At 52.2% G+C, this 71,555-nt stretch overlaps 1 long non-coding RNA gene across 1 annotated transcript; it reads right to left on the reverse strand.

Moving 5' to 3' along the window:
• Nucleotides 1–1,216: 1,216 nt before the first annotated feature.
• LOC143695238 (uncharacterized) lies at nt 1,217–39,645 on the reverse strand. Its single transcript, XR_013184321.1, has 4 exons — nt 39,470–39,645; nt 39,150–39,329; nt 7,663–7,776; nt 1,217–1,306 (listed from the first exon to the last, which is right to left on the reverse strand). It is a non-coding gene; the product is annotated as an uncharacterized LOC143695238 (long non-coding RNA).
• Nucleotides 39,646–71,555: the final 31,910 nt, after the last annotated feature.

Consider the following 71,555-nt stretch of genomic DNA (forward strand, 5'->3'; position numbering starts at 1 on the left):
GCAAGCCAAGGAGGCTGGAGAGCCCAGCATGGGCCCCTTGTCTGCCTGTGCTCTCCTGCAGCCCTGCTGGTGCTCCTGCTGCTGGGGCAGGGCTGCAGGGCATCGCTCTCCCAGGTAACAGCACAGGAGGAAACGGCCTCAGGTTGCACCAGGGAGGTTTAGACTGGGTTTTAGGAATGCTTTCTTCATGGCAAGCATTTATCCTGCCCAGAGCAGCTGCCCCTGCATCCCTGGCAGTGCCGAGGCCAGGCTGGGCAGGGCTGGGAGCACCTGGGACAGAGGGAGCTGCCCCTGCCATGGCAGGGACCTGGACCAGAGGAGCTTTACGGCCCCTTCTGGGGTTCTGTGCTTTCCTACCCTTCCACCTGGCTGCTGCTGCTGGTCTGTGCCCTGGGAAGTGCTTTGGGCCCCTGTGTGGGCAGGCAGCAGCTGCCCACTGCACTCCTGCCCTGGCAGCGCCCAGGGCCCCTCCAAAGCCAGCAAATAAATCCTGAGTGCTCAGGGATCATCAGCTCCTGAGCATCTGAGGCTGAACATCCCAGAGTAATTGACATTATTCACTGAATCTTCCTGTGCCTCTGCTCCTTATCTATAAAGTGATGATGTTCCTCCCCTGCCTTACTGGGCTGCACAGAGACAAATTAATTAACAGTTTGCATGCAGAATAAACAAACATGACTGGAGTAATGAGTGCCACAGAAAAACCCCAAACACCAAGAGCAAAGAGTATTTTATCCTCTTCATAACAGTGAGGATGAGCAGGATACAGCAAACCAGGAGCTGGGGCCACACGCTGAAGGACATAAAGAAAACAGATTTTTGAATTGCTGCTCCCCCACAGAGACAGGGCCCCCTTCAGCAAACAGCATTTGATCTGTAATGAGCCATCCCTGGCAGCCCAGGAATGGTGCTGCAGGTCAGGATAAGGCTTCTCCCACTCCTTCCTTGCATGCTTGGCTTTGGAGTTGGGCCACCGTAACAGAAACTTGCCTGTTAGCTTTTATAACTCACTAGAAGCTTAATAAAGCTTATGGAGTTTATCTGTATTATCAGCTGGGCAGAACCAGGCCCTCTGAAAGTGCTTTTGTTAAATGTGCAGTGGTTCAAGTTATCCTGACAAATGCAAAACAAAGATCTTACATAATTCACTGCAACTGCAAAGATAAAATTTTACATGTCATAACAACACGTATCAAAAGAATTATGTAAAACTCACCCATAATTTAAAACATCACTGGGGTGGCTCCATAATCAGGGCAAGGTCTGTGCCAGGCTCCTTGTGGAAGCTGGAACTCAGTGCCAGAGCCTGAAAGCACAGGGGTGACAGGAGGTGAGGGACTGTCCTAGCACTGTGCTGGCTCTGGTCCCTCCTGGGGCCTGGCAGGGCTCTGTACCCAGTTCTGGTCACTGCTGGGGCCTGGCAGGGCTCTGTGCCCAGCTCTGTCACTCCTGGAGCCTGGCAGGGCTCTGTGCCCAGCTCTGGTCACTCCTGGGGCCTGGCAGGGCTCTGTGCCCAGCTCTGTCACTCCTGGGGCCTGGCAGGGCTCTGTGCCCAGCTCTGGTCACTCCTGGGGCCTGGCAGGGCTCTGTGTCCAGCTCTGTCACTGCTGGGGCCTGGCAGGGCTCTGTGCCCAGCTCTGATTCCTCCTGGGGCCTGGCAGGGCTCTGTGCCCAGCTCTGTCACTGCTGGGGCCTGGCAGGGCTCTGTGTCCAGCTCTGTCACTCCTGGGGCCTGGCAGGGCTCTGTGTCCATCTCTGGTCACTGCTGGGGCCTGGCAGGGCTCTGTGCTGGCTCTGGTCACTCCTGGGGCCTGGCAGGGCTCTGTGCCCAGCTCTGTCACTCCTGGGGCCTGGCAGGGCTCTGTGTCCAGCTCTGTCATTCCTGGGGCCTGGCAGGGCTCTGTGCCCAGCTCTGTCACTCCTGGGGCCTGGCAGGGCTCTGTGCCCAGCTCTGTCACTCCTGGGGCCTGGCAGGGCTCTGTGCCCAGCTCTGGTCACTGCTGGGGCCTGGCAAGGCTCTGTGCCCAGCTCTGGTCACTGTTGGGGCCTGGCAGGGCTCTGTGCCCAGCTCTGTCACTGCTGGGGCCTGGCAGGGCTCTGTGCCCAGCTCTGGTCACTCCTGGGGCCTGGCAGGGCTCTGTGCCCAGCTCTGTCATTCCTGGGGCCTGGCAGGGCTCTGTGCCCAGCTCTGGTCACTGTTGGGGCCTGGCAGGGCTCTGTGCCCAGCTCTGTCACTCCTGGGGCCTGGCAGGGCTCTGTGCCCAGCTCTGATTCCTCCTGGGGCCTGGCAGGGCTCTGTGTCCAGCTCTGTCACTCCTGGGGCCTGGCAGGGCTCTGTGTCCATCTCTGGTCACTGCTGGGGCCTGGCAGGGCTCTGTGCCCAGCTCTGGTCACTGCTGGGGCCTGGCAGGGCTCTGTGCCCAGCTCTGTCATTCCTGGGGCCTGGCAGGGCTCTGTGCCCAGCTCTGGTCACTGTTGGGGCCTGGCAGGGCTCTGTGCCCAGCTCTGTCACTGCTGGGGCCTGGCAGGGCTCTGTGCCCAGCTCTGTCACTGCTGGGGCCTGGCAGGGCTCTGTGCCCAGCTCTGTCACTCCTGGGGCCTGGCAGGGCTCTGTGCCCAGCTCTGTCACTGCTGGGGCCTGGCAGGGCTCTGTGCCCAGCTCTGGTCCCTCCTGGGGCCTGGCAGGGCTCTGTGCCCAGCTCTGTCATTCCTGGGGCCTGGCAGGGCTCTGTGCTGGCTCTGTCACTGCTGGGGCCTGGCAGGGCTCTGTGCCCAGCTCTGGTCACTCCTGGGGCCTGGCAGGGCTCTGTGCCCAGCTCTGGTCACTCCTGGGGCCTGGCAGGGCTCTGTGCTGGCTCTGTCACTGCTGGGGCCTGGCAGGGCTCTGTGCTGGCTCTGTCCCTCCTGGGGCCTGGCAGGGCTCTGTGCCCAGCTCTGTCACTGCTGGGGCCTGGCAGGGCTCTGTGCCCAGCTCTGGTCACTCCTGGGGCCTGGCAGGGCTCTGTGTCCATCTCTGGTCACTGCTGGGGCCTGGCAGGGCTCTGTGCCCAGCTCTGATTCCTCCTGGGGCCTGGCAGGGCTCTGTGCCCAGCTCTGTCACTGCTGGGGCCTGGCAGGGCTCTGTGCCCAGCTCTGGTCACTCCTGGGGCCTGGCAGGGCTCTGTGCTGGCTCTGTCACTGCTGGGGCCTGGCAGGGCTCTGTGCCCAGCTCTGTCACTCCTGGGGCCTGGCAGGGCTCTGTGCCCAGCTCTGGTCCCTCCTGGGGCCTGGCAGGGCTCTGTGTCCATCTCTGGTCACTGCTGGGGCCTGGCAGGGCTCTGTGCCCAGCTCTGTCACTCCTGGGGCCTGGCAGGGCTCTGTGCCCAGCAATGGATGTGGCCTCCACCCTGCTGAGCCCCTTCCCATGGACATGCCCTGGGACTGAGGCTTTGGCAGGCAGGGGTTGGCAAGTCTGGGCCTTGTGCACTGGAATGCAGCTCAGGGAGAGCTCTGGGTGCCACAGGGACACCAGGGCCACCCTCCAGCTGTCCCCTGCCACCCTGGCAGCCAGGGAGAGACCTTGGCACAAACACTGCTGGGACCTGGAAACGTCTTCTCCTCCAGCAGCTCGTGTGCTCAGCTGAGCTCAGCAGGAACTGAAGAGAGGAGATGAGAAGTGCATGGCAGGGAACAACTTTGTGACATGCAACATCAAAGGAGGAGAGAGAAGAGTTCTTATTTAGACTTGTCAAGTCTCCACTGCTCCCAAAGGAGATGACCTACTTGGAGAATTAAGAATTCACCAGGAAATGGGGTTTAGGATTCAGGAGACAGTCCTCCCTCTAAATCCAAACTTGTGTTGTGAAACCCCAGCGTTGGCTCTGCCTAGGCCTGACATGGTCCTGCATTATTGGAGTTACCAGCACTCTCCTCCTGCCCTGGCTCCTGGTGTCTCTCTGGCTCTCCTTGGTGTGTTGCAGGTGGTGCTGAGCTGCAGCAAAGGCCTTGCTCAGAGGGGCTCCAGGGCTGCTGCAGCTGAGGGATCTTCCCAAGGCAAAGCCCAGGCAGTGCCAGGCCCTGGTGCCCCTGCAGGGTGGGCACTGGACAAAGGACTCAGCTCACAGCCCTCCCTCTCCTCTGGATTCACAGGAAGGGGCTGATGGCATCAAACCCAGAGGGGTTCCTGCAGAGAGGGAGCTGGGAGGAGGGCAGTGGAACAAAGGGGAATGTCTCACTGCATAGGGACACTGGGATTAACCAGGGCCCGTGGGGACATGCCTGGAGAGAGAAAACTCTGCTCTGGGAGTGGCATTTTAGGTACTAAAAAAGGGCTTGGAAAGGTTTCTCAGGTGTGGGGTGTGGGCAGGGAGGAAAGGATGTTTAACTGATCTATTTGGACTCTGGTAACTAAAGAGACACCAAGCTTGGAGATCTTTCCAGCTTAGAATTTGTTGGTTTCAGCTGCCAGGTTAACAGCCTGAGAAGTGGGTGGTTCCCCAGTGCTGGGAAGGAAAACAGGGGAGAAGGTGCTGAGATGTTTGAAAATCTGGCAGTGCCCAGCTGGCAGTGTCTGTCCCAGACCTCAGCACCTCAAACACCAGGGCTCTGCTCTGCAGATGTTGGAAACATCTGTGCACCACAGGCTGCCACAAACCTGAGCAGGGAGACTCTCCAGACAGGGCTCCCTTTCCCAAAGCTTGCCAAGAGCAGGAGCCAAACCAGCCCTGTGGCACCTGCTAAGCCTGACTCTGCTGCTGCCAGTCCTGTGTGCTCGCTGCTCTCCTGCAGGCTCCTCACAGTTCCTGGATCCCCCTGCCCCAAAACTGTGGCATTGGGTAAAAAGAAAGCATGAAAACCAGAAGCACTGAAGTCACTGCTGAAATTCTGGTTCTCCAAGAAAAGGAGAAAAACTGGACAAAACTCTACTAAATGCATTCAAATACATAAGTAGATCCTAATTTTCTTATTTTTAAGCTTCTGACTTTTTAGTGTATTTGTCTGACCTCATGGTTTGTGATCTAGCAGCTCAGGTGTCTTGGTGCCTGGATTTGTGCTAACAGAACACTACAACACTACATCTGGTCATGGGAAAGCATCCTCTAACTACAGGTACCATGGCCATAACAGCAAAAAATTAACATCTGCCCATTACAGGTTCCAGAGCTCACTGGACAGAACTGAGCTCCACTCCAAAAGATGCAAAAGGAGAATGAGGGAGCAGGGTAAGAGGATTCATCAGTCCCTGTGAATATTTATGGACAGGTCAGAAGTTAGCAAGCCCAGCTGAAATTGATGGGGTTTTCTCCATCAGCCTCAGCACTCTCAGCTTGGGGATTCCCTGAGCATTGTCCCAGCCCTCGCTCCTTCCCCAGCACTGGAAGCTGTCCCAGGCCTCTCCCAGCCCCGAGAGCATCTGGAGCCAGCTGGCACCGGCCGTGTCCCGGAGCAGGGCCCGGGGTGGGCTGGGATGGGCTGGGGGCTGAGCCGGCACTTCCCCGGAGCTGGGAGAGAGCTGCTCCGGGTCAGAGACAGAGAGAGAGTGACAGAGAGAGACAGAGAGAGAGACAGAGAGAGAGACAGAGACAGACAGAGACAGAGGGAGCCGCTGCGATGTCGGAGCCGCTGCGATGTCAGAGCCGCTCCGGGCCCCGCGCTGGGCCAGAGACAGAGACAGACAGACAGACAGACAGAGACAGAGGGAGCCGCTCCGGGCCCGCGCTGGTTTCCCCAGCAACAGCGATGACAGAAGGAGCAGAAAACACCCTTCGGAACCTCTCCTTCCCTGTAAACATGTTTTCCCTCTTGTTCTCCCGCAGCCTGAGTGCAAATCTGCAGACACACACACTCCTGCCCTAGGGAGGAAAGGCTTGGTTGCTGTGCCTGTTCCTTGCTTTGCTTCAGTTCTGAAGATGAAACAAAAAGCAGGAGTCGGTACGATCAAAACTGAGCAATCTGAGACCTCCACACACGTGTTTAAAGCAGGGAAAGTGAGAGATGTTGCAATCATTTTTAAATCAAAGGGTGACTATTGGCAATCCCTTATAAACATATCCACTGTGCTGCAAAGATCAATTGAACTGCAGGTCCCGGCTCCGGGCCGCAGCAGAGCCGTGAGTTACACACAAGCCAACAAGGAGAATCACCAGCAATGCAGAGAATCTGTACTTGGGGAACATCCCTCTCTGGCCTCAGGGCCGTATTGTGTGAGCAGAAGGGCTGGGACTGCCGGTGGAGACCGCCTTGTTTTCCTCCTTCTGCTCCTCTTTCTGCCCCTGGAGAAAAGCTGCGTCTGCAGCTCCTTCCCGGCTGCAGCTGCCTCCCGTCTGCACGGGAACCGACATCCCTCGGTTATCCTCGCTGCCTCTAAAAATAGCGCGGGGAAACCCGCCCGAGATCAAAGCGGTGCCTGGCAGAGCGGCCGCGGCTCCAGAGCGGCACAAACCGCACGGCCTGGCACGGCCTGGCACAGACTGTACGGCCTGGCATGGCCTGGCACGGCCCGGCACAAATCGCACAGAACCACACGGCCTGGCACAAACCGCACAGCCTGGCACGGCCTGGCACAGACCGTACGGCCTGGCACGGCCTGGCACAAACTGCACAGAACGGCATGGCCTGGCACAAACCGCACAGAACCACACGGCCTGGCACGGCCTGGCACAAACTGCACAGAACGGCACGGCCTGGCACAAACCACATGGCCTGGCACGGCCTGGCACAAACCACACAGAACCACACAGCCTGGCACAGCCCGGCACAAACCGCACAGAACCACACAGCCTGGCACAAACCGCACAGCCTGGCACGGCCTGGCACAAACCGCACAGAATGGCACGGCCCGGCACAAACCGCACAGAACGGCACGGCCTGGCACAAACCGCACAGAACCACACAGCCTGGCACGGCCTGGCACAAACCACACAGAACCACACAGCCTGGCACGGCCCGGCACAAACCGCACAGAACCACACAGCCTGGCACAAACCGCACAGCCTGGCACAAACCGCACAGAACGGCACGGCCTGGCACATCCTGGCACAGCCCGGCACGAACCGCACAGCGGGGACACGAGGGGACAGGGGGAGAGGAGGAGGAGGATGAGGAAGAGAGGAATCTCCCTCCTGCCCTGCCCTGGGCTCCGCGGGAACCCGGGGGCCGAGATGCCGAGAGCAGGGAAGCAGAAATGGGGGTGAGCCCCCCGCCCCGGGACTCTCCCTGCTGCAGGAGGGGTGCAGAGCCTTCCTCCCTGGAGACCCCACTCTGGAGGCCTCCCCATGGCTGCTGCCTCGCTGAGCTGCACGTAAACCACAGACACACAGTGTCATGCATTTAGGGGAGCTAAACCTGTGCTTTTTAATGCAAATTGCAGGATGATTTGGCAATTTACACAATAGGACCTGATACTGGGACATGCCCCAAGAATATTCCTGCTTTTTCTTTCTTTTACATAAAAAATATTTATTATTAATAAATAATAATAAATTATTAATAATAATTAATAATTATAATATAAGAATTATAATAATTAATAATTATTAATAATAATAAATTCCTTCCTGCAGAAGGAAAGAATTAATTGTAGTAAGAGAGAGTAGAGCAGCAGCCTTTCTTTCTCACATTAAAAAGTAAAGGCATCATTTCTCGCCAGTTCCATGATTTCTGAGCACTCAGGGGCAGCATTACCTGGAGGTCTGGTCTGTAATTCCCACAAAGTGAATTTCAGGGCTTTCATCCATGCAGGGCTCCTTGTCCTGAGGACCAGCAGAGGTGGCCTCCTGCAGGCAGCTGGGCTGGCCACTGTAAGGACAGACAGACACAATCTTTGTCATTAATGACTTACATGGGTCTCTATCGATTTTTTGACTGTCAAATACAATTATTGGGATAGTTATCATAAAGCTGAAATAAGAACTACCTGAGCTTTTCTGGTTTTGCCAACAACATAAAATATAGAATGACCTAAACTGGAAGGGACCCACAAGGATCACTGAGTCCAAAACCTTTCAGTGGGCAAAATATTCAGTGAACTGTTTGCTTATCAAATATACCCCTTTTTTTGTTTGGCTGATTTACATCCTGAAATTCCACTATGCATAAAGACAAGAAGTTCCTTCCCAGCTCACATTAAAATAGTGCAGTCAAGAGCTGTCCTTGCAAACCCTTCAGACACTGACCATGGTGTTTGCTGAGCCCAGGCTCTGTGTGTCCCTCCAGCCTCAGCCACCAAGGAGCTCAGGGCACCCCAGCCAGCACTCCTCAGACACATCCCCTGATCCTGGGGCTCTCCCCTGCCCAATGTCCCTAAGAAATGCATTTTATTGGCATGGTTTCAATGTTTCCCTTTCACTAGGAGTGGAAAGCAAATATTCACGAGTGGTTTTGCAGTATTCCCTCAAATGGCTGCAAGCCAGTGCTCCCAACACACTCCAATACCTCCAAAAGGATATATTTCTGCATCAAAAAACCCACCACCATCCCAGTTTTCTGGTTTTCCCAGACACTTGAGGAGCACAATGTTTAGTTGAGAGAGCTGCCATTCACTGGAAGAACATTGCAGTGTAGTGGCAGAGCACTGCAATGGCCAGCACCCTGCAGCCCTACCAGGGACACTCACCCACAATGTTACCTGCATGCCAGAGGCTGTCACAGAGCATGGGACACTCACCTTCAATGTTACCTGCATGCCAGAGGCTCTCACAGAGCATGGGACACTCACCTTCAGTGTTATCCACATGCCAGAGGCTCTCACAGAGCATGGGACACTCACCTTCAATGTTACCTGCATGCCAGAGGCCCTCACAGAGCATGGGACACTCACCTTCAATGTTACCTGCATGCCAGAGGCTGTCACAGAGCATGGGACACTCACCTACAATGTTATCCACATGCCAGAGGCCCTCACAGAGCATGGGACACTCACCTTCAATGTTATCCACATGCCAGAGGCTCTCACAGAGCATGGGACACTCACCTTCAATGTTATCCACATGCCAGAGGCCCTCACAGAGCATGGGACACTCACCCACAATGTTACCTGCATGCCAGAGGCTCTCACAGAGCATGGGACACTCACCTTCAGTGTTATCCACATGCCAGAGACTGTCACAGAGCATGGGACACTCACCTACAATGTTATCCACATGCCAGAGGCTCTCACAGAGCAGGGGACACTCACCTTCAATGTTATCCACATGCCAGAGGCTCTCACAGAGCATGGGACACTCACCTACAATGTTATGCACATGCAGAGGCTCTCACAGAGCATGGGACACTCACCTTCAATGTTATCCACATGCAGAGGCTGTCACAGAGCATGGGACACTCACCTACAATGTTATCCACATGCCAGAGGCTCTCACAGAGCATGGGACACTCACCTTCAATGTTACCTGCATGCCAGAGGCTCTCACAGAGCATGGGACACTCACCTTCAATGTTATCCGCATGCCAGAGGCTGTCACAGAGCATGGGACACTCACCTTCAATGTTATCCACATGCCAGAGGCTCTCACAGAGCATGGGACACTCACCTACAATGTTATCTGCGTGCCAGAGGCTCTCACAGAGCATGGGACACTCACCTTCAATGTTATCCACATGCCAGAGGCTCTCACAGAGCATGGGACACTCACCTACAATGTTATCCACATGCCAGAGGCTCTCACAGAGCATGGGACACTCACCTTCAATGTTATCCGCATGCCAGAGGCTGTCACAGAGCATGGGACACTCACCTTCAATGCTATCCACATGCCAGAGGCTCTCACAGAGAGGAAATGGCAGCAGACTCAGCAGGACACAGGTGTGAGCTGCAATGCCAGGCTGCCAATGCCATCCTGCCCTGGGAAGGCAGAGCTGCAGCTCAGTGCAGGGTGTGGGGAAGCAGAGAGTGCCAGAGGAGCAAACACTGCTCATAATCACTGCCCTGGTTTATGGAGAGGCAGAGGCAGAGCCTGTGCCCAAAGGAGGGGGCACAGGTGAGCTCTGAGCTCCACCCAGCTCTCCTGGCCCCACATTCACCCTCACATTGCCTTTTGTAATCTAACATATTTCTGTATAGATTCATTACCTACCTGTGTGGGATAGCTGAGAGATCATACTTAGGAAAACCCTGTAAGTAAATATTTTCTCCTATATAATTTTCACAGCAATGAGGCAGACAGTCCAAGTAATTAAATGAAAATGTGGAGTTTATTTTTAGGCAGCCTGAGCTGGTACTGGTCTGCAATTAGAACATCAGTGAAGAACTGTGGGAAGGGCTGGTGACTGAGTCACTGCTTAAAAGGGATGGAGAAAGTTTAGGCTTCTTTTTTTTATTTTTCCCCTGATCCTTCTCTATTAGCACTGCAAATGCCACCTACCTTCACAGCTGTGGCAGTGAGATTTTGGCACGTCCCAGAGCAGACCTCAGGGGCACTGGTGCCAAACTGCATTTCAATTGCAAAGAGCGTGTGCAAACGAGCTGTAATTGAGAATGTCAGAGACTCCCAGCTGGTTTAAATAAAAACATCACTGGCTGGGAGCTCAGCAATCCCTCATCTGCCATCGAGCCTGGCCGTGTGGCGCAGGCTCCTGCACCAGCTGCAGTCAGAGGGCAGGCAGGGCCAGCAGCCCCCGGCTGCTGCTCAGGTTGGTGGGAGCAGGCACAGGAGGGAAGCTCTGCCTGGCTGCTGCAGAGGGATTTGTGCTCCCCACCCGGGGATCTCTGACCCCTCCTGACCTGCACAGGGGGAGAGGGAGGCACAGAAATTCTCCCTGTGCCTCCCAGGAAGGGTGAGCCAGCCAAGGCAGAGCTGCCCTAGCAGTCCTGCACCCCCATGCCAGGGAGTGGAACAATGCTCTGTCTTTTGTTCAATATTCTTGTTTGTTGCTAAAATTCATTATGTTGCCTTTCATAAATCAGATGCTAAAGATTTGGGGAAAATCGATGCTAATAAGAACTAAACTATGTGAACATTCAACTGGAGCAAAGAAGTCTTTGTGCCTTTGATTAAGTCATTACCAACTCCCCTGCAGTATCAAATATTTCTCTTTTAAATTGCTCATGAACAGTAGAGTTCCTTGAAATGCATGGACAAAAAACATTCTTCCCTCAGCAAAGGAAAAACAATTCATAATCCACCTTTGTGATTGCACTTTTGTTTGCTTTAGCATTTTGGTACATAATCAGAACAGGATTGTTCCTTTGCTAAATTGTGCCTGGGACAGCGCAGCAAAACACAGCAGAGCAGGGAATCGACAGCAGCCTGGGATTTAGGACTGGTCAAGAGAAAAGCCCTTTGGTGAGTGTCCTCTTGAGAGTTCAGAATCAAATGCTTCCCAACCATTCCTCAATCACCTAATCTGCATTAAAATAAAGAAGAAAAAAACCAAAACCCAAGACCAAACGAAAATAAAACCTGAAGAAAGCCAAACCTTGCACCCTGAGCTGTGTGCAGAGCCAGGACAGCCCTAGAAGGGTCTGGGCTGTGGCTCTTGGCCTGAGCAAGCAGCACAGGGACAGGGCACTCTGCTGCTGCCCCTGTCCCCAGTGTCCCCTCTGTGGCTCCTGCTGCTCACACACAGGGGCTGGGACAGGACCCTGCAGGTGCCCGGGGCTCGGGCAGCCCCTGCGGGCTCTTGGGGCAGGGTCTCAGCCAGTCCTGGCTCTGCAGCCTCCAAAGCAGCGCCAAGGCAAGGCTGGTGCAGCCCCCGTCCCTCTGCCCAGCCCTGCAGAGCTGCAGCTCCTGTCACTGCTCACACACCACGTGGAGAGCTTCTGTGGGTAAACTGCAGAGCAGGATGATCAGCATCATCTCCACGTAATTGCGATTCCTGAATGTACTGATCTCCAGTTCAAAAATAAACCCCGCGATCAAAATAGAATTTGGCAACTAGTTTTAGCTTAAAAAAACGGTATTTTGAAATGGGGGAAAAAAGCTGTGAAAACTTATTTTCCTTTCTGAGAAGGAACTCAAATGACAGGAGATGTTGAAGAGCAGTGAGCAGCACATTAACACTCCAGTGGTGAGGCTGTGCCTGCAGACACAGGACACTGCTGCCATCCTATTCCAGGAGGAATTGTAATCAAATGAATTGGGGGAAAAACCCCCACTGACACCAAAATTGGTTACCTAGACCTAAGAGCAGTCAGACCTCCATTATGAACACCAATATGTCAATAAAAATCAAAAATAATATGCAAAATAATACATGTTATTTACTACAGAAAAAATCTCCCTTAACTCTCAACACAGGGAGCTCCAGCTGCACTGCTCAGCCAGTCCATGTCCTGGAATACTGCAGTGATGGCACTCCCAGTCCTCTGTTCTAAACACCTACACAAAATATTGCAGCTATAATGAGCCACAGAAAAAACTGTGATTCAAAAAAAACCAAATCTATGTCCTCTCTCTTAGGAACGCAGTACATGATCAGAAGTTTTGCCTACAATGTTGATCAAATAAGTGAACATAAATTGGAATTAATTTTTTTTTTAAGTTTCTAGTTAGAGAGATTTCCTTACAAGAAGCTATTTAATCATTTTACCTCTCACACATGTGCTAAATTGGCAATGCAGTCCAAACAGAAATCACTGTGCTGTAGCTCAGAGTTCCCTGGTTTTAATGAGTTTCTGGAGGGATGGGGATGGATTTTGCTGCCAGCCACCGTTCAGCAGTGGGGAAATCAGACTGAGGCCTGGGCTGTCCCTGTGCTGCTCGGGGGAACGGGGACAGACAAGGAAGGAAAGCCAGCACTGAGATCCAGACCCACTTTCTCAGCTGAGCTAACTGAAAACTTCTGTATTAGAGAACACGAGCAGCAGCAAAGTGCTCTGCTGAGGATGAAAGGAAACAACGTGCTCTCTTCAGAACAGAATAAAGCCAGAGATCCCTTTCAACCCATGTGATGCTTTGATCCTAAGGAATTAAAGAATTAAATTGTAGGTAGCTACTGGTGAGGGAGGAGACCCACTGGACTGCACATTTTCAGGACAAAGTACCCAGCTCTTAACAGCCAAAATCCGGTGCACAGACAGTGGGTGGCTGCCCCAGTAACACTACACCATGAAAGCCTTCACAATAGCAGTGACCCTCCCTGTGAAAATGAAATGTCTTGAAACTATTTTGGGGACCTTGAAAAGCCACAGGGAAGATTTCTGCTCATCCCTCTGCAGGGTAGAGCAGCAGAAGCTCTGCAGCAGGGGCTGTGCCTGCAGCACGTGGCAGGCAGGGCTGAGGCACTGCCAGCCTCAGAACACCCTAACGGGGTCTCTTCATATCCTCACACGTTAATGGTCCCTTTATAATCGGCTGAGCAGCTGAAAAGTGTTAAAAAAGGATCCAGAGCAGCTCAGGATGGGACATGATCAGTCTGATCTGTGTAACTCCACTCGAACAAGAACTCATCCTTGTGAGGATGAGATGCACAGACAATCTCAAAATCTAATCAAGAGAAGCAAAATTGCTTAATCAGTGGTGAATTTTCAATCAAAAATCAGGGTTTCCCTTAGTCAACGACATTTTTGCATTCAAATCACAACCACACTTTATTGGAGACTTTTTACTTCCCTCTTTCAAAGGCTCATACTTAAGCACAAGCTTATCTTTAAAAAATGGAAAAAGAAATCAACAAGACTCAGTAATTATGAGAGAATTGCAGGCTTCCTTTTCACATCTCTGACAGCAAATAGAAGACTAAAGACAAAATTAACAGAAAAATTTCCCAAGCTCAATAGTCATTGATAATTATATCTAACAGAGAGGGTTGTCCCTGATTTTTGTGCAACATCAATAAACGGGAAAGTCATTAGAGAGAAGAGACCTGAGATAATCAGCTAAAAGCCTTTAGCTGGATTTGAAAGCTCAGAGGAGAAAGCATGTTAAGTTTTTGAGCCTCCAGATGAACTTTAGAGTCCTGTCCCCCCAGTGAAAGCTGCAAAAGGAAGGCACGAGCAGGACCCAGCTGTGGGAGCTGCCAGCCCTGACTGGTGTTTGGCACCTGGGCCCTGCCCGGGGTGGGTGAGGCACCTCCCTGGCACAGGACAGTGCCCAGCCCAGCCCAGCCCAGCCCAGCAAACACTGCAGGAGATGGAGGAGAGCCTCAGCACCCTGACAAACCCATCAGCTCCACTCACTCAGGCCAGCGTGCTGGAAGGGCAGAATTTGGCTAACAGGGAGCCCCAGATCTGCTCAGCTGCTGTCCACTGGGGAGGCAAATGCCACATTTACTGCTGCTTAAGTCACCTTTCATTAAGGACCTCAATTAGCTGATTTGTGAGAACAATTACAGCACAGCTGCTGAAATCAATGAGCACATTGCAGAGCAGACAGACAGATTGTATTTTCTCACCCAGCTTCCATTTACAGAGGCCAAATGAGGCTATCACTGGAAAATCTTATAAACCCTCAGAGCTCCAGGGTTAGAAGCCAGTCAGAAGCTGAAATCCTTCCCTTCATTTAGCCTCTTGCCTTGCCAGGACAAGACTGTGCTATGTTTCTTTGCATCTTATAAAGGGCTGCCATTGAATGAAGTGGGTGTAGGAGATTCTGATTAAACCCATTCATCTCAGATGAGATGGAACAGAATCAAAATCAAATCCTGGGAATAACAGGATGTGGAAGGTAATGCATATCAGGCAAAAAATAGGATCCCTACACAGCAGCGTGAAAAGTCTAAAGTCAGACCTGGCAAGTGCCCACTTCTGTAAGGTTCAATTCATTCCAGCCAGGAGAAGAAGAGCAATGAAACCATAAGCAAACTGAACAAGACCTCAAGACCTTCCTCATCACCCTCAAACCAGGATCTGTACAGGGTAGCACATGATTTTCCCTGACTCCCTTTAATTCCCTATTTACATGTGAGGCAATATAGTTGTAAATAGAATTCCTGACATGCTCTGTAACAATTCCAGATAAGCATTTGGGGGGGATAGGTGCAGCTGGCAGCTCTGAAGCCATCGCACCATGGCTGAGCCCCGTGCAGCCCCAGCGTGGCTGTGAGGGCACTTTGCCTGGAGCTGCCTTGGCTCCTGCATCCTCAGGAAATGCTGGAGGTGGAGAGGAGCAGGCTCCCAGTGCAGAGAGATCACCCCCAGCTAGGAGTGCTCAGCAACCACAGCATGAATTCATGAATGAAATGACATTTCTGCATCCAGGGCTGGATTTCTAGGAAACCACCACTTGCCATGGGGTGTGTGCAGGCAGGAGCTTCCTGGGCAAAGCCCTCCCTCCGGCCTTGCTAAGCCAGGCACCCTTCCTGAGCAAAGCCCTCCCTCTGGCCTTGCTAAGCCAGGCACCCTTCCTGAGCAAAGCCCTCCCTCCAGCCTTGCTAAGCCAGGCACCCTTCCTGAGCAAAGCCCTCCCTCTGGCCTTGCTGACCCTTCCTGGGCTGCCGAGGAGAGGAGAGGAGAGGAGAGGAGAGGAGAGGAGAGGAGAGGAGAGGAGAGGAGAGGAGAGGAGAGGAGAGGAGAGGAGAGGAGAGGAGAGGAGAGGAGGCTCACACAGCCTGGGCTTTGGACAGTGAGTGAAGCTGTACCTGAAGGACCTGGGATTGTGTTCTAGGCTGGAATTGGCACAGCAGGGAAAGCCTGGGCGCAGTCTCTGAATAAAGGATGGTTAAAATCCAGCAGTGTCACTGGAGCACATCAGGCACAGTGCCCCCAATCCCCCTCAGCCCGGGTGCAGAGCCCTGGTGAGGCTGGCAGCCCCCAGGCCCCTGTGCCCAGCCCTGTGAGCCCTGCACAGTGTGTGCATGATGGGCACTGTGCCCAGCCCTGTGAGCCCTGCACAGTGTGTGCATGATGGGCACTGTGCCCAGGCTGTCAGCCCTGCACAGTGTGTGCATGGTGGGCACTGTGCCCAGCCCTGTGAGCCCTGCACAGTGTGTGCATGATGGGCACTGTGCCCAGCCCTGTGAGCCCTGCACAGTGTGGATGATGGGCACTGTGCCCAGCCCTGTGAGCCCTGCACAATGTGGATCATGGGCACTGTGTCCAGCCCTGTGAGCCCTGCACAATGTGGATCATGGGCACTGTGCCCAGGCTGTGAGCCCTGCACAGTGTGCATGATGGGCACCGTGCCCAGCCCTGTGTGCCCTGCACAGTGTGTGCATGGTGGGCACTGTGCCCAGCCCTGTGTGCCCTGCACAGTGTGTGCATGATGGGCACTGTGCCCAGCCCTGTGAGCCCTGCACAGTGTGTGCATGATGGGCACTGTGCCCAGCCCTGTGAGCCCTGCACAGTGTGCATGATGGGCACCGTGCCCAGCCCTGTGAGCCCTGCACAGTGTGTGCATGATGGGCACTGTGCCCAGCCCTGTGTGCCCTGCACAGTGTGCATGATGGGCACTGTGCCCAGCCCTGTGAGCCCTGCACAGTGTGTGCATGATGGGCACTGTGCCCAGCCCTGTGAGCCCTGCACAGTGTGTGCATGATGGGCACTGTGCCCAGCCCTGTGAGCCCTGCACAGTGTGTGCATGATGGGCACTGTGCCCAGCCCTGTGAGCCCTGCACAGTGTGCATGATGGGCACCGTGCCCAGCCCTGTGAGCCCTGCACAGTGTGTGCATGATGGGCACTGTGCCCAGCCCTGTGTGCCCTGCACAGTGTGCATGATGGGCACTGTGCCCAGCCCTGTGAGCCCTGCACAGTGTGTGCATGATGGGCACTGTGCCCAGCCCTGTGAGCCCTGCACAGTGTGTGCATGATGGGCACTGTGCCCAGCCCTGTGAGCCCTGCACAGTGTGTGCATGATGGGCACCCTGCCCAGCCCTGTGAACCCTGCACAGTGTGTGTGTGAACCCTGCACAGTGTGTGCATGATGGGCACTGTGCCCAGCCCTGTGAGCCCTGCACTGTGTGTGCATGGTGGGCACCGTGCCCAGCCCCAGTGCCAGAGCCAGGCTGTGCTCACAGGGTGGGTGTGCAGGGCTCTGTGACCGTGGGGTCAGCCCTGGAGGGTCTGCAGGGCCAGGGCAGCCCCCTGCCCACCCCCAGTCAGAAATGTCAGCTCCAGGCACAGTTTGCTGATGCCAAGACAAGCAGGGTCCCACTGGGCAGCAGCTCAGCACAGGGTGACCTGCTCAGCCCTCTGCCTGCCTCAGCATGGGTTAGATCCAGCCCAGCTGCTAAAGGGAACTGAAAAATTCACCTGCTCAGCTCTGCCCAGCCCAGCCAAGCCTGAATCTGCCTTCATGCACCACAACCCCTGCAAGCTGAGCCACGATATTTATGTAAAAGAGCCATAAATAACTGAAGTTTTTCTTAGTTTTGCTATTAAAAAGGGGGGAAAAGTCACAAAGCACTGATCTGATACAGTGCTAAAACCCAGAAAACCACGAGGTCAATTAAAGCAATGCAAGCCCAGGAGTTAGTGAGCTGGTCAGTGCAGGGGAGCAGGGCCAGCTATAAAACAATTTCTGCTTGGGGGGACTGCCCACCCAAACACTGTGACTGTTCAGAGAGAGCAGCTGCACAGCACACAGTGATCAGCTCTCACCCCTGAGTCAAAGCATGAGGGTATCAGCCAAACTCATGGTTTGCCAAGCCTGAACTGGGGAAATAAAAAATCTAGCTTCTTAATACATGCCAAGAGAAGGATGAAAAAAGAAGGCATTTCAATCATTATGTAGACACATCCATTTCTTCCTACTCAGACAGGACTCCTCTAGTTTTGTTCTAGACCTAATTAGATTTTAAATGAGATTCCAGCACCTCTAATAGCTTATTCTGATTGTTCTTTTTATATCATGCAGGCACTGAATATTCATTGTGTTCATATGATTAAGTACCAAATCAATAGATATGACTAGTGGACCTGTTAGAATTCATGCTTTGCTTTATAAATAAAAAGAAAGAAGTCCTATCTGATGTAGAGTTCAGCCTCCCTCTTTGAAGAGTGGCTGTGACTGACATGGCTGGTGATCACAAAGAAAATGGGGGAGAATGAGTAATTTAATGAAACTGCTGAGTTTAGGATTCAAGTAACCAAAAGGGACTGCTACAATATGGGATGAGTTTCCAAGGCTTCATCATGGCAAAAGAACAATGTGACTTGAAACAAATGCCAAGGGTCCCTGAAGGAGCAAAGCCTGGGATCTGTGCCTGGAGATGGGAGCCTGGGCAGCAGGAAGGAAGGGCAGGGCTGGCAGGGCCCAGGTCAGCAGAGAAAAGAGGAAAAGTTTCTCCAAGTGCAGATCACACCGGGGCAGAGAGCAACTCCCTGTGCCTGCCCAGGGACAGCAGTCCAGGCCCAGCACAGGGAGCCCCCCCTGGGTGCCATTTCTGCCCAAGGGCACTGCAGGAGGGGTCTCCAGTGCTCTGACCCTCCCCAGCAGCCCCCTGCCCTCCCTGCCCCTGCCTGGCCTGCAGGGCCCCCCTCCACCATTGGCGAGGAGGAAATTGTCTCATGTTTGCACAATGCCCTGCAGAAGCTGGACCTGATCTACAAATCAGATCATTACAGCATGACTCACCACACAGGAATAAATGCAATTTAAGGTGGCTTGATTGCAAAAATCAAATTAACATAAGCACTCTGGGTTTTTATTGAATGCCAAAGGACATTCCAGCATCAAGGGAAACATGGCACAGGGAATCTTGTCAGACACACAATTTAAATCACCTGCAAAAAGTTAACCAAAGTCTTATTGCAAACCTGTGAGGAGGATTTATGCAGCCTAAAATGAGAGGTGCCCCAGAGGGAAGGTTCTGGAATGTTTTTCATGACTGCACCAGCAGTGATGTAAATGCTGTGAGTCAGCACTCCCCAGAGCCCCCCGTGCTGGCACTGCCTGGCACAGAGCCCCTGGTGAGAGAGCTCAGGCTCCCAAACCCCTGCACGGGGCAGGGGAATGTGCTGCCCCTGATGCTGGCATTGCTGGAGAGCCAGCCCTGCCCAGGACACAGGGATGGGACTGGCTGGGCAGGCTGGGAGAGCCCAGGACACACAGAGAGAGCCCAGGACACCCATGGAGCCTCACTGCACACACAGGGAGAGCTCTGGACACTCAGGGAGAGCCCAGGACACACAGGGAGCCCCTCTGGACACTCAGGGAGAGCCCAGGACACCCATGGAGCCTCACTGCACACACGGGGAGAGCCCAGGACACGCAGGGAGAGCCCAGGACACACAGGGAGCGCTCAGGACACTCATGGAGCCTCACTGCACACACAGGGAGAGCCCAGGACACCCATGGAGCCTCACTGCACACACAGGGAGAGCCCAGGACACACAGGGAGAGCCCAGGACACACAGGGAGAGCCCAGGACATGCAGGGAGAGCCCTGCACATCCAGGGAGCCTCACTGCACACACAGGGAGAGCCCTGAACACCCAGAGAACCCCTCTGGACACCCAGGGAGCCCCTCTGGACACCATGGGCAGAGCTCCTCAGCTGGCTGTAAATCACAGAACTGAACAGCCAGCTACCCGTGAGTCACCCACACCCACAGTGGAGCTATGACCCGAGCTGAGGGGGCTGCCTGCCCTACTGAAGGCCACCAAGGCACCTGCAGGGCCTACAGGGCCCCCTCAAGCCCATGGCCAGTGCTCCTGCTGCCCTCCTGCAGCACCTTCCCCTTCCCACTGCCTGAGCCCCAGCCCAGCTGCACAGAACCACCTCAGCAGCTCTTTCTCTGCTTTTCCATGGCTCCTGTGTGGATTTTCTCCGCACATTCAGCCCTGCTGCCTCTCTGGCAGCCCAGTCCCATTTGGGGGCTGCTCCCCAAGCACACAGCCTCCCCCAAAGGGGTTTGGCCAGAGCAGCCCTGGTGCTGTGCTGCTGCCAGGGCAGGGCTGGGGCTCGGCCCAGGGCCCGTTCCTGGTGCCCCAGGACAGGAGAGGGGCCAGCCCAGAGCCCCCCTCCCTCTGCACCCCTCCACAGCTGCAGGCTCAGGCAATTAGTGCCAAATGCAGGACCTGCTCTGCTTGGCATGCTCCAGCACAAAGGAAAAGCCTTCCTGCTATGGATGAACCTGGCACCCCAGGCAGCAGAGTAATTACATACCAAACCCTGTTGCAACTCCCACTGATGCCTCTATTTCTGGAAAATGCTTAGCCTTGTTGCTTAATTCCCTGTCTTCCAGACAACTTAGAGTGTGAAATTATAACCACACAAGGTACTTTTAACCAGAGATCCACACTGTGCCTCGCTGTAGATGGTGAAAACCAGTGCAATTTCATTTTCTCCTCACTTTGTATCAGTGGAGAATCTGGCCTGTTAATATTATGTTAAATTATGCTTTCATCAGCTTTTAACTTTCCTGCCATGTTCAAGTTGCTCCTGCTGTTAAACACTTTGGAGATGCTGATACCACCAGGATCCTGTGAGTCACCTCTTCTGCAAGGAGTGAAAATGGGAAATCAGAGGGGGAAGAACAGGCAAGGAGAGAGTGAGGGGTGGAGAAGGACAGGGGGAGAGGTGACAACTCTGTTGGGATAAAATACCAAACAAAAAAAGAAAATTGCACTGCCAGCTACCCTAAGAAAAGTTAAGCAAGAGAGACTGAGGTCAGATTAGATACTGTTCATCTTTCTTCTGACTTCTGTTAAACTCAACATGGTCTGATTATCACTTTAGACAACAAAACCACTAAACACATTGAACCTCAGGACAATGGAGCACCTTCCACACTTGCATCTTTGTGGGTGAAAAAATTTCCTTTTAAGTCTGCCAGGGTTTTCTAATTGCACCTCCCAAACCTGTCACTTGAATGTTTAGGGAAATTATCCCTTTAAAGCAGGAGTTTGTGTTTGCAGAAAGGGATGAGTTTGCTCCCAGCAGCTCTGATATTTGCCAGGGTAAAGTTTAATGGCATTAGGTGTTGGACAAGGAACACCTTCCTGTCTTGTGCGTGTGCTGGTTATGAATGGGATGTCTCAAGAGCTGTTTGTGTCTGCTCTTCTATTTCAGAGGCTTCTCCTGGAGGCTGCCTGGTGTTCCCAGCCCTGTGCTGCTGCTGGCAGCTCCTCACCCACCCCTGGTGCAGCCCTGGGACAGCAGCTCCAGCTCCAGGGCTCCCAGAGCTGGCCCAGGCAGGAGCTGCTGTGGGCAGCGCTGGTCTGGAATGTTCCATGGGCCCAGCAGAGCCCCAGAGCAGCCAGCAGCGCTGTGGCAGGGCCAGCAGGGGCTGCAGGACGGGCAGGGAGCCCTGCCAGCCTCCCCAGGGAGCCCAGGAGCTGCTGGGGCACATCCCAGACCAGCGCTGCCCACAGGGTCCCCATGAGCAGCACCAGGGCTCAGCAGAGCTGCTCAGGCTCCCGTGGCAGCCCAGGGGGGAGGCAGGGGCTGCATGGCCCCCCAGAATTGCTGATTTACTCCTGCAGTGCCAAGGAAATGAGCTTTTGACTAAAGCTGGACAGGATGAATCCCAGCCCAATTTCCCAGTGCATCCCTGCTGGAGCAAGGCACCTCTTGAACTTGGCTTGGCTCTTGCCCTGCACAGGAGTGTGAAGAGGGCAGAACACACGGAGAGAGTGACAGCTCTGCTTTATCCTCCTGACCTTTCCTTCCTGGAAATCCTCTGCTGGGGCTGCAGGGCAGCCCTGCTGCTGAGCCATGCCCAGAAATAGGGCACTTATCTCTGCAGGGCTGCTCTCACCTCCTCTGGAGGAGCCTGGGGGCAGCACAGCTATTCCCCCTGCACAGGCAACTTTGCTTATCAGAGTCATGCTTTGCCCTAAGAAGTCCTGAAATTTCATTTCAGTTTGATTTAGATATTGTGCTTTCTCCTTTCTGGCTGGGAGAGGTTTGATGGGGGTTGTGATGGCGCCTCTTCTGCAGACCTGAGTTGTAGAGGAAAGGAAATGAGCCCCATGCACAGAAAAGGCTGCGCTCCCTCTCCTGCTCCTGGGGTCTGCAGCAGGGCAGGGCAGGGCAGGGCAGGGCAGGGCAGGGCAGGGCTGTGGGTGGCAGCTGCTCCCACAGTGCCAGTCCTGCTCTTGGGCTCAGTCCCATGCTCCCTTTGCTTCCCTGCATGGAGGGAGAGGAGAGATTGCCTCTGTGCCTTTCCTCATGTCCTGAGTGCCCTCTGGCTCTGCTGGGCACTGCCAGGGCAGCAGAGGGGCTGCACACTGCCTGTCCACTCCCTTGTGCCCACGCTGCTCCCAAAACCAGCTTGTTGGGCTGTTTCACTCTCAGTGGCTGCCACTACGTCTCAGAAATCAAACACTCTGCTCATTTGGTGGACTTGTGTCTGTGCTGGGGTTACAAATCAAATCCCTGCTCTGCGAGCACACTTCACTACACAAGGAGTAATACAGTAACTACTGTGAGAATGCTTTCCTCTGACACGTGAAATTAATTTATTTATTGGTGGAAATCAAAACAAACCACTTTGAAGTGGAAATATTATTGTGCCCTTTAGATTTTACTTTGATGAAGCCTACAATACTATTCCTGTTAACCATCTGCTTAAATCTTAATTAAATGGTGTTGCCACATGAAAAACAATCACATCATCCTCTATAACACAAGGTTTTGTAACTGTTCCAAACCAGAAATACTAAGCTTTAAAAATTATGTCTCCTCTATCACCAGGACTTGCTGGGGTTGTAAATTACTTCTAATCTTATTTGAGGAAGGACAAGTTGTAATGACTCCTCATATGTTTGTTATAAAATATTTCTGTGTGGCAAAGAGATCTGCAAATATGAATTATTTTTTCTTTGATAAGTGAGTGATTTCAAATTATTATATATTTTTTTAAGTCTTAGCAGAAGTGATAGTCCACAACCAGAGCAGTTCCTTCAGCTTTTCCCAAATGTCATTCTTCACCCCATCCAGTGGCTGATGGAGAAAGAGCCTGGAAATTTGCATCCCAAGGGACAATGACTGTTCCCAGTCCTCTTACTTCACCTGCTCAAGCAGCTTCCTCCCACAAGGACTCAGATATTTGGGCACTTCCCCAGCAGAGGTGCACAGAAAACATTTTGGATGACTGAAAATAGGCTTCCAGTCTCTGTGGCTGGAAGTAATTTGATTCTCAGCCTCTTCTTCGGAAGCTGCAGCATAGAAATTTGAAGGAAACATTAAAGACAGGACTTACTGATTTTAATGGTTTTGACTCCAGGTTTTATCTGCTTTTCTAAAAGTACCCCCAGGCAGAAAGGTTATTCCTTTATTCCATGGGAGCAGAAACAACATATCATTACCCTTCCTTCCATTTGTTTCCTGGAAATAATTTATGCCAGTGAGTCACCCCCTGTGAGCTTAATATAATCACACAATTTGCCACATAGCCTTTTCCAAACAAAACTCAACTTTGTGCAACAACAAATCTGAAATACATTCTTGTCTCTATAAAAAAGCCCCCATTTTCTGAAGCCAAGCTAAAGTTATCTCTATTTGTCCTCCTTCTCTTGCAGGGTTCTCATTGGAGGCTGAGAATTTTGAGTCAAACTTTGCTCTCAGGTACACCCACCTGGAAACATCCACCACAGCCTCGGGCTGTTTGCTGGACAAAGCAGCAGGGCTGTGAGAGGAATGGGCTCTTGGCTTTGGGGACCCCTCTGTGACAGCCCCGTGTGCCAGCCGGCCCTGGCAGCAGGGCAGAAAAGCCCCTGGGCACAGAGGTGCCCCTCCAGAGCCCCTCTGTGCCACGGGGCACTGTCCTGCTGCTGCTGCACAACCCCTGCTCTGCTGGCCAGCACCCAAACCCAGGGGCTTCTCTTCTAAACAGAACCAGTGCTGTGGCATTTCCTGAAGGATGCCGAGATAAACCTTGAAATAAATAAACCTCCACCGAGGGCACAGCTGCAGGGAGATGTCCCTGAAGCTGCATTTGTGCAGCAGTGAGGGGATCAATGAGGAGACCTCCCCCTCTCAGCTGCTCTGGGGGTGCTGTGTGCAGCCCAGAAATCTCACAGCAGCATCAGGAGGGAGTAAAGCATGGCCACATGCCCAGAATTCCTCTCCACGTGCACAGGAAACAATTCCTCCCTCTAGAAAGAGCCACAGCCAGGGATTGCCTCCAAGCCAGCCTGGAAACAAAGGCCAGGCAAAGGGGGCTGTCCCAGTGCCCGAGTGAGCTCTCCAGGATCCCACAGAACTGCTCCCCTCCCAGCTTCAGGCTGGGTCTAGCCCTGGTGTCCTTTACCTTCTGCTCTCTGAGGTGGCACACAGACGGCCTGGGAGGGCAGAGTGAGCTTTCTGCATTCAGCTGTGCATGGAGGTGGAAGTTTGCACCCAGCATGACAACGTGCGTGCTAAATTCCCCAACCACCAAGTAGCTGTTGGATGAAAACTGGAACTGCTGACAGCAGTGGCAATAGAAAGCCATCTTAGTCACTGAAATCACACAGGCAGGCTCAGATCCTCACACTGAGCAACGCAATGATGACTTGGAGCACACAATGGAAGCAACACTTTGCTTCCTGAAATGGATTCGTTTTCTTCCTGGGATTAAGTCAGTACCCAGAACGTGTCCCACTGTTGCAGGCAAAGTCCAGTTTATGACAACAAAGCGGTCACCTAGTAACACAGAATAATACTGCAACCCTGCTTTAAAGTGTTTCTGAATGGAACGGCTACAGTTCAGCCTCCAGAAAATACAATGTTTTCTTGCTACAATGCCCTGGAATCATTGAGTCCACTTCAGCCTTTATTGATATTCCAATCCCATGCACACCAGCCTGTTTGAGCTGGGCTGGCACAAATTTTGCAGTGTCGTGCCTGAGCCAGGCTGGGGAAAAACACCCACTCCCCCAGGAGCTGCTCTGAGAGCCAGGCAGCCACAGCGCTGCCTCAGCTCTCCCTGCCAGCAATACTGATTTCTCAACCTCGATGGCACATGGAATATATAAAGATAAAAGAAAAACGTACTGGTGTTCACAGAAACCCCTCTCCTCAAGGCATTGCTGAAACATTCAGACCTGAAGGACACTTTTAGGTCTAGGAAAAGCAGGGGGAAAATGCATTTGTCACCATCTCTCACAAACTAACCACTGACCTCAAAGCCGCTGCCTTCAGCGAGCAGCAGAGCCGTGCCAGGGGCTGGGCTGGCTCCTGCAGCTGGCACTGGGGGCTGTGCCCAGGGGCTGTGCCCTGGGGCTGTGCCCAGGGGCTGTGCCCCGGGGGCTGTGCCAGCCGGGCTGTGCCCTGGGGGCTGTGCCAGCCGGGCTGTGCCCCTGGGGCTGTGCCCTGGGGGCTGTGCCAGCCGGGCTGTGCCCTGGGGGCTGTGCCAGCCAGGCTGTGCCCAGGGGCTGTGCCCTGGGGCTGTGCCCAGGGGCTGTGCCAGCCGGGCTGTGCCCCTGGGGCTCGGCCAGCCGGGCTGTGCCCCGCGGGCTGTGCCAGCCGGGCTGTGCCCTGAGGGCTGTGCCCCGGGGGCTGTGCCAACCGGGCTGTGCCAGCCGGGCTGTGCCCTGGGGCTGTGCCCTGGGGGCTGTGTCCTGGGGGCTGTGCCAACCGGGCTGTGCCAGCCGGGCTGTGCCCTGGGGCTGTGCCCCGCGGGCTGTGCCAGCCGGGCTGTGCCCTGGGGCTGTGCCCCGCGGGCTGTGCCAGCCGGGCTGTGCCCGGGGGCTGTGCCCTGGGGCTGTGCCCTGGGGGCTGTGCCAGCCGGGCTGTGCCCTGGGGCTGTGCCCTGGGGGCTGTGCCCTGGGGGCTGTGCCAGCCGGGCTGTGCCCTGGGGGCTGTGCCCGAAGCCTGGGTATGGCCCGGCACGCCCTCGGGGCCGGGTCTCGGTGCCAGCCCCGCGGGTGAGCTCCAGCCCGGCTCCCCCCGTGCCGGGCACTCTAACAGCGCCTGCAGCCGCGCTCCGGGGCGGCTCTCGGGCAGCCCCGCTCGGGGACGCGCTCGTACCGCATTGCCAGGGCAGCACTGCCCGGCCCGGAGCCGCCGCCGCCCCCGGGACGCTCCCAGCGGAACCAGCAGCAGCGCCAAGGGAGCTCCAGCAGCGGCTGGGACACTGCTCCCCATGTGGAACACACCTGAAACACCCGCGGGGGCTCTCATCCTCCTCACCTGAAACACCCGCGGGGGCTCTCATCCTCCTCACCTGAAACACCCGCGGGGGCTCTCATCCTCCTCACCTGAAACACCCGCGGGGGCTCTCATCCTCCTCACCTGAAACACCCGCGGGGGCTCTCATCCTCCTCACCTGAAACACCCGCGGGGGCTCTCATCCTCCTCACCTGAAACACCTGTGCAAGCACAGCATCTCACCTCGCTGGTTTACCTGAGGAGAGAGCACTGGGCTGGGCTGGGCTGGGCTGGGCTGAGCTGAGCTGAGCTGCTCTCCCCTGTGCAGGCACACCATCTCACCTCGCTGGTTTACCTGAGGAGTGAGCCCTGGGCTGGGCTGAGCTGAGCTGAGCTGCTCTCCCCTGTGCAGGCACACCATCTCACCTCGCTGGTTTACCTGAGGGCCGTTGTAAAGCTGATCACAACCCCGGGAATGCTGCCATGCCCACAGCAGGCTTTGTTTCACACCCACACTGAAGTCCAGGTGCACTCAGCATGGGTGCAGCCCCTGGGAGGAGAAGATGGGCCTGGTCAGTGCAGTGCAGCATTTGGCCCCTCAGTCCACAACAGCACGCTCCTGAGTGGGCCATGAACCTGTGAAGGCTTTAACCCTTGGCAGCAGGAGCTGCCCCAATTAAAAATAAATCAATCTGCACACACAGCCCCCGAAAATGAACAAACTGTGCCCCTGGGCTGCATCCTGGCTAAACCTGGCACGCTTTCAGCACGCAGTCTGCCTCTTTGTCTGCAGCTGCCACGGTGTGAACTGCCCCAGGTTTGTGCCTCAAGCCTTGCTTCAATCCATGAGCGCTCGGCATTAGCACAGAGACACAGGAAAGGTAACACTATTTGAGCTTTTTCAACCAGAAAATTTCTAGCTGTCCTAATTTGGGGCTGTGGGTAGTCAGTAGGAGGGGGTGGGAACAAAAAAAAGAAAAAACCCAAACAACCCAGAGTACTACCCCATAAAACAACTCCTGTGTGATGCTTTCAGCTCAAATCCAGTCTGACATTAATACTTGTCTTTACTTCCCTAGAGAAAACAAACATGCTGAGACTCATTGTATAATACAAATTTGGAGGTTTGTTCATCAAGCTGGGTTGGACTTATAATGGGCCCAAAAACTGGCACAAGTGCTGAGCTGTAAATCTTTACCTGCAGTGACTGTCAGGCCAAGTGGGAAATGGCCCAGGGAGTCCCCTGGCACTGGGACACCCACGCTGGCCTGTGCAGCCGCTCTTTGAGGAGAACAGGAGCAGTCAGGAACAAGCACACGAGGAAAGCAGGCTCCAGGAGCTGGCATCATTTCACAGCCCCTGCACAAGAGCCTCAGAGCAGCACAGGCTGGGCTCTCTCCAGAATTACTGTCATGTCCTTGCTGCTGCAGAGGTGAGCAGTATTTCATAAGGCACTTATTCAGCGAGTGCTGGCCTCCTTTGTTCAAGGGAACGTTCTAGAAGGGAAGTCTCAGCAGCCCCCCAGAGCCCTGCCATTCCCCCTCCAGCCTCTCCACAGGCAATTTCTGTCCCCTCCTGACTGTGGGGAACATGATGGAGACACCCCAAAACCAGCCAGGCCCCAGCTGCTCAGAGCTGGCCCACGTGGGATCTCAGCACATTCATTTTCACGTGGATGCACCCAAGGCATAAATTCATCAGCTTTTTGTTACAACTTTGATTTTTCCTTTCATTTTTTTTATCAGTAAAAACTTGATTTTTTTTATCAGTAAAAACACAATTTTTAGTATTGACAAGAAATCCAGACACAAACCACAGTGAAGGCAAAGGGTCACCAGAATATGGCTTTCCTCATTCACTTGAGAGTGGTGCAAAAGCACCAGTGGTAAAGTTTTCCACATCATTCCACTGGCACAATTAGCCAGAGTTTTAATGCTTCTCATTAATGGAAAACAACAAACAGCTCATATGGAAATTGTACTCTAAGAGCTACAAAATTAAGTTAAATCCAAATAACACTCTACCAAACAACTTCAAAAATCATGTTCATCCTTGTCACTGAAATAATTACTGCACCAACCAATGGGAAACTCCTTCCCCTCAGTAACCATGGAAATATTTAAAGGTTGCCAAAGCCCTGCAATTATGGATTTCCCACTAGTTCCCCTTGTGATGTGGGAACTCAGTGTATTGCACACAGAAAATCAGGGCTTCCTGCCACACTGTGAAAATGCACTTTAATTATCACAACAGAAAGTGATAGTTGGTCAAAAGACAGAAACCAGAATTACTCAAAATCAATATAAGACTGCCACCAGCTTGCAGGGTGTGTGTTATCTGCCTTGTTAGAACCACACAGAGCCACACACTGTGTCTATTAAAGGTTGGGAAGCCAGGCAATCCAATTTTTGGTGAGTGCAAAGCTCTCATGCTATGAATATGGATGAGGCTGTGGCAGCAGGGCTCTGTGCAGCCCATCAACCCTTGCTGGAGCAAGTTCAGTGCAGGAGACTCCCCCAAACCCCTCTGGCCCTGCCCAGCAGCTGGAGCTGCTCCCCTGGCACCCAGGGCTCTGCCCTGGGAATGGGCTGGGCTGTGGGGAGCAGGTCCAGGTGAAAGAGGTGACCCCTGTGGCCAGCGCAGAGCTCCTCTGTCCCTGGCTGCCCTGGGCTCCATCCTGGGCTCCATCCTGGGCTCCTGCTCCCCATCTCTCACCCTCTCTGGTGCTCCCCTTCCCCTCTGCCACAGACTGGCCCCAGGGACCTTCTACTCCATTAACCCTCTCCCCCTCTCTCCTCCATGGCCCTGGTGCCAGGGGTCCCTGGTGCCATCCCCCTGGGCCCCACAGGTGCCCCTGTCTGCTCTAGGTTCAGTCACCCACCCCCAGAGCAGTGGCTGCCAGCAGGCACAGGGGGAGTCCCACAGGATCGCGTTATCCCATCTGGGGAGAGCCTCCAGGGAAAGCGCTGCCCTCCCTTCCAAGCTGCTCCGCTTGCCCAGCACGGAGAGCCCAGCCTCACAAAGGGAACCCTCCCCTCCCCTCCCTCCCCACTGCTGCGCGAGCAGACTCTGTAAATTCCCTGTAAATTCCCTGTAAATTCCCTGTAAATTCCCTGTAAACTCTCACAAGGAGCTGATTAACCAGGACTGACACAGCACCTGACAAACGAGGGTGCTGCAGGAGCCTGCTGCCATCAGAGGAGCACAGACAGAGGAGCTGCCCCAGCTCAGCTCTGGCACCCCTGACCTGGCTCCTCCGTGGGGCACACGTGATTTCTCAGCACTGAAATCTCCATCAGGCTCGGTGGTACCTTCAGAAAGCAATGCCAATCTATGTATTATTTATCTTTGACACTTCAGATCGCTGGAGTTAAAAGCACTTCCCTCCATTTCCTTTTTTTCTTGTGCTCCTATCATTATCTTTGGATCACTTTGAGTCTAATGGACTCTGCATGTGCCAAGTGGAAAAAAATCTCAAGCATGCTTGAGATAAAAGTTGCCTCTCTGTCTTTATAGGAAGCCATTGTTCCACAAAGCCTTTAAGTGCTGGACTTTCCAGCTCTAGGAATATCTCTGGAGGCAACACTGCTGCATGTCAGTGAGTACACACAAGCAGCATCAATCCTTAGCTGACAGCCCAATCTCTTTCTCAGCCTTCCTCCCCACAAAAGCTCCTCAAACATGACAGTGTTGAGCTACACAACAAAGGGAGAGAGCAGCTCCCACAGAGGCATCTCCTGCTCTTCCTGCACAGCTCCCAGTGCCTGAGCCTTGTCTCTGCCAGTGTGAATCAGACTGGAGGGACCCTGCACAGCCAGAGCCCTTGGGTCCTCTTCTGGCCTATTCCCCTCCTCAGAACCACCGTCAGTGTGCTTCAGACTGCCACAGAAATCACACAGCAAACCCTTGCTCTCCAAGGAGCTCATTCACTGTCTGGCTGATGTTCTCAAACTACAGAGGTGTATAACAAAGTCATTCTTGAGGGAATCTGCTCGTGAAATGACCTTGCTGCTCTTTTTACTTTTTGTTGAGTCACTCAGGAGACCACCCTGGCCCCCACCCAGATCCTGCCCACACAGAAAAGCCCCCCAAAGCTCAGCAGTTCCCATCTGCTTCCCTGGCTCACTGGCTCTAGGCACATGAGACCAAAAAGGGTGAGATGGTCGGCAGCTCTTCTTGTCCCTGCCCTCACCATGAGGCTCCTCGTGGGGACAAACCTCTCAGTGACAGGGGAGCCCTGTGATCTGATAGGGCAGCACATTCCCCAGAGCTCCCTAAGGGCTGGAATGATTCCAGAACCCAAATTCCTGTCCATTCTACCTGGACACCACCCAACACAGACCACCAGAGTCTGGAAACTTGGTGGATGCTGACTTACTTCACCTACTGCCTGCTCCAATCTCTCTGGACATCAACAGACTGACAAGATGCTTGCTAGCAGTGTTATTCCATAAAATGTCTTGGAAACATGAAAATCCTGGGTTCCTGCTGAGGTGAGGTGGTCTCTGAATGTGCAGGGTCCTGCACACAGCAGCTCAGCCCTCAGCCTGCAGCTCTCACACAGTTGTTTGTGCTCACACTCCAGGAAATGAAAAGACTTTCGTGCTTGGCAGGAAACAGTGATTAGAGAGCTGAAAGCATCAGGGCTTGTAAATGTGGAATTAAACTTTATTGAATTTGAGATTATTTTGCAGTAGGAAATCGCAGAGGTCTTTCATTTAATGTGCTGATTACAGGTGACTCACCTTTCCAGACAAATCAGGGTTTAATCAAATTATGACAGCCTAAAGCAACAGCACTGCTGAGCTGAGGCTGTGGAAGAGGCTGAGAAGGACAGGCCCCATGAATGCAGCAGCCCTGGGTTCCAGTCTGGCACCAGCCCTGCATGCACCCAGTGAGCCCAGGCTGCTGCCAGACTGGGAACCCTCACAGGTAGGGCTGAGCTCCTCAGCATCAGTGTGCCCCCAAAACAGAGACCTCAGCATCAGTGTGCCCCCCAAACACACACACAGACCTCAGCATCAGTGTGCCCCCCAAACACACACACACAGACCTGAGCATCACTGTGCCCCCCAAACACAGACCTCAGCATCACTGTGCCCCCCAAAGAAAGACCTGAGCACCAGTGTGCCCCCCAAACAGAGACCTCAGCGTCAGTGTGCCCCCCAAACACACACACAGACCTGAGCACCAGTGTGCCCCCAGACACACACAGACCCCAGCACCAGTGTGCCCCCAGGCACACACACAGACCCCAGCACCAGTGTGCCCCCAGACACACACACAGAGACCTGAGCACCAGTGTGCCCCCCAAACACACACAGACCTCAGTATCAGTGTGCCCCCAGGCACACACACAGAAACCTCAGTTTCAGTGTGCCCCCCAAACAGAGACCCCAGCACCAGTGTGCCCCCAGACACACACACACAGACCCCAGCACCAGTGTGCCCCCAAACACACACACAGACCCCCCCAGCACCAGCGTGCCCCCAGCCACACCCAGGCCTGCCCTGGGAGGCAGCAGGGCAGGTGCTGCTCTCCTTCAGCCCTCCTGGGCAGCTGTGAGGCTGCAGGAGCCCTTGCCAGGCTGCACCTGGGTGGGGCAGCTCTCCTGCCCCGGGTGCAGAGGTGGGAGCTGAGCTCTGGGGGCTGCAGCTCTGCTGGGGTTGGCTCTGATCTTCACTCACACACTTTTACACACATTCCTAAGTCACATCTCCAGTCCTGATTGGCTAAAAATACTCCTCTCCCACCAGAGTCACACAGTACAACTCAGGATGGTGATTTTTCTCTCAGTAAAAGAGGGAAATAGTTTTTCATCTTATACAAAAGAGAGAGAAAAGGGATTTTCCTCAAAAGCATTGAAGAGACCAAGCCTTATAAAATTGATTCCAGAAGTAAACAAGTGAAGTCTCAGAAACCAGTTCCCTGAAGACAAGGTAATGGGACTGCATAAAACTCATTCAAAGTGAATCAAAAATTAAAATAACATATTTCCTTTAGTCTTTTACAAGAACACAGCCAAGTTCCACCAACTGCTGTGCCAGTAAGTTCTTTGAGAGGGCACACTGGTTACCAAGAATACTTATTTTCCCCCTTTCATCAAAGGGGATTCCAACATTTAGGGGACAGCTGCAGAAGTGCAGGTTTGGAGATAATGGCTGTAATTTTGCTCTGCCGTCGCAGGCAGCCCTGGGAGTTGAAGGGTCCCCCAGCATCTGCTAGGATCCCCCCTTTGCAGCCTTCAGTGGGCCAGAGGAGCTCAGCTTTGGAAGTCCAGGGGAAAGGGAGGAAACAGCAATGGAAACAACCTCAAGGGATTTAGTGCTCCACAAACAAGTGTGAGAACACAACTGGCTCTGCATGAGCCTGGGCCCAGTAAGATAAGAGCAGATTGCTCCATGGGACTGAGCCCACTGGACCCAGCACAGCTAGAGCAGGAGCAGCCATGAGATAAAGGGAGGGCGAGGAAACAGCAGCAGCCATGAGCAGCAAAGGGTGAGGAAACAGCAGCAGCCATGAGCTAAAGGGAGGGTGAGGAAACAGCAGCAGCCATGAGCAGCAATGGGAGGGTGAGGAAACAGCAGCAGCCATGAGCAGCAATGGGAGGGTGAGGAAACAGCAGCAGCCATGAGCAGCAAAGGGTGAGGAGACATCAGCAGCCATGAGCAGCAATGGGAGGATGAGGAGACATCAGCAGCCATGAGATAAAGGGAGGATGAGGGAACATCAGCAGCCATGAGCAGCAATGGGAGGGTGAGGAAACAGCAGCAGCCATGAGCTAAAGGGAGGGTGAGGAAACAGCAGCAGCCATGAGCTAAAGGGAGGATGAGGAGACATCAGCAGCCATGAGATAAAGGGAGGATGAGGGAATCTCTTCCTTGCAGAGGGAGCTGCTGGGGCCAGTCACAGGCACACACAGAGCTGAATTCTGGGCTTGATTTGGGTGGGCAGGCTTTGATACAGAGCCCTCGTTTGTGGCCATACACCACAGAGGGGCTCTGCTCCTATTTATACAATGATTTCATGGTGCCAAGGGTAGTAACAAAAAGATGAAGTGACAAAAGTCTAATCAGGGTATACATAACAAGGATTGGGGCTTGTATGGCAGGCAAGATAGAAGCTCTCTTGTTCTCAATTTTACAAAGTTTTACTTCATGAAAATCAGGCTCCAGACAACTCAAAGTCTGAGAATTTATGAACTTAATCTTTTTCTATTTAGTACTTATTAGTCAGAGTTGTAAATTGGTGGTGATTTTATACACTTTTTTTATGATGTGTAAATCCGTTTCTTGACTTGAAATAACCTTAGAATGTTTTTGTGTTTTAGAATGATTGCTGAAGTTGTGGTGTTGGGGTTTACTGGCAGTTTTATATGCCTGTAGCAATATACAGTTTAAAAACCAAGCTGTAAAGAAATTTATAAAAAAGCCCTCCTAGAATGTAAGGTAATTGGAAAGCAATGTTCTCCCTACCAGGAAATAATTTTACAAATGGAACCCATATTTCTGTAAATAAACATCTGCCTTCTCATTAGCTTCACATCAACCTATACTGAAATATACATCAGAGGAGTCTGTCAAAGCAGCCACAAAGGAAAAGCAAGAGCAGAGTTTAAAAACAAAGCCTTCAAAAATCGTTATGCTTTTCAAGTCCAAGCAGTAAATAGGACAGGAGAATGACAGGAGAATTGGCAACAGAATCTCACAACTTAAAAAAAAAAAAAAAATTTTAAACATAAATCCTTCGTTTGGCCAACTGTCCACAAGTGGTTTGCAGGGAAAAGAGACAGACATGAGATTCTGACACACTGTAAAATGCCATCCCTAAAAATGCAATCAAGAGTCCCACACCAGCTGTCAGCCAGCAAACGAGCCCAGCAGACATGGCTGGGGACCACAGAGCAGCTCAGGCTCCAAGTGTTTGCTTTTCTGCTTCTTAAGAGCAAAGGATGAATCTGGCTTCTAAAAGAGCACAGGATCAATACCAATGAGAACATAATTAGAAGATATTAAAGAAAAAAAGAAAAAACAGTGTACTTAGAGAACAAGGTGTCCTTGCTGACAGGCTCTGTGTTGCGTTGCTGAGTCACTGCTGGGCCTGCTTGGGGACACTTTTGAGAGCTGGGTCTGCCCTGAGGAGGCTCTGGGAAGCCCCAGGGCACGGAGAGGGGCTGGTCTAGACCAGGCTGGAACTGCAGGAACACTCTTCTCTCTTCTCTCCTTTCTCACAGAGCTGCTGCCCGTGCCCGTGCCAGCCACAGCTCTGCCAGGCAATGCCTGTCTCTGCTGGAGTCACCTCCTACCCAAAGCCCCTCTCCCTGTCCCCAGAGCTGGATGCTGGCTGGGCATCCCTGGGGCATGACTGGGCACGCTGGAATTCACACCAGGGGGAACTGCTGCCCCTAAAGAATCAGATGGGAGCACATGGGGAGGCTCTGCTCTGCTTTCCAGGAAAAATGGCATTTGGTTGAATCCAGGGGAGAGGACCTCATGGGTTTGCAACTCACTTCTGCTCTGTTTCCTGTTTATACCTTATAAAACCAGCTTTTTCCTCAAAACAACTGTGCAATAAACACCAGTTCTCCTCCCTATATTTCCCCCCGTACTTGGAAGAAAAAGCAGAAAGGCTTTAGCAATAGAAAGAGCTCCCTCCCCTTTTAGCAGCCAAGGTGTTAAATGAGGTCGTTTCACGCCTCTTTACCCTTCGGGCAATCCTTCAGCAGCTGCTCTGCCAGTCCCTGGCTGCACACACTGATCCCCTCCATGAGTCCCACCACACAGCTTTGAGCTCCTGAGCTGAAGCAGTTTTCCAATACCACACATTTTTGCCTTGTTTTAATACCGTATTTACTTTCTTTGATTGCCACTGCTCGTATTATTTAAATTATCATTTTTCATGAGCTCTGTGCTGGCTCACAAAGGCTGAAGCTCCACTTGGGATGCACCGTTTGAGAGGAAGAGCAAACTTCAGCCCCACAGAGTGCCAGGAGGGGATGAATCATTGCACATACCAAAAATCAAAAACACAGCTCACATAAGACTCACAAGTGATGCATAAATGATGGAGTTCAAATCCAAAATTGACTGAGTAATTTGCGTTGATGCAGTGCAGTGAGACCAATCTGTTGCAGAAAGAAAGCAGCAGAGCTCACAGAGTGCTGGGGTGGTCTGACCCAGGAGGGAAAGGCGCTGGCCACCCAAAGACCATCGTTAATGCCCATCCCCTGGACCACCCCAGGGGCTGAATTTATTACTGTCAGCAGAGGACAGCTTAGGAAATAAGCAGCTGCTGGGAGACACCGGGGAGCAGCATGACCGATCACCTGGGGAATTCAGCCAGACACAGGATCAAGGCCAGCTGTGCTGCTTAATCCTCTCTGCTGAATATTTTAAACATTTAAGCTGACTGGAGAGTAAAAGCAGCAAGCAATGAGCAGCAAGCGAACCAATGAGCTTTCCTTCCTTAGGCCTAAACAAGGAATGATATTTTTCTCACCCAGAAGATTAAGAAGAGGATGCTGGGGAGTGCTGGTGGCAGCTGGAACCTGTGAGGTTGGCTCAGAATGAAGCTGGCCCCAGGTCTGTGCTTTGGCCTTCAGAGAACAGCACAGATCCTCCAGATGAAGCTGATGCTTTCCCACCAGGTGGTTTTATCAGTCCAGGCAGAGTTGAGCTCAGTTTTACAGAGCTACAACAACAGGGGAACTTGCAACCTGTCCAGGGTGAAATGTCACAGCACACCTGGGAGCATCCCTGTAGATGTGCTTCTTACTGGAAGCTGTTCCTGGCAAGGGGGAGATGGAAAAAGTAAAAAGTGAAACCTCTGGGGCTGCTCATGGCCACCAATACATTTCTGTGGAGGCAGAAAGTGTTTGCTTTACACTCACTCACAGTTTTACAGAGTGCATGTCAGAGCAGCTGAACTGGAGGGATACTGCAGCAGCATCTGGGCCAGAAAGAAGAATTCTGTGTAAAAAGTTCTAAATATTAGACAGGACTTGTGGAAGTCTAAAATCTCAACCACTTCCCCAAAGAAAGACCAGACCTTCCTGTAAAATAACCCTGATCACACAGAGCTGAACTAGAAGAAGAGCAATACAGAATGCAGGAGCACTTTTATTATTATAGTTACTATTAGCAGCCAGCTGCTCTGTAGCTGCCATCCCACACCCTCCAGAGGGCAGGAGGGCAGGGGTTGATGTCCCAGGGAGGCAGAGCTGCACTCTGTGCCCTGTCAGGGTGGCTGCAGCTGCAGGAAATCCCCCTCAGGCACTGACAGACACCAGGGGAGCTGGGCTGCAAGGGAAAGGCGTGGAAGGATTTTGATACATGGACATTGGGAAATATTACTGATATTACTGATATTAGGAGTGCCATTTGTTGTCAGTATAAAGCACACAGCTCCTTTGCATAACTACATGAATTACTCCATTATTCATATTTTAGCTAGATAAATATTTTAATCCCTGTTTACTGCCAGTAGCTTTAACTAACTGCTTCCTGTAATCCTGTTATAAATCTCACTCATAATACATTATATCTGATGTAGATTCTGTGCTTTCCACTGGTACCATCCAGACTCCAGCTGCCTGCCTTGCTCTGCAGGCCAGGTCAGTCCTTGAGGTGGGATCGTAGCCTGAGACTGCACAAGGACTTCAGGCAGAAATGTTGCTAAGAACAGGCAATGAGCAGCCTCAGAGGCGCCTCTGGCCACACAGCAACAAAACACACAGACCTCTCTGGAAGGTGCTTTTGTACCAAAATGTATAAATGAGTCTCAGAGTTTGCAGGGCCCTAAAGAACTTTCTGCAGAATTTTTAAGCAGAATTTGAATTACTTCAAAAGAAACTAATATACAAATGTGGTATTGCACCCTCATCCCCCAGTCAGGTGCCTCACAGGCCACAGGTGCTGCTGTGGGGAAGGGTCCCCATGGCACAGGTACCCCTGGATCAGACTGGTACAACTCACACTGGATTAACAAACCATTGGCAATGGCTGCCAAGAGCAGGAGAGCAATCATAACATAACTGCCTCTAAAGATGAAATATTTCAGTTACATAAGAAAAAAGAAAACACAAGAATTTTCTGTCACACTTTGATGCTTCACTTACCGCCGTGATGAATCAAAATAATTGCCTGGTCCAGCATTTAGCATGACACTAAATACAGTGCTGGATCTATTGATCCTTTACATGAGAGCTCTTTGAACCTCAAGTGAGAGCCTTCTTGCATCTCCTCACTTCCTGCATTTTAAATTGTAGGAGGAAAACACATTTAAATGTCATATTCTGCCAGGAGGGCTGCTCCTTCATGCAATTTTTTTATTCATTTTTGCCACAGCATAGTGTTAGTGCTCAGGCTGGGTTTCTCTCTTCATTTCAGTTACTGGTGGTGGTCTGGAGAATTTTTTAGCACATGAGAAAATTTTCCATGAGGCTGGATGGAAAGCCTACTGAATTATTTAATGCCCCCAGCTACAGAAAGCCTTTAGAGGGTTGGTGACCTCTGGCTGCTGGCAGCCCAGCACTGAATCCTCTCCACTCAGGGTTGTTCCTGTGGAAATTTGCTCCTGCAGGGTCTCTGTGTGCAGTTTCAGTCAGGCCCTGCCCAGAGGTGCCCACAGAGGGCCCTGTCCCAGCCCAGCATCCCCAGCCCGGGCACATTTTGGGTTCTCATCCCAGGCTCCAGTGAGTGCTGGGCTGGGAGGGCTCTGGCTCCTCCTGGGCCATCAAGGCCTCCTGCTATAGTAAATGTCTGAGCAGGGATGGACGGCTCTGAGTGGGGTTTTTTGATGTGCTAGGACCTCATCAAAAACAAGAGATGAAAGTAAAATGATCTCTGAAAGCTTTGATTTCCCAAGCGTAATTTTCACAGCAATCACAGAGGGGGAAAACTGCTTTATTTGAAAATCTGATTTTGAGATAACCAAAATAATTGTCAAACAAACACAGTGAGAAATCAGCAAACTTATGCAAACAGTATTTCAAAATTCACTGGCCAGAACCAGAGAAATGTGCCTCTAACAACACTGCAAGAGGAGGGGATTGATTGCATTAGCAGGGAATGATGTGCAGCTGTACTGGTTTCACTCTAAATATCTTATAAAGGACTTAAAATCCAGTCAGACAATGTTCATGCTTTAATTTTTATCCAGCTCTGACTTTCAAATAGCTTTTCCCTCAGAAAGAAAATGAAAAGATTTCAGAAACATGGTTTGATCCACAGAAATAATAAGACAAAACTCCTGCTGGAGTTAAACCCCCAATGTATTAAAACCACGGGGAAATTTCCCTTGAAGGATTTGATATCAAATCAAGGGTGACCTCCTGTGAGCCCCCAGACTGGGGGGCTGGCTTGCTCTGAACACTTGGCTCCAGCAGGGTCAGAAGGGAAGAGGAGCCCTGCTGAGCCTGAGGGAGAGCAATTCTTGGGAATCACTTCAGGAGCCAGAGGCACATCAGCTGCTGTCACATGCTGGTCCTGACACTACATTTGCCCAAAAATATATTTTTTTTCTCTTCTTATACATCCCCTGCCAGCTCTGGTGCTGCTCTTCCTCCTCATTTCCCACCTTCCCTCACCTGGAATCAGCCACCTGGGCAGCACCACAGGGCAGGGAGAGTCACCAACAGGGACAGGGAGAGGACAGGGTGGCAGCTGTGCCCCCTGAGCAGCACCACAGGGCAGGGAGGGTCACCAACAGGGACAGGGAAAGGACAGGGTGGCACCTGTGCCCCCTGAGCAGCACCACAGGGCAGGGAGAGTCACCAACAGGGACAGGGACAGGACAGGATGGCACCTGTGCCCCCTGAGCAGCACCACAGGGCAGGGAGGGTCACCAACAGGGACAGGACAGGGTGGCACCTGTGCCCACCTGAGCAGCACCACAGGGCAGGGAGAGTCACCAACAGGGACAGGACAGGGACAGGACGGCACCTGTGCCCCCTGAGCAGCACCACAGGGCAGGGAGAGTCACCAACAGGGACAGGGAGAGGACAGGGTGGCAGCTGTGCCCCCTGAGCAGCACCACAGGGCAGGGAGGGTCACCAACAGGGACAGGGACAGGACAGGGTGGCACCTGTGCCCACCTGAGCAGCACCACAGGGCAGGGAGGGTCACCAACAGGGACAGGGACAGGACAGGGTGGCACAGGTGCCCCCTGAGCCCCTGCCACAGACAGGAGTCACCCGGCCCCTGCCAACACAGCAGCTTCAGGAAAGCAGGGGCAGCACTGCCTGCCACAGACCATGAGGGCAGGACAAGGACACAAACCTTTGGATGTTTGAAGGCCAGGCACACGGGACAGGGTGCCAGATGCTGCAGCTGAACAGGAAATCGTTAAATGTGAGGGATTCTCGGCAATATCCACCCTGCCCCTCGCTCCTCTCCGATTACAGCAGCAGAACATCAATTTCTGGGCACGGCTCCACGGGATGAGAAAGCTGTGACAGCCTGTGCATCATGCAGGAAGAACAGGGGGTTCAAACACCGCGTGCTGATCACATCCACCCGCTGCACTCCCCCTCCCCAGGCAGGGCCAGCAGGATCTTGAGCTCTGGGGTCCCTTCTGGAACCTTCCAGCACACACTCACCTTCAGCCCCTCAGGTGTAGGAGCCTGGGTCCCTCTGGCAGCAGATCCCAATCCCCTTAACAAGCAGGTGAGCCCAGCAGCCTCCCTTAACCCACCTGGGAGCTGTGAGCACCTGGGCACCTCCCAGTGCTGCACAGACCAGGGCAAGGAGCACCACAGGGACAGAACGTTCTTGCCTTAACAGCAACCAGGCTGCCCAGTTTCCAAGCACCCCAGTGCTCCCAGGGTTCAATAAATAACCCCTGCAAAAAACAATAATGGAAGTTCTTTCTTTCCAATGACACAACAGAAAGTGAGAAGACTTTCCAATAAAGTAACAGAACCCTTAGGTTAACAGAGATTAACAGCAAAGAGGTTTATTAAGCGTGAATCATTTCCTCCTTATTGTCCTCAAACACATTAGAGTGCGCTTTTCTTTTTTCTAAGCCAAATGTGTAACTGGCATTATTGGTTTCCTCCTCCTCTCTCCCTCTCATTTGGTTTTTAATTAGAGCACGGGGTGGGGGGGGATGCATATTTGAGATGAAGCAGCACTGGGGAGGGAGAGCAGAAATTCTGAGTGTTTCAGTGGCTGCTGCCCAAGCTCAGCTGGGTTCCTGGGAGGGCTCAGCCCCCGTGCTCAGAGCAGCTCCGAGGCACAGCCAGGACCCTGCCCCGGGGCTCTGTGCCCTCTGTGCCCCAGCCTGCCCTGGCCACGGGACTCTCGTGGCTCTGTCCTGGCCCTGAGCCCTTCCCAAAGCTCTGTCTCACCTGGCCACAGCAGCTCTGGCAGCTCACCATCAGCAAAGGCTGCTGCAGGCTGAGGGTGCCCTGCCTGGCACTGCCAGGGACCTTGGTGAGCTGCAGGAGCCATCCCCAGCCCCACAGCCTGGCACTGCTGGGGATGGATCTGTTTGCTCACCTCTCTCCTGAACCTCTGCTCCTTCCAGGGCTGCACCAGCCCAGCCAAGCTGTCATCCCTTACCCAGCCTGGGACATGCACACACCCAGCCTGAGCTGCACTCTCTGCACCATATCACAAAATTACAGGCACAGCCCTTGGGCCAGGGGCTTTCTCTGCCCCCTTCTCCTTCCACTTTGACTCCGGGAAAAATTTAAGATTAGAATTGATAAAGCTGCAATGACCTTTGCAAACCTGTTCAATTTCCATCGCTCAACAAATGCTTCAGGAGGGATTTTGTCTCAGCACTGAGAATTCCTTCTACCCGTGCCCTTCTGGTATTCTGTAGGTGATGGAAGAATAAAAAAAACACCAGAAAGCTCTCACCACCCCATCCTTGAGCCATGGACCCTCTGCTAGAACTCAGTCCCTAATCCCACATATTCAGCTTCCAGTCCACCCCAGTGGAGAATACATTTAAATATTCCTCTACTTCACTGCTCTTATTCCAGCATGGCCCACTCATTACAGCACCACTACAAAATGGAGAAACAGGCACTCAAGGCCCTGCCCTGCAGATTTCCTGTGAGTCTGACGTTTCCTCTCAGACAATCCCAGAGCCTCAGGTACAGGGGCAGAGCAGAGACTGGCCCGAATTTCAAAGAATGGTTGTTCTTTGGTTCATCAGCACTTGTTTTACCCAATGTGAGCTGGAGAGGGTGGGGGAGAAGGGGCTGCCAGTGCATCTGCTGGCTGCATCCCATTGGGAAAAGCTGCATATGGCACATTCTGATTTGAATAACTTAATCACAAAACAGATTTGATTTCTAGACTGTTCAAGACTACTGGTTTTCTCTTAAGGCTCCTGAGTCTCCTTTGGAGAAACAGGGACTCACAGCCAGAAGCCTGAATCCCCAGAGCATGTAACTGAGCACTGGGAAGGGGCTGCTCCAAGGCAGAACTGCAGGTGGGCTCACAGTGTCCTCCGGAGCATCACAGGCTGGTGCCAGCCCACTCACCCCATCCCCAGTGCCCCCAGACCACCTGGATGGGAAAACACATTGGGAAAACTGCTCTGAGCTCATCTCACCCACAGCTGCCTCTGCACACACAGCCTCCTCCTCCTCCTCCATGGGCTCCTCCTTGAGCAGTTTGCTCTTTCATTCTTTTGGCTGCAACTGTGCCCCACTGTCCCTGGGCAGTGCCTGCCCCTCTCCCAGCCCAGAGGGGCCAGACTGCCCATCTGCAGCCCGGGACGGGCACGGGGCTGGGAGCGCAGCCCGGGCTGGCCATGGGGCTGAGCATCCCCTGCCAGCATGGCCAGCCCAGCCCAGCCCCGCTGGCCGCACAAGGCTGAGGGAGGCTCAGGGATGCTGGCCCCAGGCACCGGGAGCAGCAGCCGGGCTGCGGCGGGTGGCCCTGCCCGTGGCCCTGCCGATGGCCCTGCCGATGGTCCTGCCCGTGGCCCTGCCCGTGGCCCTGCCCGTGGCCCTGCCCTGCCCATGGCCCTGCCCATGGCCCTGCCCTGCCGGTGGCCCTGCCCGTGGCCCTGCCCTGCCCGTGGCCCTGCCCTGCCCGTGGCCCTGCCCGTGGCCCTGCCCTGCCCGTGGCCCTGCCCGTGGCCCTGCCCGTGGCCCTGCCGATGGCCCTGCCCTGCCCGTGGCCCTGCCCGTGGCCCTGCCGCCTCCCCCGAGCACAGACAGTGATCTCATGCTCCAGACACCGTGACTCAGGCTCTGAGGAGCCCGGCCCCACGCTGTCAGTGCTGCAGTGAAGCATCTCACCGGCACTGCAATGCATGCTGCATGGGTGTCCTGCCCAGCACAGGGCAGTGCAGGAGCCCAGCTCTGCAGAACCTGCAGCGATTGCACAGGGCGGTTTGGAGCTCAGTGCTGACTGTCTGTGTGGAATTCTATGGATTTCTGTAAAACAGACCCAGAGTGCTGTTCCAAGGAAACAGGACAGCTATGGCATCACAGGCTGACTGTGCCATGTACCACTGAAGGTAAGGGATAAAGCTCCTGCTAAACCTGATCTACAGCTCCAATTCTTGTTTAACCACCCTGCCAAAAGGCAGAAGCACTAAGGACTGACCTCTTCTACTGACTCTTCCTCTGACCACCATCCCCTCCAGCGAGGTCAGCCCTCTCCAGGAGTGGGTGACAGAGGCAAACTCTGGTTTACTGGAGCAGAGCCTCCTTCATGCACAGCCCGAGCTGATCTGAGCACTACAAACCCAGCCACGAGGCCCCCCAGCTCCTGTGGCTGTGGGAGTTAACACTGCAACTACTGTTACAGAAATGTTCAAAACTAGCAGATAATTTTAGCACCAGCATTAAAAAAAAAACCCAACAGCCTATCTTTTCTCTCTTAGAGTTCACACAATGAGAAAATATCCTGGTTGCATGTATTAATACCCAGGACAAGTCCAAATGCAATCTGGTCTAAACTTCTATTTGAATTACCTTTGGCCACCCTGAGCTGGTTCAGAAATTGGTTGGGGGATTCTTAATAGGGAGGAAAAAAAGACACTGATTTCATTAAAAGCTACAGTTTGCTTTCTATTTAAACTTTCTATGCCTTCATTTAAAAAAAAAAAACATTCCTAAAAATTACTTTTCCCTAAATAAAGTGTTGGGGTTTTTTGCTTGGTATCAATCACTGTCTTGTTATATCACTAGGGTCAAAATCTAGTGTTTCATTTTTGGTTTGAGACAGTGGTCTGCTGTCATTTCTAAAGAGAAATGTTCCCTTTATGGAAAGAGCCCTGATAACAGCTCAGCAGAAGACAGGTGGTACCTACCTGGCTGCACATGGAATTACAGCACCACATCCCCCAAGAGCACAGGGGACTTCCCTGGCCATCAGCAGCTCCCGGGACTTTTCCCTAAATCACATTATAGTGGCAGAGAAAATGGAGAGAGGAAAGGTGTAAGCAGCACAGCACAGCAGGTGAATGGGCACAGGTGGCAGAGGCCCACAGGGGCCTGCAGCCCCCTGACCCAAAGTGTGAGTGTGGGACAGTGCCCACCCTGCTGCCAGCCCCTCTGCAGAGCCAGCCCTCGTGTCCCCCCAGCACCTGGGACACCTGGCCAGGCTGTGGCAATGCTGGCGCTGCTTCGGGGTGGGAGGGGGAAGATGCAGAGCACTGAGACATCGAGGGGCAGAACTTTGAACCAAGACATTTTCCAGAGAGAGGAGTCCCAAGGAGCCCTCCAAGAAATCTCTGCTGCTGTATTCTCCAGGGGCTGCAGGAGAGAGCAGTGAGCAGCCAGGCTCCCAGGAGAGCCCTGAGCCCAGATCCTGCCCTGCTCAGGCACTGGGGTCTGCTGGGCTCAAATGGTACCCAGAACCAGCCCTGCCAGTGCAGCCTCACGCCACTCTCCCAGGGCACGGGGAGAGCACTGCAGGGCCCAGAGCATGGACAGGAAAAACAGGGACCAAAGCTCCAACACACAGAGTTTTGTACTCAATACTTACAGAGTGTAAGCTCTTTCTTTAAGGAAAAGATCTCCTAGGAGAAGGATTCCTCTGCCTCTTCCATGTACTATCTTATAAAACACTACAGACATTCACACAAATTTATTTCTCGACATTAAACTCCTCAAGACATTGCTTAAGAGTAAAAAATTCACACAAGTAAAATGGTTACATTCATACATTAAACATAATGAAACACAATGCATGTATGAGATGCCTGTGAAATATTTATGTGCACATTTATTTTCTTGTAAATACCTTCTCCATTAAGATTCTGGCTTGATCCTCTGTATAAGATGCCATTTTTCCTGCAAAGTGCAACCACTGGAGAATGGCAAATATAATTTTTCTCTCAGTGAAGAGGATGACGATGATGCCCAATACATCAATGAAATTCCAGTCTGTGTTAGCATCACTGATGGAAAAGGAAATTGGATTCTACTGGCTAATCCATTGTTAATGATTTCACTTCATAAATACACTTAGGCTTCATTATAACTTCTTGCTATTGGAAATGGTTTAAGCTTTGGGAAAAATATTCTTGGGAGAATCAATTACCAGCATGGTACCTTCTAATATTTTAATTTATTTATTTTTCACAGGTAAGAGCCCTCAAACCCAGGCTTGGCTGGGGATCAAGCCAGTGCCATTGCCTCAACCTCCCTGCAGCAAACAGGGCAAGTTCCCATGGGCTGAATTCCATCTAAGGGAAGGGCTCAGTGCTCTGTAATTTCACAGAGTGAAACTCCTGGTTTTCCCCATTAGTCGTGAACAGAGTGAGCTTGGCTGCACCACAGGCTCCTCAGACCAACGTGGTTTTGAGGCAAACCCCTCCTGCCAGGCCCTGTGCCACACAGGTGGCAGTGTGACACCAAGGCAGAGATCTTTCCACACAAGGGTTATTCCCCTTCCCTGGTACCTTTCCCTGGCTCTGCCTGGAAGCCTCCACTGCTGCTGCTCCTCTCAGGTCTTGCTAAGGCTCATTTGTGGCAGCAGAAGTTCTGCACGTGTGCTGAGCCACATTGCAGACATTGCTAAACAGGAGAGGCAAACGGGGGGTGGCTGGGCAGGGAGGCAGGAGCTGAGCACACAGCACCCCTGGTGAAGGCCCCACTGCTCCCCAGTGCCCCTCTCTGCCCCACAGCCTGTCAGGTGTTCACAGCCCCAGGAAAGGTCCTTGCAGGGCTCAGACCTCCCTGGCAGAGTTACCACCAGGACACGAGCCTGGCAGGGGGTGAGCTCCTCCAGTCAAATGGGAAATATTAAACAACCAGACAGGACATGAAGGTAAATTCAGCACTAGGTGGAAAATGGAATTGCCCAGGAATATGGCTTAAAAACAAATACTGACCCCTAAGGCTTTGCTCTGGTCAGAGCCTCTTGGGACTGCTTGGGTTTGCACCAGAGCCAAGGCTCCATGCTGGAAGTGCTTGAAGGGAAAAGTGGGTAATACATAGTGCAGAATTTCCCAGCATAAAATAAAGTTTCATGTTTTCTACCCAGCTCCACAGGAGAATTTTCAGGATTATGCATTAGTTGAATTTTAGAGTGGTTCAAGTAAATAGATCACAAATAGCAAAGGAAATGTGTTTCAATAACACAGGTGTCCACATGAATATATGCATGAACCCTGGCACATATTTTTATTTTGCTAAGAATTGAAAAGTTGCCCTCTGGCATCTCTCATTGTTGCTTGCTGTAAATCTCAGATGAAAACGCAAACAGGAAAGGGCACAAAACTCATTGGTAATCCTGAGGAAACACTGCCTCAGCCCCAGAGGCCAAGATTACCCAAGCCTGCCCAAGAAACCGTGTGCCAATAATTCAGCAGCAGCTGGACAGCTCAGAATTGTGGGGTGGCATTCAAAGTGGACATCCCAGACAGAGACAGCTCACAGAGCCCATGGAAATGCACTGAATGTAGAACTGGATCCACATGTGCATCCCCACCAGCACCTGCCCACAACCCCCTCCTCTTGTCCCTGTCACCTTGCTCACCTCTGCCCTTCTCAGCCTCTCTCAACCTCACACAGAGCTGCAAAGTGTACAGGCCATGTCCACATTACATAGTCTTTTTTGTCATATTTTACTCTAGATATCTGCTTCTCCTGACATTCCCTGCATTGTGTCTGCATTAAACTGAATATGGCACCAGAGAAAGTGAAAAAGATGGTATTTTAAAAGCCAACTTAATGACAAAACTATTTGTTTGACAATGCAGAAAGGAACAGAGCTCTAAGTTTCCCTAAAGAATATCAAATGCTTTGACTACAAAACAGCATCTGGATTCCCCATGGAAACATGGATTTGATGGGATGTCAGATGCAAAGACACCACCAGATACACAAAATTCTGCATTCAGTCCAGTTCAGCCCCTTGGACTGGGGAGTCCTGGATGCTCAATCACTCTGCCAGAGCACTGGGCCATCAGAAAAATGGCTCTACCTGGTCACAGTTTCATCTTGTTTGGAAATTCACAGCTCACACAGCTTGCAAACCTGCCAGTGGCACAAGAAATCCTGTATTTGTCAAAGCAATGGTCAAGAATCTTACCTGTACTGGAACAGAATCTTGGGATTTGGCCAAGTAATTGGCTTGAACTCCCGGGCACTTCCAGACAAGCAGATGTTTGTCCTGCCTGCATTCCAGGCCTGCACTGCACCTTCAGGGCATGTTTCCACTGATGCAGCCAGAGGTCAGTGGTAGAAAAGGAAGGTAACTTACTCAACATCACTTTCTACACCCCTCCTGAACTGCAGCAGAGATGAGACAAAAAGGAATTTGAAATTCTTTAAAGCAAACACAGTTTTAACTATGAACCACATATTTTAGCCACAAGCAGCACTGAAATACCTGGTTCCTTGAGGTATCAGACCACAGCTAAAACTCTCTGATGATGTATGTGCAAAATAGCCTCACTGCCTGCACTTGGCTTTCCTGTCTGTTTTACAGCTATTAACTCCTCTGCCAGTGATACTTGCTGAGATTAATTTTCAAGCAACAAAGAGCTAATGTGCTCTCTCCTCTCCTCAGCTGGGCAACCACAGCTCCCAGGTCACAATGCCCATTTCCTCTGCTTCAGGAGCTGTGCTAGAAGGAAGAAAAGTACTTCTCTGCAAAGCAACAGCCAAGGAAGAACTCAGGGGCTTTTCCAAATCAAACCAGCTTCCATTTCTGCTCTTAAAAAGCTCATCTCCTACGAGGTTGCTGTTATTGAATAACTCACTCTGCTTGCTCCACAAACCAGATGCTCCTTTTTAAACCCTGCATTTCTTGAACATGAGACACCCTTACCCACCCTCCTACCCTTCCAGAGTTACTCAGGGAGTACAATTATCCCAGACAGGCTTCCCGTAATCGTCCAGGTCCTGATACCTCTCCAAGCTCCCGAGCTCCTGCAGCTGGTGGGACAGGCAAACTGCCCCACTCTCTGTGGCTCTGCTGGGGAATGCTCCTGCTCACACACATCCCTTATCCCATTTGGCTAAATGAGCTCATCAGCATCATCAACTGCCTCTGCTAACCCAGCCCATTCTAGCTGAAAAAGGTGCAGGGTGAGAGCTGCTGTGGGGGCCTGGGCAGGAGGAGTTGAGCAGGTCTGAGTGAAAAGCCTGTGGGTATGGGCAAAGTGGAGAGAGCCAGGCAGGACATGAACAGTGTGGGACAGCACTGCTGCTGCTGCGCAGTGCCCTCAGACTCACACAGCAAAACCTCCTGCCAGGTTACCACAGCAGGAATGATTTTTTGCTTTTGTTAAGGAAACTTTCTCCCCTGCAGAGGAGTGGCTCTCTGAACACTCAGTGTGGCCAGCTCTCCCAGCACAGCCCTCCAGTAATGCCCAGCCATCAGCCCCAGCGTGGCCAAGGGGTGCCAGGGCAGCTGCACAGGCTGCCTTGGGAAGGGAGCCCAGAGACAATGTCAAACAGCAAAGATCTGCACAAGTAATTTAGCAGTGGTTCAAACAGCTCATTAATTTAATTTATGGGGAAAAGCTGTCAGCCTTAATTTTAGTTAAACACTGAACCACAGGTGAACCTTGTGCCTGTGAAACTGCCGAGAGAAAAGCTGCGCGTTTTCTCATCCAGCACCCCGTGCCCTTATTAACCCGCGCCAGGAAGGTGGGAAAAGCCAGCACAATAACTTCCTGGGAAGCCCAGGAGTTCTCTGGGCGCTGGCACATCTGCAAGCTCTGTGTTTGCAGCAGAAGCACAACAGCAGCTGTGTTTCCACAAAGCCATAGCAGCTGGAAAAGCAGAGCGCTCTCAGCTGAAGGGTGGGAGCTGCTCTCCCTGTGCTGGCTGGAGGGACAGGCTCTGCTGCAGGTGGCATTTACACTTTGCAGGTTTTCCAGCTCCTCCTTCATGCCCAAGGTCTGTCCATTTGTACCGGCAGCACAGGCGGGATTACAGCACCTTTGACAGCTCCTGTGCTGCCCTGTGACCCCCTCTCTGTTTGTGGTTCTGATGGGCTTGGAGCTGCCTTTCTGTTCCTCTCCTCACTGAACCAGAGGCAAGGCACTGCCCAGGAAGGCTCCCAGCTTGTTCCTGGGCAAGGCTGACAAGCAGCTCCCAGAGACAGACACAGGCTCTTACTGGAGAGCTGCCTGTGGCTGTGACTGGGAGAAACGGGGACTCGAGTGCCTCTCCCTCAGCCAGCTCTGGCTCAAACTCCCAGCCTGGGAACGTCCCCTGATGGCAGATTTAGTCCCTTCAAGCCTCCCACCGAAAGTGAACCTGACCAGGAGGGGTGAACGACAAACAGACTGTAAAGAAAGCCCTTCTGTGGTGCCAAGCTCCTTCCCAAGGCTGGCTCAGCAAGCAAACTCCCTCCAGGATAAACCAGGAAGGATGACCCTGCCAGGGGGGCTGTCAGCATTAAAAGAGCTGTCAGTGTAGAGGTTTCTGCAGCTGCCTGAGCTCCCCAACTCTTTTTGGGCAAACCAGCTGGACCACAACCCCATCTGCAAGCAGTCTTACAGGAGCCAGGTGTTTGTGGCCCTGCAATGTGGCAGGAAACTATTCCTCCAAGATTTAAGAAGGCATGGCCTTTTCTCTCGGTGTTTGTAAGCTTCTGCTTTGGAAGCAAGGAAAAACCCAATACATTTCTCAAAAGCCCCTGTTATTCCCTGCCAGGTGAGGCCCAGCCAGCTGCTTCCCTTGCATGAGCAGCCTTGTGCAGGGAAGGACTGGCCCCAAACACTGGCCTGGGGCAAGCCCATGGCATCCCCTCCCTGCTGCCTTGTGCCTCTCCCCTGCCAGGTCCCACACCCAGGATTCAGTGCAGACCCCCCCTCCACTGCCACATCTCTTTCTGCCTTTTAGCTCTATGGGTTTTTCCCATCCTCCTTACTCGGTGCTTTGTTTTAAGAGCTCATCCTCCACAGTAATTTCATAGGTTTCTATTCCTAGCATCAGGAGAGGGAAGGGAGAATCTAATAATATTGATGAATAACCAAGCTCTGCTAAGAAGTCTGCCTTTTCTTTAATTTAAAAAACACCTGCTAGGAAAAGTAAAAAGGGCGCGTCACGGCAGACTGCAACAAACACAGAAAGTGACAGATATGGGACCACGTTCCAGGCACATCATCAGCATCAGGAACAACAGAGTACTGTGGCTTCAAAGAGCTGGGACAGGCTACGAAACAGATCACAGCAAGTGACACCTGACAGGTGAACCCTGCTGAACAGCATATTTGGCCTTTCCTTTGAACAAACACCCACCCATTTCCTGGGCTTGTCTTTCGTGTTAGATCCACCCACCAAAGAGCACTGGAATAAACAACACTGGCAGGATGAGGATGGCTTTTGGGCTGGTTGGCACACGTCTTTTACACGTGATTCGTGCTGGTGACTGAGCCTCCCCATTGGAAAACAGCTCAGTCCCTGCCCCACACAGAGCAATAAGCACAGGCAGACCCAGGGCAAGCAGCACAATGGGTGTGCAGAGAATTGCTCTGGAGCAAGAGGGAACCTGATAAAATGGTGATGGAAAGAAACAGATGCTCAAAGGGCTTTCATCAGAGTTCTCGTGGAAAGAGGAGAAAAAAAGCAATAAGGGAAAAATAATATTAAACTGCAAGTGATACCCTTTGTGGTGAGTGTAGAGCTGGTTCTTTATTATCTCCAGGAGCAACATTCAATGCCTGGACTACAGCAGGGAGCTAAAGGCAGCCAAACAGCTCACTGGAGCTTTGACAAAATGCACAGATGACTCTGTCAGTGCAGGGAACAGAGCAGGATGAAGAAGGGGCCCTGGACTCCCCTGGCCCTGCTGGGACTCCCCAGAGTGCTGAGGCTCCTCTGCACAGCCCTGCCCCAAAGGAGTGCCTCGTGTTTGGGATGAGCAGCACTGATACCTTCCATGAATTGAATCAGGCAGCAGATGCAGGAGCTGACAGACTGGCTTCTCCTGCAAGTGCATGCCAGGAGACATAATTAACAAGGAAAATTAAGAAATAAGAGGCTGCATTTTTTAAAAATTATTTCTAAATTTCTATTCAATATTCCTCCTCCATCCTAAGTGGAGGGAAGCTGTCCACCCACAAAGCCCCTCCTGGATCTCTGGCACTGCTGCAGCACCAGCAGGGTTTGCTGCTCTTGTGTGGCAGATGGGCATTTATTGCCCTGGGCTGCTGGGAGCTGTTCGGCCCTCCCAGCTGGTGCTGCTGGGCTGCAGTGCTGGTTCCAGGCTCTGAGCCTGCTGCTGCCTTTCCCTGCCTCCACAGCCACTCTGAGCCCTTCTCTCAGACCATCAGGGATTTTCTGGGCGAGGGAGAGGACGGCTCTCCCAAGGTGCAGGGAATGCTAAAGGGAAAAAAGAAATTTACACAAGGTGAACAGCAGCAGAGAAGTTTGAAAAACGACAGTGAAGGGTGTGGGTGCTGTGAGAAAGGCACAGCTTCCCAAGGAAGAGCTGCCAGAGCCACCTACAGCTCAGGGAGCAGGGCACAGCCTGGGCAGGGGCACAGCCCAGCTGCAAACACCCCCAGTGCCACTCACAGCAGACCTGGGATTCTGTAACATCAAGGGAAGAGATCAGAAAAAAAAATAAAAATCTGTGGCATAAAGAAAAGAATAAGAGACTGATAAATAATACATAAAACAAGAAGCAGATAGCTCTTGTAGCTTTTTAAAATAACTCTTATGTGGGTATAATATACCATAAATATCAAAGCTGCACTGCAGCCCTTATATGACAAGTCACAGACTAGTCAGAAAACACTTTCTGAGATCTGAATCATGGCCACTTATATACTCGCTTTTATTAGGAAAAAAAAAAAAAAGGAGAGAAAAATTAATAGCATCTCTCAGCAGAAAGTTATTTCTAGTCTCCTACTTTGCAAAGGGAACTGTCACTCCACTATTTTGGTGGGTGTAATGGCACATGCTGTACCGACCATATGTAATCAGAGAATTAAATGCTGGCTCAGATATCAAGACATAATGAGATACACACATTTTTTTAATGAGAAAAATGATTGAAAATAAAGCCCAGTAGAGTGAAAAACACAGATGTCTCTGGCACGATAAAACTTTCTGGACATGTAGATCCTAAGTTGCCATTGCTGGAATTACTTAAGACTCTTTTAACTACAAGTCACCGCTTTCAACTTCTTTCCCTAAAAAAGGTTTGTGCCAGCCAAGCCTCTGCAGTGGTGGCCGGTGGGGCTGACCTGGGACAGCCTGACTGGTGCACAGCTGGGTTTGGGGTGCAGCCCTGCAGAGGGGATCTGAGCCCTCTGTCAGCAGGGAAGGTCCTGCTGGAGCAGAGCGCTCCTGACTGCTTCCATCACCCCCGTGAGTCAGGGAGCCACGTCAGACACAGCCCCAGCTTCCCAGCAGGAAACCCTCTGCTCTGGCTGCCTTTCCTGGCTGATTAGAGAGGGTGCAGCAGGAGCTGGCAGGCAGGAGCTCGATCCCACAGTGCCACCACCCCTGTGCCCCACATCCCCACCCGAACCACAGGAATGGCACAGCAATCCTGCACTGCTGGGTGCACAGCTCAGCAATCCTGCACTGCTGGGTGCACAGCTCTGCCAAGGGTGGGGCTGGAAACCATCTCTGTTTCCTGCAGCTGGGCTCAGTGGACAGGCCCCTGAGACCTCTGTGGGCACTTCTCATCCTCTCCTCTGCCCTCCAGCCCTCTCTGTCCCGTGGTGGGTTCTGCCCACGCTCACCTGGGGGCTCCCACCTCACCCAGCCAGACCAGCCCTGAGACGGGGCCAGGTGAGAAAAGGGCTGGGGGGAAGAGCAGCGATGAGCAGGCACAGCTCACAGCCCCGGCCCTGCACAACCCTGGCCCTGCTCAGCCCCGGCCCAGGGCCCTGCCCAGCCCCAGCCCTGCCCCAGGGGCTCCACAGCCGGGGCCCAGCCCTGCCCCAGGGGCCCTGCCCAGCCCCGGCCCAGGGCCCTGCACAGCCCCGGCCCTGCCCCAGGGGCTCCACAGCCGGGGCCCGGCCCTGCCCCAGGGGCTCCACAGCCGGGGCCCGGCCCTGCCCCAGGGGCTCCACAGCCGGGGCCCGGCCCTGCCCCAGGGGCTCCACAGCCGGGGCCCGGCCCTGCCCCAGGGGCTCCACAGCCGGGGCCCGGCCCTGCCCCAGGGGCTCCACAGCCGGGGCCCGGCCCTGCCCCAGGGGCTCCACAGCCGGGGCCCGGCCCTGCCCCAGGGGCTCCACAGCCGGGGCCCGGCCCTGCCCCAGGGGCCCTGCCCAGCCCTGGCACTGCCCAGCCCCGGCCCTGCCCCAGGGGCTCCACAGCCGGGGCCCGGCCCTGCCCCAGGGGCCCTGCCCAGCCCTGGCCCTGCCCATTCCCAGCCCTGCCCCAGGGGCTCCACAGCCGGGGCCCAGTCCTGCCCCAGAGGCCCTGCCCAGCCCTGGCACTGCCCAGCCCCGGCCCAGGAGCCCTGCCCAGCCCTGGCCCAGGGGCTCCCCTCAGCCCCACTGCTCTGAGGCCACCGGGGCACTGCTGCCAAGGCTTCCCTTCTGCACCAACACCCGGCACTTGGCTCCCAGATCCTGTTATCTCACCTTCATCTTGGAGAAGGAGGGTTAAAAATACATTCTGTCCATTTCAAACGGGCAGAGAGGAAATACAACAGTACTTATTTTTGGCTGCAGAACTCTGATTTATTTTAGCTAGCCATAAAATTTTACCACTTCAAAGGGGTCCCTGGAGGGGAGTTTTTAGAGGAGCCTGAACTCGTGGCTAAAGTTGCCTCTGTCTGGCTATCACAAGCCACATGTGGCTTCAAAGTGCCTCTGAGAGCAGTCTCCAGGACAATGTAATCCATAAGTTTACATTAAATATTTATATGACACTACTCTGTACTCTTTTTGGTTTAATTTGTCTTTAGAATTTATCCCAATGTATTAGCAAATTTCATTACTTAACACTGCTGGTACCCTTTAGTAGGAACCCTGAGCTGAACAAACAAACAAACCAACCAACAAACCAACCTGTCTGCACAGGCCCCTTCAGGGGACCAAAACAGCAAAATTCTCCTTGACCTTTCCAAGACGCACGGGGAGCAGAAGTGGACTTTGAAGCAGGAGAAGAGTTTATCAGAAATTTGATATGGAGAAGGACAAATGCAGTTTCCAAAAAGGGGAGTCTGTTTTTACAGACTGCACTATTAGGTTGGGGTTTTTTCCTAGAACACTTATGATGTTTCAAATTTAAGAACAGCTTCTTAAAGCTATAGGATGAAATTTCACAATTAAAATGGAAGGAAAATGTTAGACATTAAAACATCACCATCCAGTCAGACCTGGCATTTGAGTTTGTTGGTCTGAAATGAAAACCAGCACAAGACATTTTGGCAACTGCAAACCATTTTGCAGATTTGTAGTTTCAATAAAAACCCTGTTGTGTAAGGCAGAAAGCTTCAATTTCAGTTTAATCTCACTGTCTCTGACAGGCACCAGCACCACTGGGAGCAGGACTAGTGTCTCCCACACCAACAGTGTCATTTGTAACTGGGAAATCCATCAGGTGGGGAAGGACAGGAGCACACTCTGGTGTTCCTGCTGGAGAACCTGCAGGCACTGGGAAAACCCTGCCCACTATGGACAGAGCCGTTTGGCAAGGTGAAGCCATCTGCCAAGTGTAAGCACCATTTCTTCCCACAGAAAATTCTCTTTTCCTGGAGCACCAGACTGAAAATTCCTGAAAAGGAACTCTAAAATGACAGAGGACTGCATAAAAAGCCAAACTGAATCCAGGAAAAGGAGATCTTTGTGCAAATCCCAGAGAATTTAGCAATGAATGAACTCAGTGTGTGAGTGTGGAACACTCAGTGCAAGGCAAGGACTGACTCAGCTCCAGCTGCCTTTCAGGAAGCAGAGCAGATGCCAAGCAGTTGGAGAAACAGCACGGAAATGAAGCTGGGACATTGCAGGGAGGGCCAGGAGCAGAGCCAGGGCTGCAGCCTGCCCTGCACAGAAACTGCTTTTCCCTCTGCCAGCGGGGAGAAAACACATTCTGCATGTTCAGCTGCAAACACCCACCCTCAGCCTCTGATCCCCAAAAGGGAAAAACAAACCATGTGGGAAAAAAGCTCTGTGCATGAAAATCTGAGATGGAGAGGGAGTTTTATGCAGACCAGCCAGTTTAGACAGATTCGACAGAGTCCTTTGTCTCCTCCACACCCCGTGTCATTTGTGTCATATGCATTTACCATTGTACCTGAAGATGAACCCGTGGTGTTGAATTAATTACTCCAATGGAGTCTATCATTTCTAGGGTTCCCAAAGAACAGTCCCTCTGTTCTGTCACAGAGCCAGCAGCTGCTCTCTGCTAAGGTTTTCCTGGTGGAAGTTTGAGTGGTTTGGAATAATGCCCCATCACTCTGGATTTATAAATGTTGCTGTAATCACACACTTTTAATGATGCTGGATATCAAAACGGGAATTTAACATGCTTGGAAGTTTTTTTAAAAGTCCATTAGATGCCATTAAAATATTTATATATTGGGTGTAAGTTTTCTTTCCCAAAGGGTCTCTTTTACAAACAACTGTAACAGTAGTTGTGGGTCACAGCAGAAACTACTGCATTACTTTCAGGGCTTTTTAGCATTACCAAATTTCTGAATTATCAGCAAATTAAAATAGAAAATTATTAGCTCAGGATGAAACGAGTAACAGCCAGACATCCAGACTGTGAGCATTCACAGCAGCTAACAGGCCGAGGCAGGGGGAAAAGCAAACTCAGAGTAAAACGAGGACCAGGTGCCATCTCGTGGCTCCACAGGCACTGCACAGCACGGACAGGGCCAGGGTGGATTTGTATGCTGCATCATTACTGGGATTTAAAGCAATCGCTGCTGCAATCCCTGACACGCTCTCCCTTCAGGAGGCTGCAGACACTGCTCCAAGATTTACAGCTTCCCTGGAGCTCTGGCTCCCACCAGAAGTCCATAAAACTTTTACCACCCAACTCTTGCACCACAGCCATAAATCCTGCCTGTTTTATGGCAGACAGCACAACCTGGCACTGGCTGTGAGCGGGCTGGAGCAGGACCATGCCCTGTGCCAGGCTCCCAGGGTCACAGCCCGGCTGGATCCTCACAGGGGATCAGAGCTTCTCCTGCCCTCCAGGCCACGCTGGCACTGCACCGCTGGCTCCTGCCCCCCATGTCCCCAGGCTGCAGGGCAGGGTGACAGCAGGGCCTGCCACCCACCCGGGGTCACCCCAGGAACCTCAGCCCTGCTAAAGGGACCCCACTCCATCCTAAAGCCAAATCCTCACACGCCTGAAAACTGTTCCTCCTGCTTGGCACAGCCACCAGCAGTCGTGTTACAAAACCACCACCAACCCCCAAAAAGATCTACTGATGGCTGAGACAGGCCAATAGTTATTGCCATTAAAGTGTTTCTGTTGGAAACCTTTCCCAAAACACAGAGAGCAAGGCAGAAACAAACAGTGGAGGCCTTATTTCCCAGAAGCAGATACTTCCACCTCAGCCCCAGGATCTGGTGACTTCCACCAAGCCTTTGGAATGAGAAGAGCTTTGCAGTGCTGTGCAAAGTGAGATCACACAGTGTACATTTATCCAACAAGGAGGGATCCATAACTATACTTTTTGTTCATTTGTGCATTATTATTTTACCCTCTGTTCCCCACTCCAATTTTCTGTAGCAATCAGAGGATGGCACAAAATTCCTCAGCAGCTGGTTAAGAACAAGCAAGCACAGAGCAGGTACTCCAGCTGAGGAGAGGAGAATTTGGGAGCAGGTCCAGTCCCATTCTCATGCTGTCCAAGGAGGAAAGCCAGACCAGATATCCCTCATGGCCTGAAATCTTTATTAAGAGCCCTGTGGCATTGCCTGAGTGTGCAGAGATATGATTGAATCCATTTTCCTGACGGAGCTTCCAAGAGCAGGCTCTGTTAAGAGGAATGAAAAGGAGCCAGAGCTGCCTCTGCCTTCCCTCACCCACCACAGGAGCCACACACTTAACACAGGCCTGGTGCTCCCTGCAGGGCTGTGCCCACAGCACTGCCCCAAACACTGCCCCAGCCTGCCCAAACCCTGCCTCGGGAGCTGCATTAAAGTTCCCAAAGCCACAGATATCTCCAGCTGGAGACAGCACAAAGGAATCAATATTTTAAAGCCTGGGAAATGTCCATTTAGATTAATGCTGTACTGAAAATAGCACTTCTCTGCAACTCACCAGATGACTGCTACAAGATTCAGGGCAGTTTCATGGAGTGATATTCCAGGTACATGAAGCTGCTCTGAAGGAAACTCACTATCCATCACCTGTGTTCTACTCTGTTTACCTGTAGTGATTACTTTTAGAAATATCTTTTTTTGGTGGACTCACATGCAAGTCATCTCTCTTGGCTAAGACTTACTGGTGTGATAAACAAAGCCATCAGGTTTGAGAGCCAAGAAAGGTGCCCTGCCTATTGCCACAGACAGATCAACCTGGGCAAGGGTCCAAGCAGGAGCACAGCAGGGCTTTTAACCCAGATCAGAAAGCCCTCCCATTTCCTCCTAGCCCAGACCTGAGACATGATTCAGCTGAGAGAGGAAAGATGCTGGGGCACCAGTGTGCTGTTTTCAGAGCTGTGTCCACAGTTCCACTGCCACATAACCCAGAATCATCCTCCAAGGCAGGGAAATTATTTTATCCATTTTTCACAGGCAAGAGGCAGAGTCAGAACCAGTAAGGCACTTATGGGAAGGGTTCAGATGGAGTAATTACTGCTAAAAAATCCCCATCTACACCTTAACCCTGGTGATGTCGCCTCTCTGTGGGTTTCAGTTTCACCTTAAAACCCCCAGGGGCTGCCTGAGCCGTCAGGCACCGGGCAGGGCAGGGTGCTCAGGGATCCCCCTGCATGTCCGAGAGCAACCCGAGCGTGCCCAGCCCACGGCAGGGAGGGAGGAACTTCACTGTTCCAAAACTGGGCCAAGACTGCCACCTACTAACACACTGCAGAAATGACTACAACTGTTTCGTTTCCAGGCAGAACAGAACAGAGGACAACACCCCCCCAGAACTGCACTCGTAAAGTTGTTTAACATGAAAAGCATCTTTCTTTTTCTCTTAGTTTTGGATATGATACCTTGCTGATATGATACCTTGCTATATATAACCTAATAGTTGCCTTAAAGATAAATTCCTCTTTCTTCCCTCCTAGCTAGGACCCAGCTACGCATTAACCACATACATAATAATCATTCTTTGAATTGAAAACCAAGCAATTTTGTACCTGAAAGATTTGGGGGTACCTGGAAAGGAGTTTTCCCACAGGAGAAATCAGTGCAGACCTCTGGAGCCAAAGTGGATGCCCTGACCAGAGAACTGTCCTTATTTTATCTTGTGACCAACTGGAAATAATTAGGTTCTTGTTAACACAAGATGCAGCTTTTGCATTAGGTGTTCAGCTGATGATCTTCAGCTGTCCTTGCTCAGGACTCTCCTCACACCAGATGAGCCAGAGAAAACTCAGGATTGCAGATTGGCATTTGGGTAATGCCTGGAAGCACAGAGAGCTTACAGGAAACAAAACTGAGCTCCTGTGTGCATTTCTGTACAGTCCAGACCTGGAGAGGGGCCAGGGGAGGCCATGGAGCTGCTCCAGGGCTGGAGCCAGGCTGGGACACCTGGGGGTGCTCACCTGGAGAGGAGCAGCTCCAGGGAGAGCTCAGAGCCCCTGCCTGGGCCTGAAGGGGCTCCAGGAGGGCTGGAGAGGGACTGGGGACAAGGGATGGAGGGACAGGACACAGGGAATGGCTTTAAGCTGAAGGAGGGTGGATTTAGATCAGGAAGGAATTGTTCCCTGGCAGGGTGAACACAGCCTGCCTGAACGCTCAGCGTCTTGGAACGCTCAGCCTGCCTGAACGCTCAGCCTCTCCGAACGCTCAGCCTGTCCATACGCTCAACCTCTCTGAACGCTCAGCCTCTCTGAACGCTCAGCCTCTCTGAACGCTCAGCCTCTCTGAACGCTCAGCCTGCCTGAACGCTCAGCCTGCCCGAACGCTCAGCCTCTCTGAACGCTCAGCCTCTCTGAACGCTCAGCCTCTCTGAACGCTCAGCCTGTCCATACACTCAGCCTCTCTGAACGCTCAGCCTGCCTGAACGCTCAGCCTCTCTGAACGCTCAGCCTCTCTGAACGCTCAGCCTGCCTGAACGCTCAGCCTGTCCATACGCTCAGCCTGCCCGAACGCTCAGCCTCTCTGAATGCTCAGCCTGCCTGAACGCTCAGCCTCTCTGAACGCTCAGCCTCTCTGAACGCTCAGCCTCTCCGAACGCTCAGCCTCTCTGAACGCTCAGCCTCTCTCACTGCTCAGCCTGCCTGAACGCTCAGCCTGCCCGAACGCTCAGCCTGCCCGAACGCTCAGCCTGCCTGAACGCTCAGCCTCTCGGAACGCTCAGCCTCTCTGAACGCTCAGCCTCTCCGAACGCTCAGCCTCTCTGAATGCTCAGCCTGCCTGAACGCTCAGCCTCTCTGAACGCTCAGCCTCTCCGAACGCTCAGCCTCTCTGAACGCTCAGCCTCTCTGAATGCTCAGCCTCTCTGAACGCTCAGCCTGTCCATACACTCAGCCTCTCTGAACGCTCAGCCTGCCTGAACGCTCAGCCTCTCTGACAGTTCAGCCTCTCTGAACGCTCAGCCTCTCTGAACGCTCAGCCTGCCCGAACGCTCAGCCTCTCTGAACGCTCAGCCTGCCCGAACGCTCAGCCTCTCTGAACGCTCAGCCTCTCTGAACGCTCAGCCTCTCTGAACGCTCAGCCTCTCTGAACGCTCAGCCTGCCCGAACGCTCAGCCTCTCGGAACGCTCAGCCTCTCTGAACGCTCAGCCTGCCTGAACGCTCGGCCTGCCTGAACGCTCAGCCTCTCCGAACGCTCAGCCTCTCGGAACGCTCAGCCTCTCTCACTGCTCAGCCTGCCTGAACGCTCAGCCTCTCTCACTGCTCAGCCTCTCTGAACGCTCAGCCTGCCCGAACGCTCAGCCTCTCGGAACGCTCAGCCTGCCTGAACGCTCGGCCTGCCTGAACGCTCAGCCTCTCTGAACGCTCAGCCTCTCTGAACGCTCAGCCTCTCTCACTGCTCAGCCTCTCCCTCCCCGTTCCAGCACTTCTGGAAAGAACTCCCTGAGCCACTAGCTGTCGTTGTTGTCCTGTGCAGCCCTGGCTCCTGCCAGAGCCTTCCCCCAGGCACAAACCAGGGTCCAAATTCTGGAGCAAGCACGGAATTGAGCTCTGCTCATTCATCGGGAGATGAGCAGTGTTACCTCGTGCTGTAAATATCCCGTGTCAAGGGAAACACAACAGTTTGACAACAATTCGGGGTGGTGGTGCCCAGGGAAGGGTCCAGAGAGCCCAGCAGATGCTGCTTTGTTGACAGAGTTTGTGCAAACTGACTCTGATCAGCTCCTTTCATCCTGCACACGTGTGTCCCTCCACCTACAGACAGGCAGTTGCAAATTCACAGGCAAATGTGACCCCGTGGTTTGGGGGAGCTGGGGGTGTTTGCTGAGCTCAGACAAAGCAGATGCTGCTCCCCAGCTTCCCCAGGCAGTCTCTGCAGTACAGAGTTAAACATTTCAGCCCAGACTGACAAAGGGACAGAGGACAAAGCACTCAGAAGGGCTCAGCTCTGGGTCTCCAGCTGGTGGAGCAGAGTTCAGAGAGGAGCAGGGCATACTCAGGGGGCTGCAGAGCAAATTTCCGTGGTGTGCAGAGCTACCCTGGCCCCTCTGCAGCAGCTCCTCCACCCAGTGCAAGCACTGCAGCCTCTGCCCCTCCATCAAGGCCAGAGCTGCACAAAGGTGGCCACAACCATAATTAAGAAGTTGAACTTCACATTTTTAACTGGATGCACCAGGGAAAACCTCAGCACTTATGGACTCTGAAAGGCTCTGGCCTGGCTAAAGGGGGAATACCCTTGGTGAGAGGTTCCTAGAGGAAGGGTTAGGGAGAAATGAAGATAGAAATTCAGGGAAAGGATGAATACAGCAACTGCCTGCATTTGCTGCAGTTTCCTCCATTTGACATGCTGGACTGAGTTACTGTAAAAACCTCAATCTTCAGTTAAATCTCATGTTACTATTACCATCCAATTATAATCACTACTCAACACTAGAGGGATACCAAACTCTTTGGCTTCTTTCTGCTGGCCTCAAAATAACATTTCAGAAAATAGAAAGCCACAGCTTATTTTAAAGCTACTTCAAAAATATAAAGATTTAATTGCACATTCATAACTGTATGGGTGTATAAACAAGTGCATATTCACACATACACACACATTCTTTCACATGAGCAGGAGTTTTTCAGCTGACTGCAGTGGGGACAGATAGCACCAATAAAGGAGAAGCCAGCCCTTCACAGGGAGGCAGAGCAGGAACTTTCTCTGGGACAAGCAGGACATGTTACTGCCCATTTCAGACATTTAGCAGTGCTCCCGTGTTTTGCCCATGCCATGTGTTAAACACATCAAACACATTTCCCACAGATGCACAGAGAGGGTCTGGCTGACCGAGACAACCTGAAAGAGAAGAGCACCTAAAACAGACTAAAGTCACTTTGAACAATGTGGGAAAAGGTTGCTAAACAGCTGACCTAACATTCAATTCAAATTTCACTGTTGTCACTGGGAATCCCTCCAGTGACTTTGCTGAGCTTCCAATGCAGTCTCAAGCCCAGAAAATGAGAAACAGAAGAGAGATCTCTGGTTTGCAGAAACCATCACATCACCTCCACCAGAAACCTCCCACAAGACTTAGCAAGCAGTTGGTACTGCTGCACAGACTGTAAAAGAGACAGCATCCACCTAATTTCCAAGTATTTTCCTCAGCCAGCTATAAGAAACCATTCTGAAGCAGCTGTTTCCGAAAAATTTCTTCTCTTATCGCTTTGAACTTTTCTGAAGAGTTGTACCCAGTACTCATCCCTGCTGCAGCAGTAGATGTAGTCAAATACATTCATACCATTTATGCAGTAAATGTTCTAGACACTATTTGCTCATGTGCAGACTGTCCCAAAGGCTGTGTACTCATTAAAAAGGAAAAAAATTAATTTATTTAAAATCCAGTCCTACATAATTCCATTTTAGTGCAATCTATATTCAAGCAAGCATTTAAATATTCTATTAAAATGGATCCATCATCAAATATCATGGACTCCAGCAAAATAATAGCTAACATCTTAGTGCTAAGCCTCCATCAGAGCCACACCGGTGCCTTGATACCCCCTTCATTTATTTCCAATTCTGGCACCCGTAACCATGGCAACATATATGGAAACATTTCAAGCAGAACAGAACTGACAATCACAATAACAGCGCGAAATACCTGAGGTGGGGGAAAAGAGGAGAGGCACAAGCAGGTACTTGTTGAAATTAAAAGCTAATGACAAGAAAGCAGCTGGAAACAAATGCTGGCTCTCATGGCCATATTCTCTAGGCAGATGCATTCTGCAAACCTGGTCTGTGCCATCTTATTAGCTATGGAAAGGGAGCTAAAAGAAATATTTTTTTTCAGCAAAGAGTAAAAGTGTGAAGTCTAAAAACTAAGTTGCTGCAAAAAGAAAACAAATTTTTATCTGTTGTATGAACATCCAGGAGTACTCAGCATTAACCCATGAAAAGAAAGTATTTTTTCCAAAGGCAAACACTCACAAATGTGCTTCAGAGAAACACTATCCATCAAGAAAGAAAGAGAAGTCACCTTTTAAAGAGATTCTAAAAGAATAATTCCATTAGCCTACATCAAAGAACAGGTTTGAAATGAACATGAGTTAATAAACCATATATGTGTAAACTGGGATAACTTCCTAGACATTTAAGGGAACTAATTAGCATTTGAATGCTGTGAAGCAAGAAAGGGAAATTCTATCTTTAAACTGTAACAATCAAAACTAGAAATGAGATTGACCTGTGTGGGAGAGCCTAGCAGGATGCAGCTGCAAGGTTAGCTTCGAAGGTTTATGGGGCTGGAGCTGAAAAAACACAAAGATCAAGGCCATCACGAGTCCTGCAGGGAGGGCTGGGGTTTTTTATCTGTTACCCCATGAAGCTGAATTTAGAGAACAGAATTAAAGAACAAGAGCTGGACTTACATCAGCCTCCCTGTTGCAGCACCTCACAAGCCAAAGCTGTGAACAAGGCATCAAAACCACCAGGAATTCAGCCAGCAAGGCTCCCTGGGAAAAGGGAAGGAAAATAAGACAAGACAAAAGCAAACTTGATATTGAACTAGAGAGTCAGGGGAAGGAGGCAGAGCGTCTGGGGATGGCTCTGGCAAGGAGCTGTAACCTCCAAAAACCAGCACGAGCTCTTTCACCAAACCTCACCCCAGGATCACTGACTGCTGCCTGAGAGGCTGCACACACACTCCAAACCTGCAGATTCCATTTAGCCAGCTCCTTTCAGATCCATTTTTCCTTCATCAGAAGGAAACATAAAAAACTCTGCAGCAGGTATTAGGTAGAATAAGTCCCATCCCTGCATGGGAAAGAGTGGAACAGGCAGAGGTGGCTGCAGACTGTAAAAAGGCCCAAACCCATAAAATATGTAAATGCACACAGGAGTCAGAATTTCCAGGATCAGACACTGCAGCCAGTTCCTGTCCCTTTTCAGTGCCTTGTGCCTGAACCAGGGGATGGGGTCTGGCACTCACTGCTGCCTCTCTCTGGGCTGTGATGGGGGAGTGTGTGCTGAGAGCCCTGCATCCACCCCAAGGGCTGAAGGACCAGGAGGAGCTCCCTGGGGCAGGGCTGCCACTGCAAACCAGAGACGATCACAGGGGCTGAGGAGGGCCTGGCATTCCTGGGGATCACTGGGACCTCACTCCTCACAAAGCTCCCCACACTCTGCCTTGGCTGTGTGCTCCCTTTGCCGGGGTGCAGGACTGCAGACCCAGAGTCCATAATCCCATCAAACAGCACCAGACACCTCCCAGTGCCACCCCAGCTTGCTGTGCTTCCATGCTGAACCCCTGCTGCCACTGGGAATCGTGGTTCCCACTGCTGCTGATCCATCACTGCAGCAGCAGGTGCTACAGAGGGAGCTGGGAATGCTCCTGTTCAGGGCAGGGAGCAGAAAGATGGTCCATTCCTTTTTTCATGGTCTTTTAGGATTCAGTGGAAGCAGGGGAAGATCTGGATTAGAAATGGAGAACATGGAAATGGAGAAGAACTGGGATGTGAGTTAGCAATAAGAGTTAGTGTCCTCTTTCTCACTGCCATCTCAGAAAATGTAACTGTCAAGGCACAGTACACAAAAAAGCTGTCATTCACTGTCACACAGGAAGCACCTTACTCTCCTTCCTCTGGGGAATTCCCTCAATCACTGGATTTTGTAAAAGAGAATATTGTCCTCCTACCATTGTGTGTCTCATTGACTCCTATTTTCTTCTTTGTTATTTATAAGACTCTTCTTCCTGACCCCCAAGAAGGATTTGAGCTTTCCAGCCAATTTCTCTAATGCCTTCAGGTTAGCAGGGGCTCAGCAGCAGCAGCAGCAGCAGGGAGGGGTGAGGAAAACCTGACAAGTGCAGAGCACAGGGCAAAGTCAGGCCCTGCTGCAGAGCCCTGGACATCCTGCTCTGAGGGAGCTCCCAAGGGAGCCCTGGGCTCCAGCTGCATGGGGCAGCACCTCTGCATCCTGCACCCTGCACACTGAACACTGCACACCTGCACACTGCATCCTGAGCACTGCATCCTGAACACTGCATCCTGCACACCTGCACCCCGAACACCTGCACCCTGCACACCTGAACACCGCACCCTGCACACTACATCCTGCACCCTGAACACTACACACCTGCACCCTGAACACTGTACCCTGCATCCTGCACACCTGCACACCGCATCCTGCACACCTGCACACCTGCATCCTGCACCCTGAACACTGCACACCTGCACACCTGCATCCTGCACCCTGCACACCTGCACACTGAACACTGCACACCTGCACACCTGCATCCTGCACCCTGAACACTGCACACCTGCACACCTGCACCCTGCACACTGTACACCTGCATCCTGAACACTGCATCCTGCACCCTGAACACTGCACACCTGCACACCTGCACCCTGCACACTGCACACCTGCACACCGCATCCTGCACACCTGCACCCTGCACACTGAACACTGCACACTGCATCCTGCACATCTGCACCCTGAACACTGCACACCTGCACACCTGCACCCTGCACACTGAACACTGCACACTGCATCCTGCACATCTGCACCCTGAACACTGCACACCTGCACCCTGCACCCTGCACACTGAACACTGCATCCTGCACATCTGCACCCTGAACACTGCACACCTGCACCCTGCACACCTGCACCCTGAACACCTGCACACCTGCACCCTGCACACCTGCACCCTGAACACCTGCACACCTGCACACCTGCACACTGCACACCTGCACCCTGAACACCTGCACACCTGCACCCTGCACACCTGCACCCTGAACACTGCACACCTGCATCCTGCACACCTGCACCCTGCACACCTGCACCCTGAACACCTGCACACCTGCACACTGCATCCTGCACACTGCACACCTGCACCCTGAACACTGCACCCTGAACCCTGCACCCTGCACACCTGAACCCTGCACCCTGAACACCTGCACACCTGCACCCTGCACCCCTGTACACCACATATATATCCTGTAATGAATTACAGACTTTAAGTGCTGGGAAAGGTACCATGCCCCTTGGGATGCTCCTTCAATGGTTAATTAATCTCACTTTAAAACCAGCCTCCTTTCTTTCTAATTTTCGCTGACTTCTTCCATTTCTAGTTACACAATCTTTTCTACTTTTAACACAGGTATAACAGGTTTTCTATCTTTACTCAGGTGCTGACAGACCAAAATTTTCAGCTTTCCATTTTTTCAAAGAATCTAGTTAATGTTCCAATAAAGAAAACCTTTTCATTTCAAAATCCCATTAGATCACTTCTATAGAAAGATATCCATTTATTCTTAGACGCTGGGAACTACAGCAGTGAGACCATTTGCATCCAATGTTCCTCTATTTTTATATCCACTTTCACCTAAAAGCAAAAGTGTGAAAGTCTTAACTCACTCTTGAAATTTTGATTTCATGTCACACCTTCCAAGCTAATTAATGATCATTTGGAGTGAAATGGCATTTTTAACAGCTATAATGAAAATGTTAATACACTGGGATTAAGGAGTTCTGACCAGAATCCAAGCTGTCAATAACCTAATATTTAGTTTATTTAGTTTTTAATTTTCAATGTTCGCCATCCCAATCTGGGAGAAAAAGTTCATATAATGAGAATAATACTCAATAACCTCAAATGATTTGGAGCCATGAAAGCAAAATGCTGTGTCTCAAGTCTGATTTCTCAGAAAGTAAAAATGAGCTAATATTTCAGAACAAAATGTCCTTCAGAGTTGAAAATTGGACCGTATTCATTGCCACTACTTCAATTTTTGTTTTTCTCCTTTGTTTTCCCATTGGCTGGCTCATTTGGAGTGTGTTCATTTTGGTGTACACCCATACCCCCAAAATCAAGATATGGCAATGGAAGGGCACTGAATCACTGTCCCTTCTTTGTCACCCTGGCAATTCTGTATCAGGTTAAAGCAGAAGCAAGTGAGCCCCACTGTCCCTGGCCTGTTCCTGCTGTAGGGCTGGTGTAAAGGAGCAGAGCCCAGGATTATGGCTCTACAGCTGTCCTACTCTTCCCTTTCTACCTGTGGAAAATGTTTGATGGGTTTTTTTTATTTTAAACTCATGTTTTATGACTTTGGAATTAGGGATGAATCCTATTAGGGAGACAAAAGGTTCCTTGTAGTTCATAGCTGTCTAATAGTGTGGGAGATAGAGAGACTATTATATTTGGCACAATATTTAGAGAAATTAATCCTCAAGCGCTAAAGATTTGAGGGATTAACAGTGTGAGTGACAGCTGAGCTCTATCCCTGGATTGTGCCACAAAACCATTTGCCTCCAAGTTGAACATGTTCCTCACTTCCACCCAGTCAGCACAATTCCTGCTTTCATTGCACCGGGTCCCCAGGGGAGATCAACAAACTCATAAATCCTTATTTCATGGTGGTTTTCAAAATTGTCATGTTATTTTCATTTCTAAGATTTGATATGTGCCTTCCACCCCTTGTAGTAAAGACATATCCCCTCTATAAAATAGACTACATCTTTAAAGCTTTAAGATTTGACTAAAGAGCTTTGAAACTGTCCTTTTCAAGAGGAAATGATGAGAGGTGGCCGTGCATGTAAACAAGTCCACAAAGCATCATCCAGACCTGCCAAGCACTGCTTGGAGAAGTCCTGACCGATGGGAGGCCTCCTGAGTCCTTGCTGCCTGGTTCCCCCAGCAGAAATGGGACTGCTCCCCTGGTTGCAAGGGCAGAGCCAGGGGCTGGAAGGGGCACCCTGCAGGCAGGAATTGCTGGGGCACCAGAGCCTCCCCAGCCCAGGAGAGGAGAGGGGGAAGGAGAGGAGATGTCGTGGTTGCCATGGCAGTGGCAGCATGGGGCCATGGCAGGAGAGCAAAAAATATTCACTGCAAGATTATTTGTGTGGCTTCGTTACAAAAAAATCTGTGAAAACAGCTGAAATAAATTTGCAATCACTCTTTCCAAGATCTCCATCCTTTGGAGTCACAGAAACACACAAGTAGCAGCACATTGGCAAGGTGCAACTTTGCTCTCAGCTGTGTCACTTTGTGGAGACCAATGAGGTTACAAGGTTTTGTCCAAAAAGATCTTAAATATCACAGTGTGAATGTGTTCCTTGCTGTTCAGACCTGAGAAATTTCCAGAAGAGGAGAGTTCCTCCAAGGAGCAGTGTCACCCAGGCAGCTGGCAGAAATCACCCAGCCTCATCCAAAATGGGGACATTTCCTGCCCTGCACAGAAATCCTTGCAGGGATACTGCCCACAGCAGGATGGTTTTGCCCTCTCAAGCTCTCAGGTTATTCCCAGGGCCATTTTGGAAAGGTAACACCCACTTGCAGCTCCTGGGCTACAGGAAAGGGCTTGTGCAAAACCTACCACAGCACCAGGAGCAGCTGGGACTGGGGGCTGACACACCTGGGTCACTGATGCCTTTTGGGAACACACAACCAGGAGATGCTTTCAGAGCAACAGGAGATGGGGACAGCTGCATGTCAGCATGAGATGCTGCTGCAAAGGGGCTCCTGGGGGCATGAAGAGGAGCCAGTGTAAACAGAAAAGCCTCCAGAAGGATTGGGGATTTTCCTGTGGGCAGAGGAAGTGCCAGAGCCTGTGAGGACTCTCACTACTCACAAGCTACTTCCCTGTCCAGCATTTACAGGACTCACTGCTCTTAGCTGTGGATCAAATCAGGATTTTTATGAATAAACCATAAAATTCAATGTCTCCAGGGTAGGACCAGACCTCAGACCTGTCCTCTCTCCAGGCAACGTGAGCAGCCCTGGCACAGAGCTGGGATGGGGAGGAGAACACCCAGCACTGCCTCCTGCCCCGTGCCCTGTGTGTCTTTGGGGTGTCTGTGCATTCCCCATCCCCTGCAGCGTGAGCTGCGGGGTTAAAACGTGCCCTCGGTCCTTGGCAATAGATAATGTTTTCTTTTCCTTCCTTAAAATCTTATTTCAGCCTTAATTAGCTCACAAGCCTGTTGTTCAAAAGCTGAGATTTCCTCTCTGGGTTTCCCCCTGCCTCAGTTCAAGTCACATCTAAAGACAGAGGCATCCTTTCATGAACAGAACCATTTCTTTTGCTTGCATTGCCAGCACTGTTAGGCCCTTATCAAATCTCTTCCCTACTGTAACATTTCTTTTCAAGGTAGCTCACTAACCCTTACCTGTTTTTCACTTTACCTGCAAATAGCAAAATACCATCAACTGGAAAAGATAATTCCTCACTTGTGAAAGTGTTATTTTTTTTATTCTATGATATGGGCAATACAAATGTCACTCCAAGGCAGGTTGTGTTAAGTAGTTTCATGTCACATGACACAGTGTGAATTGACACATGCTGTGCTCTTGTATGAGATCTGGGGTTACTTGTTTGAAGAGACTTTTTTCTTTTCTGTTTAGGAGAAGATATTACGTACTATAGATATTACACGATCCATCCATGAGCTAAAAAACAGACCCAGATAAAGGTATCATTTCTGACATTCAGAGCAAAATAAAACCTGCAAATCATTGCTTACTTTTCATATAATACTGATAGTCAGCTTATTCCTTACAATTTATTAAAGAGAGCAAAAATAATGTGAAGAGACTACATCTGTTATTAAATACAATTCACATAGAAAAGTAAAACAGAAATCCCCATGTACATTCCAAATGTCAAACTAAACCAGGCATCAGCTTCATTTAGCCACTGGTAGGTAGTCACTCTGAAAAGCCTCTTATAAGTTTTAGCAATGTGCTATTTTTCAGTAAGCTTTGGAAAAGGCAAGGACCATCTCTGAGAGACACAATCAGCCTCAGTTCCTGCGGAGTTAGAGCGGCACATCCGTGATTTCACTGGCACATCCCAGCCCAAGAGCCTTCCCAGGACACCTCGACTGCTAAAGCTCTTGCGCAAAGGTTCGGAGCCTTAGGCTGCAAAGCATCAGCACCGGAGCCTCGCTGCTCGGTCCTCGCTGCCGTGTCCCACCTGTTGGATGCTCACAAACCACAGAGCACAGAATGGCCGGGACTGGAAATCCCTCCGGGATCGTCCAGTGCAGCCTGAACAGAGCCCCGGGCTCGGCTCAGCGCCGCCGGACAGGGCAGAGCGGAGGCTCCGGGCACCCCGAGAGCTCCGGGCAGCTTCGGGCAGCCCTCGGCATCCGCACAGCTCCGGACACCCTGCGGCACCCCGAGCAGCTCCGGGCCCTGCCCCGGCTCCCGGCACAGCTCCAGGCCCTGCCCTGGCCCTGCACAGGCTCTCGGAGGCTCCGGGCTCTGCCCCGGCTCTCAGCACAGCTCCAGGCCCTGCCCCGGCTCTCAGCACAGCTCCAGGCCCTGCCCCGGCTCTCAGCACAGCTCCAGGCTCTGCCCCGGCTCCCGGCACAGCTCCAGGCCCTGCCCCGGCTCCCGGCACAGCTCCAGGCTCTGCCCCGGCTCCCAGCACAGCTCCGGGCTCTGCCCTGGCCCCGCACAGGCTCCCGGCACAGCTCCGGGCTCTGCCCCGGCTCCCGGCACAGCTCCAGGCCCTGCCCCGGCTCTCAGCACAGCTCCAGGCTCTGCCCCGGCTCCCAGCACAGCTCCAGGCTCTGCCCCGGCTCTCAGCACAGCTCCAGGCCCTGCCCTGGCCCCGCACAGGCTCTCGGAGGCTCCGGGCTCTGCCCCGGCTCCCGGCACAGCTCCGGGCCCTGCCCCGGCTCTCGGAGGCTCCGGGCCCTGCCCCGGCTCCCGGCACAGCTCCGGGCCCTGCCCTGGCCCCGCACAGGCTCTCGGAGGCTCCGGGCTCTGCCCCGGCTCTCAGCACAGCTCCAGGCTCTGCCCCGGCTCCCAGCACAGCTCCAGGCCCTGCCCTGGCCCCGCACAGGCTCTCGGAGGCTCCGGGCTCTGCCCTCTCGTCCCGAGCTCTCTCGGATGAGCCGGAGCTGCCCCGCAGAGCCGGGCGAGCCCCGCGCTCCCCCACCGCACCCATCCCTGACAGCCGCTGGGCTCGGGGCGTTGCAATTGCAAGCAAAACAAACTCTTACTTTCCCAATATTGGCTCCTTTATTGCCGCCTCTTATAGCTGACAACACAGGAGAGAACTTCATAAAGAAAGTCTCATGATAGCTGTTATTTATTATGCAAATGCTCCCTGCCATGGCAACATTGCATGCAGTAGTTTGCTTTATTTGCCCCGATACATGCATATTCAAATTAGGGCTGCATACATTGTGCCTACACATTACAAAGATTTTGTTTTCCTTGACACTTACAGGAGAACTGCAATTAATACAGCCTGTTTAAGCAGACAGCACCCAATTAGTTATCATCCATTTTCAGACTGGGACTCTAGACTAAAAAACATGGAGCTGGCTTCTTATTCAGAAGGAAAATACATCCAAACTACGGGTTTTCAAAGACACATTTAACTCACAATGGCCAGGATACTCACTTGGCCCTTAATGTGAAATGGAGTGTTAATTTTTCTCTGTCACCTCTTAATTGCTTCCTTATTATACCGTTCAAGCAGTTAATTGCTAGACTGAGTGAAAGACTGTTTTCAAGGGAAAGGAAATGCCACAGCATGAAAGAAAAAAAAATAGGAGCAGCACACCCGCGTAATTTGGCCTGATATAATGTTAGTTGTGGTATTGCCTTTAGTGGTAACTAAAAAAATTAACGGGAAAAGCTAAACAGTTTCCTATTGCCAAACAGGGCAGGAGCCGTGTCAGGAGTTCTGGCGATCAGCAGTTCCTGGGATCACACTCAGGGACTCCATCCACTCCACGGACATGACGTTTGTACTCGGGAGATTTCCTTCTGCTCCACCCCTCACAGCAAGGAACCTTTATCTATTTGTAGAGCGGGAGCTGCTCCTCAGGTCCACCTCTCTCGCTGTACACGCTGATATCTGCGGGCTGCCTGGAGCATCCCTGACCTGCCCAGAGCATCCCTGACCTGCCCGGAGCACCCCCGAGCATCCCCGAGCTGCCCGGAGCATCCCTGACCTGCCCGGAGCATCCCTGAGCATCCCCGAGCTGCCCGGAGCATCCCTGACCTGCCCGGAGCATCCCAGAGCATCCCTGACCTGCCCAGAGCATCCCTGAGCATCCCTGACCTGCCCAGAGCATCCCCGAGCATCCCCGAGCTGCCCAGAGCATCCCTGACCTGCCCAGAGCATCCCCGAGCATCCCTGACCTGCCCAGAGCATCCCTGAGCATCCCCGAGCTGCCCAGAGCATCCCCGAGCATCCCTGACCTGCCCAGAGCATCCCTGAGCATCCCCGAGCTGCCCAGAGCATCCCTGAGCATCCCTGACCTGCCCAGAGCATCCCCGAGCATCCCCGAGCTGCCCAGAGCATCCCTGAGCTGCCCGGAGCATCCCCGAGCTGCCCAGAGCATCCCTGACCTGCCCGGAGCATCCCTGAGCATCCCTGAGCTGCCCGGACCACCCCGGTGCCTCCAGGCTGCAGGAAGCACCAGTGCAGCCTCCGGCTCCCCAGGGCTGCTGTCCGTGGCTGCCCTCTGAGTCCTCCTGAGCAATCCTGTGCAGCACACTTGAGGAAACAAGCATCAAACATTTTCCTGCTGGTCCTGCAAAGGCCAGGAGCTACAAGGGCTCATT

Source organism: Agelaius phoeniceus, chromosome 14 (assembly GCF_051311805.1).
Source record: "Agelaius phoeniceus isolate bAgePho1 chromosome 14, bAgePho1.hap1, whole genome shotgun sequence".
Lineage (NCBI taxonomy): Eukaryota > Metazoa > Chordata > Aves > Passeriformes > Icteridae > Agelaius > Agelaius phoeniceus.